The 62,616-nt window shown below is 39.7% G+C and overlaps 1 protein-coding gene across 1 annotated transcript; it reads right to left on the bottom strand.

Annotated features, from left to right (window-relative positions):
* Positions 1-5,688: 5,688 nt before the first annotated feature.
* TBX21 (T-box transcription factor 21) lies at positions 5,689-58,809 on the bottom strand. The gene is made up of 6 exons (XM_014057826.2): positions 57,813-58,809; positions 13,327-13,481; positions 8,640-8,761; positions 8,354-8,512; positions 6,866-6,927; positions 5,689-6,358 (listed from the first exon to the last, which is right to left on the bottom strand). Exons 1-6 carry the CDS (start codon positions 58,427-58,429, stop codon positions 5,689-5,691), a joined length of 1,785 nt encoding a protein of 594 aa, XP_013913301.1. The 5' UTR covers positions 58,430-58,809.
* Between the last annotated feature and the right edge of the window lie 3,807 nt (positions 58,810-62,616).

The following is a 62,616-nucleotide window of genomic DNA, read 5'->3' as shown; positions in this document are numbered from 1 at the left end:
CCATTTTTATGATGATTGTTAAAGAAGCACTATGGTCATTAAGTGAATTCATTTTTCCCAATGGGCAATTTTGGCCAGAAAACAGAAGTAAATACCAGAAATGAGCAAAAGAAATTACATATCATGGTTCCATGACCGCAGGATACGGCAAACAGCCAATAAAGGTGATCTGGTTGCCATGTGCCCAAAATGCAATCACATGATTGTGTGGTTGTGTGTGTGCAACCATCATAATTTAGAAAATGGATTTTGGAAGGTCCAGCGTAACTTCAAAGACTCATTAAGTGATCAGTTGTAAGTAGTGGACTATCTCAATATAAATCATTTGAAGGTGGTGATTCAGAACACACTGGAAACATAATACATTTTTTTAAGGATTGTTAAAGTGGCTGTGACTTTTAGAAGACTTTCATGGCTGCTTTGAAATTTCTTTGTTTTGTGAGTGTGTACTAGGACAATCAGTGAATTGACTGAGCCGTACATGTACAGTACAGTTAGGAGCAGTTTCTACAAGGCAGCCTTATAAAAGACATGACTATCTTTTAAATATTTTTCACAGTCCTAGTATTTATAACAACAGGGGCAGTGAAACTGTTCTCTCCAGAAATCGTTGGATTCCAATTTCTATTACTCATCTCCGGTCACTTAATTACAAAAGATGGATAATAATTCAGCAACTATTAGAAGGGTAGTAGAAATTATCAAAGTGCTTAGTATGTTGTTAGTATTCCTTTAGGCTCAGTACCAATTTTTCTGAACAGAGCTGTGATATCTAGCTGTGATGGTGATGCAGCTCTTGAAATTATTTTAGTCTCTACCTTCTAACTACAAATCTTACTTTGGAGGCAAGTCCTCTGATATCGATTTTGCGGGAATAGTCCTACACAGACATTAGAATTGATATCCTTTAGATGTATTTTGACAGATTGGGAAATAATTGTAGTTTTCCTCAGTACTTTAATCTAGGACAGTGGTTCCCAAACTTGGCAACTTTAAGACTTGTGGACTTCAGCTCCCAGAATTCTCCAGCCAGCAGAGCTGAAGTCCACAAGTCTTAAAGTTGCCAAGTTTGGGAACCACTGATCTAGGAAAATAATCTAATATTTTTATCTTCATGTAGCAGGAAGTAAGAACTGTACTGGGCCTGGGGAAATAGTTTGCATGAGGAAATTGATGAATCCCTAATGTTATTATAGTGAAACCCAGCATTTGCTTATCAGTGGCCCAGTCTCTTAGTTGCTATGAGACTATTTTCATTTACTAACATTCCCCAAGATCAGAAAAATCAAATGGTTGGGTGTTCTGGAAAGTACCTTATCCTCTGCTCAACAAACTACAATATGACTCAACGTGGTGTCGTAGTTCGCATAACATGGTAAGACTGGCTGGATTCTTCAAACATATTAAGTCACTCAACTGATTTTAGTCTAATGTAGTAATGTGCAAACCCAATCACTGTACCCCACTGCAGATCCACCACTAGAACCCATGGACCTAAAAGAAAAAATACTTTTGATGCAGAGTCTGCCCACTTATCTCATCCCGTCCAGTATTATTAAATTTAATCCCAGCATTTTAATTCCAGCACCTTCATTGATTTCATGGACTATTTAATGATCAGTTATGATTTTGACCTATAGGGGATGGTGATAGGGCACCATATTTGAACCACAGCCTATTGATGGAGAGTTCTAATCTAGGATCTCCTCCTAATGGCCTAATTCATTGAGGGCCATTTATAAGTCATGCAGCACAGAGTAAGCATCCATATTTTAGTCTAATGTATGATTTGTTTATGGCTTCATTATGCTCTATGACCTCTTTCTCCATTTACTGTAAACAAGCATATTGAGTGGAGGGGAATTCATGGTAATGTAAGCCATATTTATAGACTCACATGATCACGCCAAAGATTTTATCCTTACCCCCATCCCCAGACTGCTGAGAAAGAGAGCTACACATAATATAAAAGGATTCCTCATGGTACAATTATTCCTGATTCAAATAGAAGAAATATGAGATCACTTCAGTTCTGTTGTGAAGACACTGCCTGAATCTGTGAGGTCTCCAAGAACTGAAGTCATGGCCTCTGAAAGACCTACAGGCTCATTTTTGAAATCATGTCTCTTGAAAATGCCCACAGCATCCCAGCAGAATACCATCTATGTGGTGATTTGAATGCCATCCCTGAACCACAACTGCTTTCAGATATTTTGCTGTCTGAAGGACACTATGGCCCATGCATGTGCAGACGCATGAGCACATGTTCAGAAGCAGATCAGGTAGAATCGGTGAATTTTATTACCAACCAATAGTGGTCCAAGACAACTCAGAGGAGCAACATTCATTGGGCAAGATAGTATGCTGTGTGGCTCAAACTCTTCCATTAGTGGGTCTGAGCCCCACTTCCCTGCAAGGTGGGTTGCTGTGATCACTTCTGTTTCAGTGAGGATATGGCCAACACTGTATGTGTATAGAATTACTATCATGATGGCGTCCCCAAGGAATGAAAAACTTACACACAAGTTCACATGGTACACACTCCAATGTGCGACAGTTTATTTAAAGAAATTCTTAAGCCCAAAAACAAATCTCACAGAGCCTGTACACTACTTTCAATAAATATTTGCAACCATAAAGATTTTTGTTGTCCTGAAAAATAAAATTAGAAAAGAGAACTTCAAAACACCACAAAGATCATTTTCTCTTTTACATCTACATCTTTTTTGTTATCTTTTAAGAGTGTAAACAGCTGAATCTGACCGCCACCACCGTCCCAAGGTGATTCAGTAGAAGTTAGTGGGCCAACAAGAGACTTTAAAAGGGGAGTGTCACTTTTGATTGTCTAGCATAATTAAATTACCAAACGACCATCAAGTGTTTCCAGGATCAGGGCTTATAAATTACTAGCAAGATTTGTTGGGGAGGGGAAATCTTTCTAAAGGAACAGGTTGAAATATAAAAATACAACCTATCTCTGCCTCTGCCCATTGTCCATAAAGCTAATTATTTTATGTGGGCCAACCCACTGGGATATTTTTCAACATTTAAAAGGATTCAGTGGAGGGGGACACCATGTGTAGGACAATGGCCTGAGGGTTGACAACATTTTTTTGCCTTTGGCTTTGGAAAATATTCTAAATTGAAGGATATGTGTGTTGCATATCCCTGAAAATTATGGCAAATGCTACAGAATTCGCCCAAAATTTTGATATGTTTAATCCGGATTTTGCATACAACAAGAGGTAATTTTTTTCTCCCTTTGCTTGCACCACTAATTGTCAGAAGAGAGGAGTGGGAAGGTTCCTTGGGAAACCTATCCCTGAATGCTGATTACATCTGGCCTTCACCCTTCTCTGTGGTTGAAATCTGTGAACTGGGACCTAAGATAGCAAGCAAAAATGGCAGCAAGTATTTACAATGTAGGAGACCTACGAACAACTTGTTCAATTCTTTAGAATTCGGATGGGTCACATCTGCCCATTAGAAAGGAATTCATGGTGCATGACTTTTTACCAGCAATACTTTGCTCCTTGATCAGTGGTCCCCAAACTTTCTGGCTTGGTTGCCCAATACAGGCAGTGGGAGAAGGGAGCACATGTACCTGCCGCTCGCACAAATGGAGCTTCACACGTGAGTGCAAGCACCTGCTACTTGTGTGAGTGGAGCTGCACGCATGGGTCCTTGCCAACCTCTTGAGTAGCCTGGTTCTGAATGGGCTGCAGTCCAGGCATTGTGCTAGGATATTTAGAAGAGTCATAGTACAGAATCATTTTCTTTGACATTATGGTTTAAACAGTCCCAGAGTCCCAAAGAACTTCAGCATTGTCCATACTGCCCAAGTATGCATAGCAGAAAATACATATTTGCATACCTGTATAGGTTTTGTCTTACAACTGAGTTATGAATCCCAGAACTGGCTAAATTTCTGATTTCTTTACATGACTAAAGAGTTGATGCAGTGAATTATTAAGTGGAATAAGCTTGTGCATAAAGACCCATCTCTCAGGTTCAGCTACTCTTGATTTAGGGTTGGTTGGTTGGTTGGTTTTGCCACAAAACAAGTTTTGTTATTTCTAGTTCATAATTAGAGAGATAGTGTTTCTTGACAACAATGAGGAAATTATTACTGTAACCTATGGTTTTTGCATATGTAGGCTGTTACTGCAATCTTATCCTCTTCTGTTTGAAAGGAAGTACAACTAAACTCTAGTTAAAAGATTTTTTTTTAAAAAATTGTCAAAGGGATAACAAGGAAATTAAAATTGCCAAACAATAACAAAATCTTTGTATATAGCAGATTGACCCACAGATGCACTGGTTGAAGTTTTCCCCAGTATAATATGATATATTGCTTCTATTTGTATTGGTTGCCAAATTTGTTCTATATGAATTTGTGAATCTATACCATCCTCTGTTTGTGTGTGTGGGGGGGTGTAACATTTCCTCCTTTCTTATATTGCATAAATGGCTCACTTCTTTAATTCAAGCACCCATCCAAGTGAACGCAAAGCAATGAGAACACAGCATATCTGTATGTGATCAGATGTATTTGCTGAGCTCTGTCAAAAAGACACTTGAAGTTACCAATCCCTGGGTAGGCTGGACCAAAAAGAACCTTGATTTTGAAAGCAAGCATGCAGAATTGAAATAAAATGCAGGAATAGTACATTTTTGTTTTGTACCAAAAACATTTTTCCAAATTCCAAATTGCTTGCCATAATTTTAAATCAGTTTTTCTATCCACAATAATCCCAATGATATGCTAATGGATTGTGGGGGTTTTAAGATGGATAGATAGGTAGAGACTGGCGTGTAAAGTAATTACTTTGTCCTAAATTTGGTTATGATAAAGACATTGATATGTTACTAGCTGTGCAAGAACAGAAGAGGTCTGTTTGTACTCATTCAAAGGCACAAAATGCATATCTCTTTTAAAGCAAACGCTGCAGAGAGATCGCATCATCAGACAGATGCATAGCTTAGTTATGCTCATGGTTTCCAATTCAGCAGGTGATATTTACACTGGGACCTACTTTGCTGCTCCAATCTCTAGTAGATTAGAACAACTGAAACCAGCAAGCTGATGTGTAGCATTATGGCATGCACTTCAGAATTAAGAAGTATTTGTGCACATGTGTGAGTTTATCAGATCTCTCCATGTTGAATTTCACATATTAATATTTGCTAAACATTTCAATGCATTTAAGAAGATAAAATTGTTTCTCATTGCTCAACAATATGCAGGAATGGCAGAGCTTGGAAGCAAAATTGAAAATAGCTACAGTATGTGGAGAGAGCCTGCAGATGTGTTGCGTTGATGCATTTCTACTGGAGTATTTCTGTCCTTGTCATTTGCCACACACAAGCAAAAGCTCTTATACATGAATATAGGGGAATCCAAGAGCCAAGATCTGGGCTCACCATGAAAGCTTGCATCACTTAGATCCACAAATGTCGCAATGAATGCATGTTTAACACCAGAAGACTACCACCTGGAAACTGTAGAATAAAGAAGTGTGATTACAAAGAACCTCATTCTATGATTTAGCGATACTTTTGGCACTGCCCATGGAGGAGTGGACTATTCCCCACAAAGAGATGCATATTATAGGGAACCTCTGACATGAGCTTACCTCTGCAGAAACCCCCCCCCCATCTTTTGCTATTAAATCTCTCTGACTTCTCTTAGTTGCCATAGAACCCATAATAACCACTGTCCCCACCACCTTCTTTGTCATAGAGCTCCCCATTGCGGAGAGGTGGGGAGCTTTCGGCACTTGAGACATATGGAGACACTCTGCGACGCTTACACTCAGCTTCGTATAAGCCAGAGTCTGAAGAATCTGCAGACTTCACTGAGCCTGGTTCAGCCCAGCCCTCATTGTCCTTCCCTTTCTCCTCTCCAGCAGGCAAGGCCTGCAAATCCCGCATGGGCCGGAACCAGCTCAGGGCCCCTGGGTTGGGCTTGGGATGGTGGTACTGAGGTGGCGAACTCCATGCAGGAGGAGGACCAAATGGGTGGTCCTGATAGTAGGGCAAGGAGGAATGGGAAGCAGGCTGGAGAGCAAATGGCTTTACCCCATAGGGCATAAATTTGTTCCCTCGGAAGTCTCCCTCATAGGCACCATATTCCAGGGGAGCAGGGGGAGGCTGTTGTGAAGCAAAATACCAGTGGGGAGGATCCTTGGGTGGCAGAGGGAGTGGGACACATTCCCGATTGAAGAAGCGGCTCTGGGGCAGTGAAAACTGGTCATGCAAGAAAGGCTGGAACCGGCTGCCTGACAGGAGCTGCTGGCAGCTGGTCACACTGGGTGGAGATGGGGTTGTGCGCTCTCCCTCGGTTGTGGTATACATCCTGGCAAAGGGTGGAGAATGAAGAGAAGAAAAAAAAAACAGCAAATGGGCGTGAGACAAGGAATCTGCACCAGATAGTTAGGAAAGACAATCATTCTTGGACACTAGATTGGATTGAAAACATATTTCAAGTCATGGTACCTGTTTGTCCTGCTCTAGGATGGACAGTTGGCTGTCCTCCACATACAGTTCACATACATTCCGGATAGCATAAATTAATAATAAAGGATTATGGTTGCTATATCTTCAGATCTCTGGAGAATACCAGATTATCCACTGCTATTTTTGTTTGCTAACTCCCCACTTCAACCCATCTAATATACTAATTACTGTGCAATTAAGAAACCATATCAAATTACAATTTGGCATAGTTAAACATTTCTATGCAATGATTAAAGTGGTAACACACCTAGAGGAGGCAGAAGGTGTTATGGTCAAATAGAATACAAGAGGTCATGAAATGTTAATGAATACATTAAGAAATTGAAAGAAAATGCAATAGACTTACGTATCAAAATTGTCACGGAAGCCTTTAGCAAAAGGATTATGATCTATTTTCAGCTGAGTGATCTAGAAAAAAAAAACCAAGGAAAAAGTGATAGTAACTATAAATTTTATTATAATTATAATATCATGTAATGTAATATAGTAATGTATTGTAATATTAATCATATTATAATAAGATGATATGAGATATAAGATTTGTATCATAATATCAAAAAGAAATGAGTTTAGCTATCTCATCTGCTCTATTGTTGTTGTTGTTGTTTGTAATATAGTTAACCAGATGTTTAGACTGGATTTGGCATTTGTATCTACTTATCAAATGCTTTCCAAGATCCTGAGTTTACTACTATTACTATTATTACTATTACAATTACAATTAGTATTATTTTGGCTCTGGTGGGGTGACACAGTGGCTCAGTGGTTAAGGCACTGGGCTTGGCAGCTGGAAAGCTGGCAGCTTTGAGACCTGAGAGTCACACGGTGGGATGAGCTCCTGTCTCTGTCCCAGCTCCTGCCCAACCTAGCAGTTCAAAATCATATAAATGTGAGTAGATAAATAGGTATCACTTGAGTGGGAAGATAACAGCATTCTGTGACTTCATGCTGGCCACTTGACTACTTCGGACAGAGCTGGCTCAATGGCCTTGAAATGGAGGTGAACATTGCCCTCTATAGGTGGCAATGTATAATGGAGTAAAATCCGCAGGAACTTATTTTACCATGTTATATGTATTATCCAAAATCCACTATATAATGATGGGAACAATGGTGTCAAAAATAAATAACTATTGCATGCTATGTCATGATGATCCTTGTATTACTTCAGGGAATTTTAATTCTTTGCCTGTAAACACTCTTGTCTTTTTCTTTTCTAAATTAGCTGATGTGTTCTTGCCAAGAGGATATTTATTAACAGGATGATAGTTAAAAAATAACTTTCCCTAACTAAACTACTTCAACTATTAAGTTCCCTGAACCAGTCTGTGATGTGGTGGTTAGAAGATTAGACTGACCAGAGAGATCCAGGTTCAAATCCTAGCTAAGTCATGGCACTCAATATAATAACCTCATTTAATAGCTCTCTCATTTAGCAATTGTTTGCAGTGATGAAGGTAATGAAAAAGTAAATTTTGCAACACATCCTCCCTTTTACGAGCTTTGAAGCAAAGGAAAACTTTAGTAAGATCATAAGCTCTATTGCAATTTCATTTAGCAATTGCTTTGCTCAATGACCAATTTGCTGGTCCCAATTCTGGTTGCTAAATGAAGTAGATACAAATGACCCCATTTCCATGTACACGCCTAAAATCCTTCACAGAAATACCATGAAGATAAAATGGGGGTGGGAAGCCAGGAGTGTATGAGGTTTTGTAGGATTAGCGTGATAGAAATACCACAAACAGGCAAATAAATATTTTGCCACCACCTTCTTACCCTTCTGCCATATGAAGAGTAAAAGGAGGCAATTCCACTTCTCATATAAACTTACATCAGCATTTTGGTACGCAGTAACTGCGATGAACTGGGTCTCTGGAAAAGTAAAGGTTTGAGTGCAGATTGAGGGATGCACCTCGTCCACTTCGCCCTGCTTGGCCTCAGTAACATGCAGATGAGGCTGATACTTGTGTAAAGACTGCAGTACAATCATCTGCCAAATACACAAGACACAATTCATTCATACATGATCTGTGAGTTCCACCCCAATAACAATCCTGAATTTTTTAAATAGCAAAGTTAATGGGATGGATAAAAGCCAGATTCAGAAACCCCATTACCTGGGTGATATTGTTTGATGCTCCTTTATTGTTGGTGAGCTTCAGTTTCCCAAAGGAAATTTCCTGTCGCATCCAATGAGCTCCAGTGTTGGGAGAATCTGGGTGTATGTATGTCCGATTCCCTGCCAGAAGGATGGCATTTACAGTTAAGTATCTTGCAATTTAAGTATGGAGAAAGCACATACTAAACTCTTAAGTAAATAAACTCACTTGAAGCCACTTCAGACCAACTATTCTTGCTACGTTTTGCTTGGTCTGTGCCTGAAATGACAGTTCCCAATTTTTTAGCAGGAAGTATGATATTTATATGATGTGGATGCTGTTTTGATGTGGGTGGAGTGAGGAGAATAGGCATATATAGATTACAGGATTGTCTGAAATGGTGTAGGGTTTCCTGCCTAGGCAGGGGGTTGGACTAGAAAACCTCCAAGGTCCCTTCCAACTCTACTATTGTATTGTATTGTATTGTATTGTATTGTATTGTATTGTATTGTATTTAGAACTATGATCCTGCCTACAAATAGGATAACCCAGAGTGTTAAATCCCATAAATATGCCATTTTCTTTACATTTTTAGTCAGCTTCTTGGGCCAAGGGGATTCTAATAAACAGAGATTACCCTAAACCCAACTCATTTTGCAACATAGCCGGGGATTATAATTTTTAAGGTAAAGCATTATATTTTGAAATCAAGATATGTTAAAGCTCTAATACTTGCTGTGCAAACAATTAGGATAAGAATGGTTCCTAAATGTGCAAAACTATGTCAAAAGTGGTCAATATTGACCCGCACCAAGGTTGATGGGATTATCCAAGGATTGATCAATGGCTGGTGGTGAATGGGAACAGTCCAAACCCGGAAGAAGAAGAAGACTTATAACTAAAATTCACCAATTTCTAACTATATATCCGTGCTCTTGTTGATGCTTGTCAAATGCAACTTTCCATTAATGATATCAACATTAAAATGTTTTTCATATTTTAAAAATTACTTACTTTTAATGAAATTATTGCTGCTGTTGTTGTTATCCTTTACTGTAATGTGTAGTACAGCTAGTTCTTGACTTAGGACCACAACTGGGAGCAGAACTTGCTAAGCAAAGCAGTTGTTAAGTGAGTTGTGCCTGATTTTATGACCTTTTATGACCCATGGCTGTTAAATGAATCACTGCTATACTGAAGTGAATAATATGGTGGTTAAGTGAATCTGGCTTCCCACGTTGACTTTGCTTGTTGGAAGTTGACCGAGAAAGTCACAAAATGATGATCATATAACAATGCCAGGAGGCTGCAATTGTTGTAAATATCTGTTAAGCATCCAAACTTTGATAATGGGGATGCTGCAGCAGTTGTAAATGGAAATACTGGTCACAATTGATATTTTTCCAGTGCCATTGTCAGTTACTAAATGAATGATTGTATGTCAAGGACTATCTGTATTACTAAAGTAATATTTAATAAATTATTTCTATATAGTAAACATTTAGGAGTCAATGGACAATCTGATGAGCAGAAGAATTTTGGGACTCCTAGTTTGTTCTATTTTACATTCTTAATCTCTAAATTTCAAATCCACTGAACAATCAGGTCATGTAATTTACTTTATAGAAGTGGGCTTTATAGCAGTAGTTTATAGTAGTTTACTTCATAGCAGTGGAAACACACTTTGCACATGCTCAGATACAGCTTTAATTTATTATTTCATGTAATAAATTTTGTGTGGTCTGTAGGAATAGGAATAGTCTTCATGAATAGAAAGAGGAATTAATTATGTACTTTTGTCACCTTGAATTGTTTATAAGAATAATAAAAGTGGGATAAATTTTTTTTTAAAGATGTACTAACGTTTTGTTAACAGGTTTTTAATGATTACAGTGCCATTTCTCATCTCTGGCAGCAGATGGAGCAATGGTTCTTGAAACTGGGGTAATATTTGAAAATGCAACTGGGATGGTGGAATAGCAACAATGATAGGATTTTTTTTTTCACTTTCCAATTTGAATCTGAGAATTTTTAAATAACATCCATCCCACGTGATGATTTTATTTATAAATTATCTGCTAAAATAATTTTATGATATTTGGACTAGTATTAATAGTACAGTTTTTTTTAAAAAAAATCAATGATATAAATTTGAGAGACCGCCTTCTGCCAATTACCTCCCTGCGTCCCATCAGATCGCATAGAGTTGGCCTCCTCCGTATTCCATCCGCCAGTCAGTGCCGACTGGCGACTACTCGGAGGAGAGCCTTCTCTGTTGCGGCTCCGACACTATGGAACAATCTCCCCGTGGAGATTCGTACCCTCACCACCGTCCAGGCCTTCCGCACAGCCCTCAAGAACTGGCTAACCCGTCAGGCCTGGGGATAATCTTATTTCGCCCCTCCCGAATGCTGAGTGAATGTTGAGTTTTATTGTCTAATTTACTTTGTGCACATTTCTTTTTTCGTATTGTCCTACACTCCCCTTCCTTTTTGATTGTAAGCCGCCCTGAGTCCCCTCAGGGAAAAGGGCGGCCTATAAATAAATAAAACAAACAAACAAACAAACAAACAAATAAGGATTCCAGTTAAGATTCAAAACCATTTTCTTCCACCTTAGCATTCCAGGTAAGTTCTAAGCCAGCAGGAAAATGGAATGGTTTCATAGAGATCTTCCGAACAATTGCAGCTTCTGTCATTGAGGAGATGGAAAGCGGGGTCTACTGATTGGGCAGGTATTATGGGGTGAAAGAAACATTTTAAACATTTTAGTTGCGAACTGCTCGGAGTCACTGAGGGTGAGTTGGGCGGCCATTTAAATTTTCTTTAAAATATTTTTCTAGATTCAAAGTTTCTAGCTTTGCTTTGCTTTCCTTTCTTTTTTTAAAAAGAGCTCTAATATTTCAGTTTACCCAAAATGATAGTAACTGATACTTAGCACCTGCCTTTGAAGCTGTTTAGCCATATCAGGATGTCTCATTAGTCTCATTGATTGGAAACAGGAAATAACTGCTTCCTTATAGGGCTTCCTCCAAAATCCTAATTTCCATCTAAGATCTTAATTTTTTTTAAATCCCTTTGAGGATCCTCAGAGTCCATCTAAAATACTATTTTCCAACTTAGATAGCACTCCTGACTACTTATTTTGGACAATTAAATATTATTCCTTTAGAGTGTAATAAGAAGAATCATTTTTTTAAGTATCTGAGGAATCGCTTAATATAGGGGTCTCCAATCCCTGAGGCCGCGGGCCACTACTGGGCCACAGCCCTTTCAGAACGGGTTGTGAAAGCGGTGGACAAGCATATGTGTCTGCGTGCAGCTCCTCTTCCCTGAGTGACGAATGTATGATGCTCCATTTGTGCAAGCGTCCCTGCACGCATTTGCCCCTCATAGCGAACCATCCCCTACCCCTTCCTGATGGTCCACCAAGCAGGAAAGGTTGGGGACCACTGGTGTAATACCTCTGTGCATTCCTGACATCATCATCAGGTTCATTTCATTGTTATTTATTAATGCCTAATGATAGGGTATAGTAGGCCTCAACTTATGACCCATTGCTTAGCACCTATTTAAAGTTACAGCAGACCCCCCAAAAGGTACTTATAACCTGGATTCAAAGTTCCAATGCCTCCCCACACGCAAACATGTAGACACACTCACATGATCGCTTTTTAGATGCTCAACAACCAGCCCGCGTTTATGGCTGTTTAGAGTATCCTACGGCCATATGACTGTGATTTACAGTGTTTTTTGCTGGAAACCAGCATTTATTTCCAATGTGTGACAATGACAACTTGCAGACAGTGGGTTTCATTTAACAACAACCACATTAGTGTAATGTTCACTTAACGATTGCCACAAAAATGTCATAAAATCAGGTTGGTCGTACTTAGGTGCCTCAATTTATAATTGTCATGATATATGACAGAAATTCCAGTCTTCGTTATGGTTATGTTGAGGTTTACCTGTAAATGTTTTGGGAAGTCTTTGTAGAAAAGCAACAGATAAATATTTTAAATCTATGAATTCCTATATACAAAATAGAAGATTCATGACTGAATTGAACCAAAAATGAATTCTGAATACTGTATGTGAAGAAATAATAAGTGTAAGAAATAGGGCTGTGTGATGTTGAAAAGAATGAGTGCTTGGGAACATGCTTGATCATCTCTATAATAACTGCATATTCCTGGGAAAAGGAATATTAATAAGAGTAGCCATTGGAGAATTCAGGAGCACCACCATGTGTTACAAAGCATTCCCCCCCCCAATCTGAAATGCTGCATGCCCACAGTAAGAAAGCATTCAGATTCATGCAAATTCATGCATTTATTTTATTATTTTATTATCTTGGATTGGATAGAATATGTTATCTAGAAGCTTAAACTATCATGGACCTTCTCCTCATTCATGCTGCTATAGATGCCGGAGAATGAGTCCAATAGTGGTAGAAGCCTGAGGATGGGAAGCACATATTTTTATTGCTGATTTTTTATTATTCATTTTATAGTATGGGGCTAAACTAGATTTAATTTAAGGTGGTAAATTACTCCTTTAAAAAAAGAAAACAAAATAGTAATTCATGCAAATACACTTAAAAGATTTGTTTAAATGTTTGCTGTACTAGAATCCTGACTGGAATTTTATTGCTCTGAAAGAGAGAGAAGACACAATGAAGAAAGAGATGATTTCTCTAGTTATACCTGGCATGTTTCCCTCGGCCTTGCCGCATTGAACCCATTTCCCTCCTTGGTATCGCCAGTGGTGCTGATCCACTAACCCAACATTCACATGGATGCTATAATGAGCCACAGGATCCAGCCCGCTGATGTTGAAACTCAGAAATGGAAACATCCTCCTAATTGGTGAGGTAGAAAGAAGGATTGGGGAAGAGAGAAAAGAAAGGTAGGCTATCACTTTACATATTTTCCACAAACTCAGTTTGTTCTCTGCTTGTATGCTGAGATATGCCTGTGGTCAAGTAAGGCACAATTTTTAAGAAAATGTTATGGCAAACTTCAATTTTCAATTATTTATTATTAGAAAGTAATTACAAAGTGATACAATCCTTGCTTGACCCTATTGCCATTTGAAATCTTAATTGTGCAAAATAATTAATATAATATGCATTCCCATCAAATTCTTACTTTCCAACTATGTACCCACAGATAGTTTACATATTGTTTACATATTACACACGCGCACGCATGCATGCGCACGTGCGCACACACACACACAATGTTGAATAACTTTGCATTTTAGAGTTTCTTATTAGTATCGATGTTTCTCCTGATTTATGTCTTTGTATCTATATTGGAAAAAGCTGACCAGATCAGAGCACATATGACATACTATCCATCTTTTGCATGAAAAAGGCTACTGTAGAAAGGCAGGATATAATTTGGATCAATCAATCAATCAATCAATCAATCAATCAATCAATCATATATTTCTTAATATTCATTCAGATATACTCCAATAAACATAAGAAAATAAGTATGACATAGTGATTAAGGAGCTTGACTAGAAGTGGGAAGACCTAGCTTTAGTCCTCCCTGGATCATGGAAACTAGATGGGTGATCTTGGACCAATCACTTCCTTTCATCCTAATGAATATTAGATTCTGTCTCAAGCTGGCTGATAAACAAAATATCTTGTCTCATCATTAAACAACAACAACATTATTGAACATAGAAATGTTTATGGTTCAATGCTTAAATATAAAATTAATCTTTCGTTGATTGGTTAGGACAATAAGGGCAAATCATTTGAGCTTGGCATATCAAAAATTAAGCAAATGTCTAACCTGACTCTGCGGCATGTCACCCACCCCCAACTAACCCTCCTTCCCAAACTAAAGAGAAACAATTATTTATCTCCTTCCACGTTTAAGCCACCTTGAACAGTAGTGGCAGCAATGTTGATACTGAGCCTGAGAAGTAGCCTTGGCCTCAAACGTCAGCCCTAGCACTACTACTGACCTTCAAAAATGCTACTTTGTGTTGCTGTCCAAAGTGCAACTGGCTCCCATGGTCTGTCAAAGGCTGCTCTGGGTCATACAAGGTCTTCATTCTTGAAAAAGCTTTAAAGAATGCTCTTCTTTAGCCTCTACTTGCACTTCAAACCACCCAAAAATGCTCTATTCTCATGTGATTTTTGAAGGCCCTGGAGGTCATGCAGAAACACACCAATTCTTATATAGCCTCCATAGCCTCCAAAGTGTATTTACAAGAATAGTTGTTGTCAGGTATTGGTGAATGCTGATGAGTCATCCAAAACATTGTGGCATGTCACTTTTGACACATGTGTCATAAGTTCTCCATCACTGTGTTAGAAGTATTTCTTCCAAAGAAAGAAAGGAAGAGGAAAGAGATAAATTTTCATCCTGAATCAAAATAATCCTTTGCTTCCCATCTGTTCTTACTGGTGGTCGTGAATATACAATACATTTTCCAGCTTCTTCAATGGCTGCATTCAGCCCTAAGAAGGTTTGTTTACTTCCCAATGGATAATTTCTAGCCATTCACAATTGGTTCACCTAATTCCAACAGGGCAGCTCACACAGAATAGAACAAGTTCTGTATTTTCTTTCGTGAAGAAAATGTTGTTGTGTTGAATTGACTGCGACAGATGTAAGGACAGATCTGTTTCTTTTTCACCCCCTCTGACCTTAAGCAGATTCTCTACCTTACCATTTCCCTCTTGCTCCTCCCTCCCTCTTTCGTTCCCCTTCTGCCACATTTCCGGTTCAGAAATAGACGCTGCTACTATTTTCAGAGAAAGTGAGAAGAGGAGAAAGAGAGAGAGAAAACCCCCTCAAGACAGATGGACAAAACGTCAGATGGCATGAGAAGTTTATTCCCAGGGCAAATTGATATTTGAGAATGGAGAATCCAAATCACACATATACAGACATTGAATAATGTGGTGCTTGCTTACAAAACAGTTTTTCTGCATAATTAAAATAACTCCTGTCTCAACAGTTCCCATCAATTTGGATGGGACCTATGCAAAATAATTTCTTATTAGATCATTGTATAGCAAGTATCAAATTTAGCCATCAACCTTTTGAAACACGTTCTGCAATATTGGTGCTAATAAAATGGATTATGGTTGCCAAGCTGGGGTACAATTTGTTAGCAATTTTTTACCATACATCCACACATATACTAATATAACTGAGGGGTGAGGAGAAACTTAAAGAAGACATTGTGATTGTGCAAAAAGGACTGTCAGCAACCTGGCACGAGACACACTTGTTACAGTTCTTGAAGGAACATACATATCCGTAGACTCAGGATGTCACTACATTAGAGTTCAGGATGTCATCACACAGCCCATTACCCAAGTCATTACAACACAAAAGACTAATGGGCACACAGCTAGTATCTTAGCCACACAGGATGCTACAAAATAGCTGACTAATCTGCATACATCAACTCCATCAACTAATCAAGATGTAACAACACAGTCAACCAACCCGCTTACAGCAACAAAGCCAGCACTCCACACACCCCCACCAATATTTATAAAAAGACGGCAGCTGATCACACTTTGCTCGCACAAGCACGAAACCGAAGGCACCAGCCTGAAGATGGCGAGTGGGACCTTGTCGAAATGTCGGCAAGATATTCTCAATCTTACATGGGAAAAGACCCAAATACGCCAAGACCTGCATACCTGTACACGTGAAAATCTACAAAAACAAAAGCATCTTGAATAGGGTAAAGAGGGGGCTGAAAAATAAAGTGTATATAACAAGTGTTATTTTCTGTTCATTATTTTTTAAAGACTTGATGATTGTCACAGATAAGCTTCCCTTTCTCTATATGGCAAATGATGTAAAATGTAGGTATATGCATTATACTAAAAATACAACAGCATCTCCCCATAGATGACTAACTTGTATATTGTTAGAAAACTCTTATATTCCTGAGTTGTCAAATGAAAACTCAGAGGCACACCTGTGGTTCAGCAATTTAAGCTAATATTAAATACCTTTATCTTGAAGAAGTGCATAGATCACTCACTAGCATAAAGCATTAAGTATGGCAAAAGGTATGATTAGGAAATTAATAAGCATCCTTTATGCAGGTGAAACTCAAAAAATTAGAATGTTGTGTAAAAGTTCATTTATTCCAGTAATGCAACTTAAAAGGTGAAACTAATATATGAGATAGACTCATTACATGCAAATCAAGATAGTTCAAGCCGTGATTTGTCATAATTGTGATGATTATGGCTTACAGCTCATGAAAACCCCAAATCCACAATCTCAGAAAATTAGAATATTGTGAAAAGGTGCAATATTCTAGGCTCAAAGTATCCCACTCTAATCAGCTAATTAAGCCATAACACCTTTGCAGGTGTCCTGAGCCTTTAAATGGTCTCTCAGTCTGGTTCAGTAGGAATCATGGGAAAGACTGCTGACCTGACAGTTGTGCAGAAAACCATCATTGACACCCTCCATAAGGAGAGAAAGCCTCAAAAGGTAATTGCAAAAGAAGTTGGATGTTCCCAAAGTGCTGTATCAAAGCACATTAATAGAAAGTTATGTGGAAGGAAAAAGTGTGGAAGAAAAAGGTGCACAAGCAGCAGGGATGGCCACAGCCTGGAGAGGATTGTCAGGAAAAGGCCATTCAAAAGTGTTGGGGATTTTCACAAGGAGTGGACTGAGGGTGGAGTCAGTGCATCAAGAGCCACCACACACAGACGGATCCTGGACATGGGCTTCAAATGTCGTATTGCTTTTGTCAAGCCACTCCTGAACAACCAACGTCAGAAGCGACTTACCTGGGCTAAAGAAAAACAAACCTGGTCTGTTGCTAAGTGGTCCAAAGTCCTCTTTTCTGATGAGAGCAACTTTTGAATCTCATTTGGAAACCAAGGACCCAGAGTATGGAGGAAGAATGGAGAGGCACACACTGCAAGATGCTTGAAGTCCAGTGTGAAGTTTCCACTCTGCTGGTGTTCATCCACTGTGCTTCATTAAGTCCAGGGTCAATGCAGCTGTCTAACAAGAGATTTTGGAGCACTTCATGCTTCCTTCCACAGACAAGCTTTATGGGGATGCTGACTTCATTTTCCAGCAGGACTTGGCACCTCCCCCAAGACCCAAAACCTGGTTCAATGACATGGTATTATTGTACTTGATTGGCCAGAAAACTCGCCTGACCTGAACCCCATAGAGAATCTATGGGGCATTGCCAAGAAAAAAATGAGAGGCATGAGACTGAACAATGCAGAAGAGCTGAAGGCCACTATTGAAGCATCTTTCATAACACCTCAGCAGTGCCACAGGCTGATAGCTTCCATGTCACGCCGCATTGAGGCAGTAATTGTGCAAAAGGGGCCCAAACCAAGTACTGAGTACATATGTATGCTTATACTTTTCAGAGGTCCGATATTGTTCTATGTACAATCCATGTTTTATTGATTGCATGTAATATTCTAATTTTCTGAGATTGTGGATTTGGGGTTTTCATGAGCTGTAATCCATAATCATCACAATTATGACAAATCACGGCTTGAACTATCTTGCTTTGCCTGTAATGAGTCTATCTCATATATTAGTTTCACCTTTTAGAATTAAATATATCAGAGTTAATGCCTCTCTGGGTGTCAATTTATATAAGGGATAGATTCAGTTTAGTTTGATTTATGGCCAATGATTATGTAAGACAAATGATCTAGAAACTTAATATAAAAGATAAATTTAAAATTTGTCTCCTAGTATCAGTGATAACCAATAATAATGGGAGAAAGAAGTCCTTATCTGGCTGTCAATCTCAGATGCAATTTTTCTAGGGATGTCTAGTTTACTATCAATCCACGCTAGAAGTTAATGGCGATCTAACAAACCCTGTGAGATACAAAAAGGAACAACACATGGATACCCAATGTCTTCTCACCTTTTATTTTTATCTTGAAATATTGACTTGAGATATAAAATGAGAGGATTGTGGGAATAAAGATTTAAAAGAAACTTGTAAGTTAAGGGCTTCTGTAAGTAATTTGACATTGATTCTGGAAGATCATTTAAAAGGACACTAAGGGACAAGTTAAAATATTTGAGTGCATTAGCAGGGTTTAAGATTAACAAATAATATAAAGATAGAAGATCAAATAGAATTGAATATGCTGGATTTTTAAATTCAGAAGAAGGTAAATTATCTAGTATCTTCAAGAGTTCACGTTATTTCTATATGTTATGAATTAACATATTATTTCAAAATAACTGTTAATACATGGAATGAAGTTAAAAAGACAATTCAAGGCAGCAAGCCCATCTTCACATGAATGTGTTTCTCCAATCAAAAAGTATCGTTCCTGCTAACCAATTCGTTAATATCATTCAAAAAGTTTTTCCCTTTATCCCATTTGTACAGTTATAAAAAAAAAATGATTCTCATCATTATAAATACTTATTCAAATATGTATTTATCTATTCATAAGATTATACCTCAAGGTAACCAAATAGATTGCTTTTCTTCATATCCATCACATTTTACACTATTTCAGACTGCAATAAAATTCAATAAACTGGGCTAGAAAAAAATCACCTAGTTCCTGGGAGTTCCACTAAACAATAGGTAAGAAAATAGGCCGCACCTCCCTTTTCTAGCTTTCAGGTTTGCTTTAAAGGCTTCTCTAATGTAGGCTGAGCCTATGGGTTGGAAGTCCATCAGATCCCTCAATTCAAAGTGGCACTTTCAGAAATGGCATTGATGTAGCTTGAAAGGTAAATATTTACATTTTCTCTTTTGAGGACAAAGCTGTGCCTTCAATATTAAAGAGGGGAAATCTGCTACATCTTACCATTCCAGAGATGACCACCAAGAAGTGAGATGACATTCACTACTTCTATAATATATGAATTTTTTTAAAATATTGGAATCAGCTCAACCAGTCTAGACACTATGTTCTATGTGTATTGTTTAATTTGTGGTAGAAATTCAGTATATACGTCAAGGGCTAGAGGACCTCTAGATTTTGCTAATTTTTTGTAATTCAGCAGTATTGCCAATATTGAGAATTGCTACTTGGCAATATTGGGATGGCATAGATTCCAAATCTTTGAGGGTAAATTTCATCTTTTCTTTACTACATCAAGACAATGAATTCCTTCTACAGACATTTTTTTTAACATGATCTCCATGATGTTCAGAATACTTATGCTTACCTTGTATCTAAAGGCTGATGGTCCCAGTTTATAATTTTTAAAATTATCTAAGTAATTTAAAGATATCCTGTGACTTAGCAACTCTTATCATCTACAATTATCTACAATTATCTATATATCTATATCTAATACATCTCTATGTATATATAGTGTCACAACCCCTGGTATGCCCCAATTATGGGAGGAAGCTAACTGCTTCCATATCTGTCAATTGGCTCGTCACAAGAGTCCATCAGGGGTTGTGACACTAAATATATACCTTCCTCCCTGGCTTCAGCTGATAAGGAGGAGAGCCTGTGGCTTAATGGCTAAGACGTCTGCCTACGATATAATATAGCACAGGCTCGAATCCCAGTAAGGGTATGGCTAGCTGATGAGAGCTAAATAGATCTATACTAGTCTCCCTTTATTTATTTATCAGCAAAAATACAACACACACAAACACACACACACACACACACACATGTGTTTCATACTTATGACCACTGCAGCATCCCTGTGGTTACATGATCAAAATTCAGATGCTTAATTCAATTGACTCATATTTATAATGGTTGCAATGTCTCAGGATCATTTGATTATCTTTTGCAACCTTATGACAAACAAGTCAACGGGGAAGTTAGTGTGACTTAACAACTTAACAACTGTGGTGATTCATTTAACATCTCTGGTAGGAAAAGTTGCAAAATGGGACAAAACTCATTTAACAACCATTCTACTTAGGAACAGAAATGTTGGGCTCAATTACGAGCAGAAGTTAAGGACTACCTGTAACACTACATATGAAATTACAGGTAGTCCACAACTTACAGCAGTTTAATTAGTGACTGTTGGAAGTTACAACAACATTGAAAAAAGTGACTTATGATTGTTTTTCACACTTATAACTGTTGCAGCATCTCTGTGGTGCAAAATTTGAATGTTTGGCAATTGGTTCGTATTTATGAAAATTGCAGTGTCCCATGGTCATATGATCACCTTTTGCAACCTTCTGACAAGCAAAATCAATGGGGTAAGCCAGATTCATTCAACAACCATATTACTAACTTGACAACTGCAGTGATTCACTAACACCTGTGGTAAGGAAGGTTGTAAAATGGGGCAAAATTCAAATAACAACTATCTTGCTCAGCAACAGAAATTTTGGGATCGGTTACGGTTATAAGTCGAGGATTACCTGTACTTGGAAAAGAAAAAACAGGTTAGAGTTTCATTTGAGGTTAATTATCCTTCAAAATAATAACAAAATAAGGCATCCCCCCAATTAGAAATCACATGGTTGGACAACATTGCATATATATATATATATATATATATATATATATATATATGCCCAGGTTCGAATCCCAGTAAGGGTATGGCTAGCTGATGAGAGCTAAATAGCTTGAAATAGATCTATACTAGTCTCCCTTTATTTATTTATCAGCACAAACACTATATATATATATATATATATATATATATATATATATATATATATATATATATATATATATATATATATATATATATATATATATATATATATATTTTATCAGCACAAACACTATATATATATATATATATATATATATATATATATATATATATATATATATATATATATATATATATATATATATATATATATATTCCTGAGGTTTTTGCGGGTGTTAGTATGTAGGTCTCTAGTTATTCGGGTTTTTCCCCGCGTAAAATTGGAGATGTCTTGGCGACGTTTCAACGAAGTCTCATTCGTCATCTTCAGGCTTGGTGCTTCCAGGAGCAATGTGAGATCCCAGCTGTTTCTTCTTTTTAACTGCCAGTGGGGGTTTGAACTGATTGGGTTGGAGCTTGGCTGTGTCCTGATTGGGTGGAAGTGTGTCTTGATTGGGTGGAGGTGTGTTCTGATTGGTTGGGGGTTTATGTTTCATGTAAGGATTGATTTTAATAAGACTAGAACTATCGCCAAGGCTGAACATTTCAACAACCGAATAATCAGAGAAGCCATTGAAATAGAAAAACGCCCACACAGCATGAACAGGCGGGACGATACCTCCCACCTGCCAGCCATTTGGAAGCCTGCCCTTATTGATAAACGAGTCCCGAACATGATGAATGACACCAGGCCCACACTCACAAGAGCCACACAGAATATCACCACCAAACATCCACAAAGAAAACAGACAAAAACACACACTGATGAGGAGGCACGACCAAGGACCAGAAGTCAGACTGCAAATGCACAATTAGCCTCTTTAACCCCCTCCTATCCTTACATGAAACACAAACCCCCAACCAATCAGAACACACCTCCACCCAATCAGGACACACCTCCACCCAATCAGGACACAGCCAAGCTCCCACCCAATCAGTTCAAAGCCCCACTGGCAGTTAAAAGGAAGAAATAGCCGAGATATATATACTCATTTAGACATGATTCATTAAATGAGAAATGCAATTTATTTGTCCAAGGAGAAGAAATTCTAAACTTAAGTATTTCCTCTTGACTGCCCAGATTGATGGGCAATTTAAAGCCCTTTAAAGTTCATTTTTAAAATGAACAAATCCTCAAAATGACTGAACAATGTTAAGTTAGAACCCTTGAATTCAGCTAGCACCACATGTAGTTTTGGCCACCTAAAGCTATTCTGAGTTTTGAAAAAGAAGCTGGATATAATTTCATAGAAAGCTGTGCTTTCCTTCACGTACTATATTCAATCAACATAGAAACCACATTTCCGCTGCACTGTAACAAAAGGTAGAAAACATTACAAAAACTATTACTTTAGGTTTTAGAACAGATCCTAAACCTGAAAACTGGAAGGCAATTTGCAAACTTCACATTTATCAGCTGGATCTATCTGACAGCATTAAGTTCTGCCAAATTCAATCCTACAAAAATAGTACATATTTACAGTCTCTGCTTTTTTTCATAGAAAGGTTATATATTCTTGTGTTATACTGGCTAATATAGAGATCTTGTAGGTGTGGATTTTGGATTTTTTTTACTTAGATATTGTTTGAGAAGAAAATTTAAAAGTCACATTCATTTAATGAAATAAAATTATTTGTTTTCTTTTCTACCATCTATTTTGGGGGGTGGGAGAATGTCCTCCCCAATTACCAACACACTGACTTGCCCCACCCTTTAATTGTCAAACAGGAAATATCTCCATACCAAAAGAAGCAAGCTGTTCTTAACAGATCAATTCCCCAGAAACCAGAAATCAATATTTTAATCTTAATAGTAAATTTAATCTCAAGCAGAAGTAGCCCATCAAAATTCCTGGCTTTGATGAGATGGGAAAGATGATGATGGAATTAGGGTCCACCCCTCATTAAAAAGTTCTTCATATTTTTAAACTCTTCTCTCTCAGATCCCTCTTCCAGGTCTGCCTCTTAAATCTAACTATAAAAATTACCAAAAGAAACATTACACTGCAGTGCAACTGAAATCAAAAGTTGGCATTAAAACTCATCTGAGAATACAGGGTTTATTTTTCATTGCAAATATGGCAAATCAGGAGAGAGATTATTTGGATGTCAGAACACCCACCCAATCAAAATAGAGGAATGCATTACTTCCTTCTCCCCCCCCCCCCAACTTAAAGTAGCATGAAATGTATGCATGAATGCACGTACAAACACACACCTGACAAATAAAATACTTACCAAGATACATAATGACTAAATTCACTCCACACACTGGACTAAGCGAAAATGAGTTTGGTTGGTTTGTGTTTCAGTATATTGAGGAAACCTTCTCCTTCTCTTTGCATGCTGTGTGTACTGAATCATTACATTAAAAATGTGATTTATTTATTTATTTATTTGCATATAATGTGTTACATGAAGACAGAAATCATAGTTTTTCGGTCTAGGTTTAGCATGATGTAGAACACGGGAAGCATATTGATATGGTAAGCGGGAGTTAAGACTAGGATCATCTCTGTGCCAGCTGCCCCTCTTGATTCTCTATCAATGTTTGTGATTTCTCAAAAAAGACCGTAGAAACAGTTTGGAACAACATTTGGGTGAGAAGAGGGTAAAGCAACATCAATACAACAACAACAACATTTTTGTCTTATGAATTGCTTTCCTTCTGAAATTTAAATGCTCCCATCTATTTTCTGCATGATTTTACTACTATATTTTTATTTTGAGATACAGGATAATGCTCTAAAATTGCATTGTGTCATTAATTCATGCTTTTATCCTTCTGACTTATCTTTCTGAAGGTTTTCAAGAAAGATACAGTATGAACAGGCAAAATAAGTTAATCAATGAAAGGATTTAATTGGCACTCTGGTTTGCATTGTAGCAACTTAAAACATAAAAATCAAGGTTTAAAACTTAAAAACCAACCATCGATAAGAACATAGTTGAAATGAATTATTTCCTTCCAACTGCATCCACTTTAATTGTGATGATTATTGAAGGACTCTCATATTTTTTCAATTAGGTGGACTGAGATTTAACTCAGCCAGGTAGATTCAATACAAAAATGCTGTGATTGCCATGCATCAATAATATTTTGAGAAAATACTCTAAGTTGCACACATCAGTTTAACATTAAATAAAAGTAAGTTTCATTTTTAACTATGAAGTTAAAGGATTCAACTAAAACAAACAAAAAAACTCATAGTGTTGCTTCACCACCCTAAATTCCTTGTTATCTGAAACACTGTAAAGCTTGGACCACTGGAATGCACAGATTTTCCTCCCCCATATACTTTGTTCTTAATTAGTTTTCAGAGTTACATCTTGGTAGCCCTATTCTTTAAACCCATTTACTCACCAAGAAGCATTTATTGTTCCCTAGGTAAAGCTCTCACATAGAAATCAAGTTCTAGGATGGAAATCTAGCTTGAACAACAGTTTCACGAAAATAGAGTAGGTGCAACCCTTGTTTTTCAGAGCCAGTATGGGAGGCTTACATACTATTTCTATCATATTTCCATATTACATTCCTAAGAAAAGCTGGAAGAAGTCTGGATTAATCCTAAAAATGTGATCTACTGTCCACCATCCAACTTCCAGCACTCTTCATACCATAAGTTCAGCTTGATTAATGAGTCAGTGAAAACATTAGTACAGATTCTAGGTTTATTTAGTCATCAAAATTTATGTATGCTCCAAAGTCCTTTGTTACTTCTTTTTCACTGAGGTTCAATATTAAATAAATTCCAAAATTTGACTCAACAAAAAATAACTTCAATTAAAGTTACTATTCAAGATCAAAATATTCCTAACTGAATGAGCTTCTCTTTCTTGTCCTATCTCATATTTTCAACAATAATTAAAGAGGCAAGAAAGATAAATATTTTGAAGAGTAGGAAATTATTCCTTTCAAACTGGATCTCCATGAAGCCTTTGACATCCCCAACTGTTAAAAATGGGAACCTAGAAAATTCAGGCCAATTGCTGAGAAATAACCCTAATATCTGAACTCTGGGGTGTGACTGAAAATATGAACTTTACTCGGAATTATCTTTTTAATAATAATAGTTCACAAATTGCCTACACTGTTCAATACATAAATTGAAATGTATGTTCTCTTATCAGATTTTCCACCCATCAGTATGAGCTACCAATGGTAATCACAAAAATAACCCAAGTAAAAATGTGCAAAAATTTAGTACAAACATTGCATTTGCATAGGCTTACATTTAACGAATAATGGATAAGACTCTCGCAGCAAAGGTATAATCACTTTAAAAAAAGGATTAATGGATTGCATCTGTCAATAATCAAAACATTGCAGATCATTTAAGATAACTATTTGTATCCTTAAAGCACAGTTTTTCTATTCTACAACTGTCAGAGATCAACCAGTTTTAACTGATAAAACAATTGGAGCGCTAATATTTAGGACTGTTGTGCTAATAAAGAATTTCATAGCATATACAGTATCTGCTTTACTTTCTGGCACTGCCCTTTATATTCTGTGTCAGAACCTACCTTGAGTTTGTTTTTTGTTGATTATTTTAAAAAAATGGCAGCTCATCTCACAGCAAAGCATCTGGGTGACAAAGAATTAAAACCAAAACCAAGACAACACCATAGCATAAAGAACTCTAACCAATACATAATACAAGCCCAAGCTGTTAAAAAAAATCTGTTCACAATCAATAAAAGAAAACAACCAAACAAACTAGCTATTAGAGCTTGCTTAGTATTTTGATCTAAATGCCAATTAAGCCCCACACTTCTGGGCAACCACACTTGAAGAGCAAATCAGATAAACTGGAACAGGTATAAAGAAAGAAAGGCAATGAGAATAATCAATAGATTGGAAACTAAGACTATGACTAGTGATTCAAGGAACCCAGTAAGTGGAGACTCAGGGGAAAAACAATTAACCCTGATTAAGTCTCATAAGGATACCAGAAGGTTATGGAACAATAGCCTGAAATTACAGGAAAGCAAATTCTGATTGAATGTTAATGGGAAAAAGACCTAATAGTAAAAGCATTTTGACAGTACAGCTGGCTTCTCCCTCACTAAATGTTTCTAAGAAGCCAGAGAGATTTTTTTAAAGCATATACAGGTACTCGACTTACAATAGTTCACTTAGTGACTGTTCAAAGTTTACAATGGGCATGGAAAAAGTGACTTACGATTGTTTTTCACAGTTACGACCTTTCCAGCATCCCCATGATCATGTGATCAAAATGACACTGGTTCATATTTAGGGCGGTTGCAGTGTCCCAGGGTCATGTGACCCCCTTTTGCAACCTTCTGACAAGCAAAGTCAATGGGGAAGTCAGGTCCATTTATCAACTGGGTTGCTAACTTATCAACTGCGATGATTCCCTTAACAACTGTGGCAAGAAAGGTAATAAAACTCACACAATAAATGTCTCGCTTAACAACAGAAATTCTGATCGTAACTCGAGGACTACCTCTACTTTGTTACATAACATTTTATTAAAAACTTTTGAACTAAAAGATAAAATCTAACACAATTTCAGTAAGAAGGAAAAAGGAAAAATAAATGGAATAAAATTTAAGGAAAAATAGAAAAGGGGGGAAAGTATAAAGAAATGATTTCTGATATTTTCCGTGGCAGTTATAAGTATGAATATATTTTGACCTAAGTAAGATACAGAAAGAACAGTAATGTGATGTAACTTTAACTCTTTAAAGTTACATCACATTAATGTTCTTTCTGTATCTTAACCTGTCTAATAATGAAAACCATAAATCACAAACTTTCAGTCAGCAATAAATACAGATAACATCTTGCCTCTAATCAAAGAAGTTAATTTATTCATTTCAGCAAAATCTGTCAACTTCACAAGCATTCCTCCCTAGTAGGAGTGTTTACTGACTTATCTCTTTTCTCTTAAGACGGGTGTCAAACTCCCCACCCACATGCTGGAGGCATCATGTGCTGGCCACATCCCCAGTTTAGCGAAGGGGGAAAGTGGTACATCACGTGATGGCAAAGTGTTGTTGCGAGTTTGATCGCCCTGTCTTAAGCCATTACATGGGAAACAATACTTACAGGTGTAAGATCTGTCAACCTGCACAAGTATACTTGCAGAATCTTCAAAGAAGTGGAAGGACATCAGAGGAACATGGTAATTACTAGCCCTGATGATGTTACCTAATTAGAGTAATGAAACCTCAAGAAAACAAGCAAGTTCAGAGAGCACAGACTCCACATGGAAACAGAGTATTACATTCCCATTGATTCCAACTAAATGCCTAGCAACTGTTTTTTAAAAAGATGTTGTATTATGAACTTTACAAATGTATATCATCAAGTCATCTGTCACCTATACCCCAAAGAAGTCACAGAATGATTGTGCAGAATTTTTGAAGTTATTACAGCAACTATAATGTATATACATACAAATACCTAAGAAAGATTAGCAAGTTGTACGAAACACATGCCCCACTTATAACATTTCTAATGCGAATCTGAAAATTGCATCCCAATATTTAATTATAGTTGCAAAGTCACAGTTTGCTATTATTGAATTTGAAGTTGATTCAAGTAACTGGAAATTTTCAATTCAAAAGGAAGAAAATAGATTTTTATATTTAGAAATCAATTTTCCCACCCCTTGTTAAATTTGGGAGCCACATCCAACTATCTTAAAATATGTTGCAACAAAAGGACACAACAGATCTTACTAAAATGTCAAAACTGCAAGCTCACACATGGGTCATTGAAAATCAATGATAAATAACCATAAATCTGCAAATCTTCCTATAAAGGGCCACCAACCTACTACATGTTGAAGCTGCTGATAATGTCACTATCAATAAATACAGTAAATTATGTTCAAAGCTGTAATTGCTGGAAGGTAGAACCGTCCCTATAAGGGAAATTCTGGCTGAATACTGGCTAAATGGCTCCACCTCAGCAATCTAGACAAACCTAATAAGATTTCTCTGTTTCTGATTCTTTTACTTTGGCAAAGGGTGAACTATGGTAAAAGAATCAAGCTACTTATTTATAGTTGTATTTTCATCTCATTTTCTCTTTCATTTTCATGTGAAGCATGAGATGTAGGGTGGGGTAAGTGGAAAGCTGCTGTGAAACTTACAGCAGCTCAGGATGGGGTCATGATTTTCATTCTTTTCTGTCAACATTTCTAGTTGGCAAGAAGTGTTGAGACTGTGGATTGTGACATGGTAGATGACTTTTAAATAGTTTGTGAGAGTTTGAGAAGTAAAACACTGATGTGGAAGTGCTTCTCTCTCTCTCTCTGATCAAGGTCCATGTGAATTGTATTTCAAAGATTGCAGCTCCCTTGTCACAAAGTATAACAAGGTAAAAGTATTTTATCGCTTGAGATACCCTAGATGTGTTGGATCTACAATTCTCACAGCCAAAAAGAGTTACAATTACAACATATTGGAGCAATATGAGTCTAAGAAATGATTTGGGCAGGCATACTCGATCTGAAGTGTGAATGGGCTATTTCAGATCAATTGAAATAAAATATTTCACTCCAAGCACCTTGTTTTCCATTTGCATTTTGAACTGCCAGCCTGTAAATGCCATGTTTGACAGAATTTCTGCACTATTAGAGATCTCAACAAAGTTATATTATTTTGGATTGACAGTAGGAAGACACAGATTCAAGTCATGAATCTTTGGGTTAGACACAAGATGGAGTCACATAATATGCTTCATAACATAAGTTAAAAACTTCGGGGCTGTTTTCACTTAACACACCCAGTTTTGTTAATGTTGTTTCTGTGTTAAAACAGCTGTTGATTAATTTATTTATGGATCCCATTTGGGATATATCTATTTATTTATGGCTCCCATTTGGGATATATCTATTATGCTATATAGAATTGAATTGAAGTCAAGAAAATATGAAAAATATCTATAACCAATTGATTTGTATTGATTGAACCTCAACCTTTAGTACCTTCAAGTCAGTGTTGATGCCTGGATTAGTCTTCGTAATTTTCTTGGCAAGATTTCAAAAGTTACTTGCCATTGTTTTTTTTTTTTAGTTTTTAGTTTTAGTTTTATTAGTATTTGTAGGCCGCCCTTTTCCCTGAGGGGACTCAGGGCGGCTCACACAAAACCGGGAAGGGGGAATACAGACATTAAGATAAAAACATATAATAAAATAGTAGGCAACATACATTCATCATTCGGGAGGGGTAGCTATCCTTATCCCCAGGCCTGACGGGCGAGCCAGTTCTTCAAGGCTATGCGGAAGGCTTGGACGGTGGAGAGGGTACGAATCTCCACGGGGAGCTCGTTCCAAAGGGTCGGGGCTACTGCTGAGAAGGCCCTCCTCCTTGTAGTTGCCAGCCGACACTGGCTGGCCGATGGGATGCGGAGGAGGCCTAATCTATGGGATCTTATTGGTCGCAGGGATGTAATTGGCAGAAGGCGGTCTCTCAAGTATCCAGATCCACTGCCATGTAGGGCTTTATGGGTGACTAATAGCACCTTGAAGCGCATCCGGAGATCGACAGGTAGCCAGCGCAGCTCGCGGAGGATAGGTGTTATGCGGGTGAATCGAGGTGCACCCGTAATCACTCGCGCGGCTGCGTTCTGCACTAGCTGAAGTCGCCGGATGCTCCTCAAGGGCAGCCCCATGTAGAGCACATTGCAGTATTCCAGCCTAGAGGTCACAAGGGCCCGAGTGACTGTTGTGAGAGCCTCCCGATTCAGGTAGGGTCGCAACTGGCGCACCAGGCGAACCTGGGCGAATGCCCCCCTGGTCACAGCCGTTAAGTGGTGGTCAAATGACAGCTGTGGATCCAGGAGGACTCCCAAGTTGCGAACCCTCTCTGAGGGGTATAAAATTTGACCCCCCAGCCTGAGTGGTGGAATATTAGTCAAATCTTTGGGAGGAAAACACAACAGCCACTCGGTCTTTTCCGGGTTGAGCACAAGCTTGTTAACCCTCATCCAGTCCATAACGGCCTCAAGGCCCCGGCTCATCACGTCTACCGCTTCATTGAGTTGGCACGGGGCGGACAGATACAATTGAGTATCGTCCGCATATTGATGGTATCTAATCCCGTGCCTGCGGATGATCTCTCCCAGCGGTTTCATGTAGATGTTGAATAGTAGGGGGGATAAGACCGAGCCCTGAGGCACCCCAAAATTTAGGGGCCTAGGGGACGATCTCTGCCCCCCCACTAACACCGACTGCGACCTGTCCGAGAGGTAGGAGGAGAACCACCGTAGCACGGTGCCTCCCACTCCCACCTCCCGCAGTCGTCGCAGAAGGATACCATGGTCGATGGTATCGAAAGCCGCTGAGAGGTCAAGGAGGACCAGGATGGAGGAATGTCCTTCATCTCTGGCTCTCCAGAGATCATCAATCAATGCGACCAAAGCGGTTTCTGTGCTGTAACCGGGTCTGAAGCCTGACTGGAAGGGGTCTAGATAGTTTGCTTCCTCCAAGGACCGTTGGAGCTGGAAGGCCACCACCTTCTCAACAACCTTCCCCAAGAAGGGAAGGTTGGAGACTGGACGATAGCTATTAAGAACAGCTGGATCCAAGGATGGTTTCTTCAGGAGGGGTCTCACCACCGCCGCTTTCAGTGCGGCGGGGAAGTTCCCCTCCCGAAGGGAGGCGGTTACAACCGCCTGGATCCAGCCTCGTGTCACCTCACTGCAGTTAGTAACCAGCCATGAGGGACACGGATCCAGAACACAGGTGGAGGTACTTACAGCTCTCATGGCCTTGTCCACATCCCCGGGGGTAACATCCTGAAACTCAACCCAGAGCTGTTCTACTTGGTCCCCCTGTGCCTCGGCTGGAACTGCGGGTGTGGAGTCCAAGTCCGACCGAAACCGAGCAATTTTGTCCGCTAAGAATTGGGCATACTCTTCAGCTCTGCCCTGCAAGGGTTCCCCCGCCTCCCTTTTGTTCAATAGGGAGCGGGTTATCCTAAACAGGGCGGCTGGACGGGACTCAGCGGATGCAACCAGGGTGGCTATGTAAGATCTTTTTGCTGCCCTAAGTGCCCTGGTGTATTCCCTGGTGCAGGTGGTTACCATTGCTCGGTTCGATTCGGACTTATCGGACCTCCAACGGTGCTCTAGGCATCTCCTCCGGCGCTTCATCTCCCGGAGCTCCTCGGTGAACCAAGGGGGTCTCCGGGATCCGCCGCCTCGGAGGAGCCGCAGTGGCGCAATCCGGTCGAGGGCCTCCGACGCTGCCGAGTGCCACGCAGCAGCCAGAGTCTCCACCGGACTGTGGGCGAAAGTGTCAGGAATAACCCCAAGCTCTGTCTGGAACCTTGACGGTTCCATAAGACGCCTGGGGCGGAACCACCTGGTCGGTTCCTCCTCCCTACAGTGGGGGTTTGGCCTCCAGAAGTCGAGCCTCAGTAGGCAGTGGTCTGACCACGACAGGGGTATGATGTCGCTCCCCCTCAGACCAAGATCACAAATCCACTGCTCCGAGAGAAATACAAGGTCAAGCATGTGTCCCGCTGAATGGGTTGGGCCTCGAATTACTTGGGTCAAGCCCATGGCTGTCATGGAAGCCATGAACTCCTGCGCCCCATCAGAGTTTTCACCGAGCGACGGCAAATTAAAGTCCCCCAGGACCATCAACCTAGGGAACTCAATTGCCAGCTCGGCTACCGACTCGAGGAGCGAGGGGAGGGCTGCTGCAACGCTGTTGGGAGGCAGGTACGTTAGCAGCAAACCCACTTGACCCTTGAGGTCCAACTTTAACAGCAAAGACTCACACCCGACAATCTCCGGAGCAGGGACCCTACGAGGAACTAACGACTCCCGGATAACAGCGGCCACACCCCCACCCCTTCTCTGGGCTCTCGGCTGATGCAGCACCTGAAATCCTTCTGGGCACAGCTCTACAAGGGGGACTCCTCCCTCTGGGCCCAGCCAGGTTTCAGTAATACATGCCAGGTCTGCCCTCTCGTCTAAAATTAAGTCCCGGACGAGAGGAGCTTTATGAACAACAGACCTGGCATTTAGCGACAACAGCCTGAGACCAGGGTCCTGACTACTTGCGCCATCTGGTCTTGGAGTGGGACTCCTAGGGCCGGAAGGAGGGATCTCTGTAATGTAGCGAACCCTCCTTCCCCGGTAATGGCCTGCCCTAAAGTCCCCGCCGTATCTGCCCCTCCCTGTTACGACCATTGTCTCCTTCCTAGGGCTGAGAGAATACAACTGAAAATCATCCAGCTGGCTTTGCCTAATTTTTATCATGGGATAATTGTAAAGATAAAATAGGAAGATTAAAAAGCATATAAATCACCCTGAGCTCTTCGAATAATTTCAAGATGTACATGGAGCTAAATAAGCACAGATATTGGATTTTAAAAAATCTTTCACGGGGATACCACTTTGTTTAAAATAAGTCAGGTTATTTTCCTCTAGCAAACAACTATGAAAAAACAATTATGTTAATGAGGAGAATTTTGAAAAGGTTTTTCCTAAGTAAATAAATCATAATTTTTGTCCTCTGCCTTTTTTGATTCCTGTCACAATCTACAATCCTTTGATGGGTCCATGCCTATGAGGGGGTTCAGTGTGTCTTGACTAACTTTCAGAAGGAGAGTTGAAACTCATTCTCTCCACTTTGACAAAACAACCAAAAGAACTGAGCAGATAGTGTGGTGGGCTGCTTACTTCCTGAGCTAACGTTGCTGGGAGAAGGTTACAGGGCCCACATTAACCACTCAAGAGACAGTGAGCACAACTCTTCTTACCTTCAATCCCATCTTCCTCCTAGTTACAAACGCAAAACTCTGCAGGTGTTGTAACCACTACTCAAAATGCTAACACATTCTTTGGATTTAAACTTTACACAATTGTATACAACTGATTTTTCTTATGTCTAATTTAACAAGTGAGAGAACTGAGATTGAGAGTCATTCAATGTCTGCTTCAAAATTTTGCTAAACTGAAACTTGTTTTCACAGAAACCAAATCAGGATGGCATTATTTCTGTTAGGTCAGCCCTCTGTAATGGGCTTCCTTTTGCTTTTCCGTTTCAGAACCACGGATCTGATAAAATTTATACTGTCAAAGCAAACAATAAAAATGATTCTCTATTTTGCTGGTTAATGACCAAAATGAATTGTTTTAGTTTCAGTTTCTACCTTTAGGAAGGCTGGGTAACTTATGTTCTAAGGTTAATGACCTTATGCCTCCCATCCTGTAGTTGACCATGATATATTATCAGCAATTGTGAAGCCTCCTTCTCTTCTACATTTCACCACCATTCCATGTTTTACAACTGTTTTAAATAAACAGGCAATTATATTGAATAGAATATTTATAGTGATCAATTGGAATAACAGTAAAACACAGGCAAGTCTTTTTTAGGTTCTCCGTAAATCATCCTTGGGTACAAATACTATAGATAGGAGGTTTAGAAAGGAATTGTTATTTGATTGTTAACTCTTATAAGTCTGTAGCTTGCAGTTCAAAGTTAGTTTAGGAATGTATAAACTAAGGAGATTCCAGATATGGACTTAGATTAATGTAGAAATGAATGTCTTCTGATCTCCACTGGAAACCAAGAATAAAGGATGGTGAAGTGTCTACCTTAATACACTACAATGATCCTGATTGTCCAGATGCTTACACTAAACTCATTGCCTTCTTCCCAGGACTCTTCCATCCAGTCCTAGTTCCTCCAGTGGGTGTACTGTAATTTGTTGTTAAATGTATCCATATTGATAAGATGATGGAGGCTGCTGATTAATTGTCCTACTTCTTAATTTTTTTAGCAGGTAAAAGACCCCAGGACAACATTTGTCATTGAAAATAGCTTTCAGTTCATGTATGGCTGCAGTGCAGGAATGACTAGATCTTTTATCTGATATGTTTTATAGCTAGGCCTCCTTTAGCATCCACCACTGAGACTGGCAATTTGGTCATTAAGAAAAGCAGATGCTAAATGAAACTGTCTGTGTTTAGTTAGGATCTTTCTTCAGCTTTTCTTTGACCTGTGAAGGTTGTAAAGAAAAAGATTGATCATAAAATTACTTTTTCATCACTACCATAACTGTGAATTATTGCTAAATTGAGACAACTGCTGAACAAGGGCTACCAGTATTTTATTCTTTATGTACTGCCTTGTAACTTTAATTTGCAGATTTTATTTAACACATTTTATTTAAATTTGGTTGCTAATCTGTAATAAAGATTTTTTTAAAATAGTTGTTTAGAGCAGGGATCTCCAACCTTGGCAACTTTAAACCTGTTGGACTTCAACTCCCAGAATTCTCCAGCCAGCATACACCATGCTGGCTGATGAATTCTGGGAGTTGAAGTCCACCAGCCTTAAAATTGCCAAGGTTGGAGACCCCTGGTTTAGAGTATGGGTAGCAAAGTTAAGCTTCTGTTTGGTATTATGATATATATGATAAAATGAAAGCTACCTTATACCCCCCCACCCTCACCTATCTGCATCTCACTGAGACAGTCACATCTATCCATGATCTTATGGTCCTAACTTTGGTTTGTTTCAACCTTGCCTATCACGTGGCTTCCAATCAAAATAACCACAAAATGAATTCAGCCTTTGAGAGGAAAAAGATGCTCACCCATTCCTATTACAAAGATATGAGAATTCCATCTAACCTTTCCTGACAACCAGGTTCTGGAACAATGCCAAAGATTGCATCCCCATTTACAATCTGAAAAAGATCTTCAGTTTGAGATATGGTACTGTAAAGTTTTAACTCACAGTATTGTCTTTTGTTGCTGTGTTTGTGCCACAAACCTCAAACAGTTGGCAGAACTGAAGTCAGAAACCTCATGGTAAAAATCAAACACTGTCTTACAACAAAGAAGTAAAATCATTTTTTTAAAAAGAATTCTATTCTTCAGCTTAGAAAACATACAAATAGGCATATATACAAAGAGAGAGAGATTACAAGCATTTCCATGGGTTTGTGTCTTTGTTTGTAGGAAATTAGCAGGCTAATCATTTTTAATTTCTCCATCCAACCCTTTCCCCTTGTTGGTGGCTTGTCCTATAAAGAGCAGGGATATTTTATTTTATTAATCTGTAAGAATACTTCAGCCTCCCATCCAGAGGTGAAATCCGGCAGGTTCTGACAGGTTCTAGAGAACTGGTAGCAGACATTTTGAGTAGTTTGGAGAACTGGCAAACGCCACCTATGGCTGGCCCCAGAGTGGGGTGGGAATGGAGATTTTGCAGTATCCTTCCCCTGCTACGCCCAAGCCACGCCGACAGAACTGGTAGTAAAAAAATGAATTTCATCACTGCTCCCATTCCACCAAAGGTGCCTCAATGTTTTTAAGGGATATGTCTTCGTGATGTATTCTAGCTCACCTCCAGCCCTAAAGTTCTAAAGTCATCTTTAGTTGTCCCACTGTTAAACACAAAAGAGTGTTTTCCTCTTTTCTCAACACAAACGTTGCCATATGGAAAGTCTATAACACCTTGGTGACAGAGTTGCCAATGAAGTGATGGTAGTAAGCATTGCACAGCACCTACTGACCAGTGGTGAGTTGCCAATTTTTTTACTACCAATTCCTGCACGCTCGTGCGCAGAAGTGTCCGGGTGAGTGGGCGGAGCCTCCTACCTGGGCCGAACCAGCAGCAACCCACCTCTGCTACTGACTTATTAAAGATCCTGCTGCCATTCTGCATTCCCTCTGTTCTCAGGGCACTGCCCTCTACAGCCATTTTGGTTTGGGTTGTGAGCATGATTAGACAACAAATCTATATTTTACAAAATGCTCGCTATGTTTTATCCAGGTTTCTTATTGTCACATTCTCTAGAAGAGCGGTGGATTTTTTTTGTTAAACAGGTGCTAAGCAGTTCTGTGAAAAAAAGACCTTTTTTTAAAAAAAAAATATTGCTGGCACTCCTGTTGATATTTTCTAGGAAAGAGAGAGAGATTCTGACAATAGTTTCTTCTGCTTTTATTCTCAAAAAGAACAGGTGTTTCAGCTGCTTTTGTTGAGAAGGGATTTCATATGACTGTACTTTTTACTGTTTTCAAGAATTTGGGAAGAGGCATCATTTTTCTTACTCCAGCATCATTTTATTTCTGGTTGATGCTAATCACAAATCACCTGCTGCTAGCATTGTGATTTTTGTGCAGTTTTTGCATGTTTGGGAAATACTAAGGAAGATGTGAATGTTCATTATTAGATTGCCTACAATTTCAGTTTCATCCTGCATCTCCTTTGTCTCACCAACTTGTCAGCAATATTGTCAGCAAGGATATGGGAATTTTGGTGTTCCTCCAAGTACATATGCACCTCTTGCTCTCCCCCCTCCCTTTTTCTTTCTTTTTCTATCTCCCTCCCTCGCCCCTCTCTCCATCATTACTGATTCACGTTTCTCTTACATCAACATCATAACATCAACAAAACCGTTCACTTGCCCTCCACCATACATTGGAGAAAACAATATTTGGTTTATTTTCCCATTCCTTCATTAAATATGTAAGTGTCAGGCCCGGGAAGCCAAGAATGATGTGTGTAAAAGCTCAAAGCAGTTTCTTTATTGAATATTAGATTGTAGACAAAATCTTGACAAACTAAAGCATATTCTGCATAACTATCTAGATAAATGCTGATAAGCAATTAGGGAGGATCCCTCCTGTACTGGTTCTTGCATAGCAATGTTTCAAAGCCTATGTTTCTCTTTACTCCTTCCCCCTCGTAATTCAGAGCCAGATTCCACCACAATAAGCACAGTACCACCCACTAACCTCTTGAACCTTTGAGTTTAAAGGAGTAAAATTATGTATGCTGGACAGGAGGGTCTGCATCATTGGTCATTCACTTCAAAATGGGCAGAGGGGGTAAACTAGATAATCAAACTGTTGCTACAGCTGCCCCATCATCTTACCAGTAGTATTTCAAACAATAACAAAAATAACAAATGAGGATGCCTTAAACGTTTTCAACATTTCACTAGTTACAAATATTCTCATTTCTCTTCTTTCAGATTGAGCTCTTAAATTTATACAATTTTAGTTTCTAATTTCTTATGGTCTTACTATATGTAGAATAAGATATATCTAATAGCTAATGACTCACTGCAGTAACCTGTATGGTTAGTGATAACTAACACATCTACTCAGGAGACACAACAAGTCAAAGCAGCTGCTAAAAAAAGCAATGGATGGGACTTCCATCTTGATTTTTTGATTCTGGCTAAGGAATTGTTGGGGTTGATGTCCACAAAACTTCAAGTTGCAAGGCTTAGATCTATGCATCACTGCTTTGTAATGTTTGAAGCAGAAGGTAGGGAGAAGAATTTTGACCACTCCTCTTTTTCTGTAAGCATTTCTTTTCTGCAGTATTACAAGTGGGCAGAACACATTTATATCAACTACAGACAATGAGATGATTTTGCAAAATCTGGGAATTTTGGAGCCTTGCATGAATACCACACGGGTCTTAAGTGGATTTCTGGGGTTCTTCTTTGTTGGTAGAGTCTTCCCTATCAGACTGCCTGAAGCAGTTCACATATCAGCTCATTGGGAAGAGCCACAAATCCTACAAACTCCCCAAATTGTGCACCATTCTTAAATGAGGAAGTGTACCCCATCTAAAGTTCAAGTAACTCTAACATTCACATCACTCAAGAGGTGATAAGATTGAATCATATATAGTTCCTCCCCATCCAGATTTTTAAAAGTGGTAAAATATCCCACTACATCCTGGTGTAGCAAATTAATGCTGGGATGCACAGTTCAAAAGTCAAAATGATAGGCTATAATAACAAAAACTTGCAAGTGCTTGACCTTCTCTCCTCCTTATATCCCAGTGAATCATTTTGTCTGAATGTTGATATTGCTTTCAAATGTTATCTTGCTTCCTTGGACTTGGAATGTTTCATTACTCTGCCTAGGTAAGACTTCTTATATGATCCTGTTAAGGTCATTTCCCTTATCTCTGGATCCAAGATCAACACTCAGAGAGAGGCTCCCTTAAGGGGACTTTCAAGATCCCAGTTACAAGAAGCAGATAAGACCTTGGCTGAACCTACTAAATCCAAAAAAACAGGCATTGCTTAACTAAAATGTACATACATAATAGAAACTGGAAGGATACTACTCAAAGTATCTTAAACTAATGAGCAAAAGGATTAATTTTTAAAAGAGATCTACATTCCACACTTAAAGACACATGGACACAAGGCATAAAGCTATGACACTGGGAGATGAAATCTGAGAGCTGCAATTCATGGAGCTAAGACGGATAGCTAGTGCAGCTACATCACATACATCAGCAGAGCCAGGACATTCTGCTTTAAATTCTGTAGTATAAGGAGTTTACTCTGTCATGGTAATAAAAAGGGGGAACGGGGAGGGAAAGGTCAATATATTGTCCCAAAGGTACTTTTTCAAAAGGCAACTGGACTTTCTTTGTTTTTTCCTTTAAGACATTTTACTTTTTATTCAAAAAGCTTCTTCTGAAGAACTCAACTGAAAAAGTTTCTTGGATGAAAAATGAAACATCTTCAATGGAAAAAAAACAAAGAAAAAACCCCATTTGGGACAGCCATGACCTGGATGACTGAGAAACTGGTTAGTTTTTTCATATACTGTAGTTTTTGTGAATTTCCCATCCTAAAATGGTAAGAAACCCTTGTAACTTTTTAAAAAGTGAGAGGGGCGCTCACTGGAAGAAGCAAAAAAGGTGTTGGAGATATAGAGTTTTCACTGTCCAGTTCTTGCTGAGAAAAATAATAGCATAGAACAGTTCTGTTCCACCTATTTAGAACTGAAGATGGCCTTGGAATACAGGTAGTCCTTGACTTACAACCACAATTGAGCCTAAAATCTCTGTTGTTAAGTGAGACAATTATTAAGTGAGCTTTGCCCTTTTTATGACTTTTCTTGCCATAGTTGTTAAGTGAATCACTGCAGTTCTTAAATTAGTAACACGGTTGTTAAGTGAATCTGGCTTCCACATTGACTTTGCTTGTCAGAAGGTCCCAAAAGGTAATCACATGATCCTAGGACACCCCAGGTCATAAACATGAGTCAGTTGCCAAGTATCTGAGTTTTGATCACATGACCACAGGGATGCTGCAACAGTCGTAAGTGTGAAAAATGGTCATGTCACTTTTTTCAGTAATGTAGTAATTTTGACACTAAACAAACTGTTGTAAGTTGAAGACTACGTGTAGTCTATGCATTCATTGGGATACAGAAGCAACAGAATCCCTAGCTAGAGAAGATTGCAAAGTTCTGTTTTAGCTCTAAATATGGATCTTTTGTTAAGTTTTGGGATCCAGTTCTCTTTCTTCTTCTGATGTTGGTGAAGCAACCAGAACTTAGAAGCAAATGGGGGGGAGGGGGAAAAAGAATTTTCTACAATTGCAAAAATCTTGAAGAATGCACAGGAAACACATTGACTTTAATGCATTTAGACTTTCAACACATTTTGAGCAGGCTGGGTACAGTATCGAAGTGAAAATTCTTTGTGAGGTTTAAGAAAAGAAGACAATGGGAGGATGAGAGAAAGATAAAACTAATCAAGACAATACCTTAAGGAAAGTAGGAGGGGGGGAAAACTAAGAATGAAAAACAGGGTTATCAAGTCTCATATATTTTGCAAACAGAAGTTTTGAATTGACATCAGGTTTTCATTCACAATATTAGAAGTGTTATATGCATACTTTGTATTTCTGTGTTGATTTATATGCCATTGAAGTTCCTTACAATATTGTGACTCTAAGTAAGTTCAGTGAAGAAGGAAAGATAAGAGGGTGGGTTGCAACTGAAGAAAAAAAAGATCAAGAACACAATTGATGTTAAAATCATCTTTCTGGGTGATACTAAAAATCCTAGACCATCATTATGTTTCCTAGAAGAGTTACTATTAAGTATGCCATGAAGGAACATCAGCCAAGATTCAACAAGATATTTTTGTCTGATTATGGAGGCTGTAGTATCTAGTTGGATAATATACACTGGAATTAGTGCTTTTGACATTAAAGCCAGTTACCACTTGCAAGACACATTTATCTGTGTCTTGCGAGAGTAAAAAAACAAAACAAAAACATCAAAGTGAACAAGCAGAAAAACAGTGAGTGATTTGGGGCAAGAAAAGGAAGGATAGTGAAAAAAGAGAGAGAGCACAACTTAAACCAAGTGATCATTATATGTTGCTTCAAAACTTAAGTCACAAATAAAAAGGAGTTACTCCCAAATAAACATATAGAATAGCACTCAAAAACAGAGACTGCTTCTTTGTTGATAGTCAAATACGTTTACATGGGGGGGGGGGGAAATCCCTCAGACTCTCCGCAAGATGTTCCTTACAGATTCTGGGATGAGAAAGTGAGTGGAGTGAAAGTGAAAAAGTTATATTCATGAAAAGTTTACACAGATTTTAATTAAAGAATGAATTAATTCACTACAGTCCTGCAGAAGGAAAGTAGTCCTGTGCTGTCTTTTCTGTGAAAATCCTATCTTTGAAATGTGGCTCTATCGATACTTGGTTTCAAGACAATAAGATATAAGAAAAGAGTTCTGCCACTTTCATGTTGCAATCAAAGCAACAAGTTAAAACTGTGGCTTTCCTTCCCTCCTTCTTGCCTGTCTTCCTAGCTACTGAACAGTCCGGAAGAAATAATCATTATTAAAGGCATTGAATATCATAGAACATCAGGCCCCTGTGTGATCAAAATAGAGGATGGGATTGAAATCCAAAAAGGACTTTTTAAACTTGGCTTTATTTCTAGACAGTTTACAGACGGAAGTTCCACAGCTTAAGGCTGAATATATAATTTAAAGCTCTTTTCTGTATAAATGGATGATGTGGCTGCCCACACCAAGGTACTACCTGTTTGCAGGATTCCTTAGTGAACTCCATACTTTTCAAAGTCCAAGACAACTCTAAAATTCTAAGATCAAGCTGCTATGTCAGTTTTCTTTCATTCTGAAAAATAAACCCCAGTTGCTCTATTGCCGTGATAGTGAACCTATGGCATGTGTGCCCAAAGTGCCACACGGAGCCATGTCACCTGGCACACAGGGCAGCATCTGTTCCTCTGCAGGTTTCTGGCGCGCATGCATACGCGACGATCAGCTGGCCTTTGTACACGCAGCAGCACCAGAAACCGGAAGGGCTAGTCTTCCATTTTCCAGCGTGAACATGCACGCTGGCCAGTGATTGATGCGTGCATTTGCGCAGCAGTAACCAGGACACTTGCTGGCCAGTGCGCATGTGTGCACCATAAACCAGAAGTTCATTTTCCGGCATGCGCATGCCCCCTGGCCAGCTCCTCTTTCTGGTCACGGCACAGACAAGCGCAGACGAAGTGCTCCCTTTTCGTCAGTCAGTGTTGAAAGGTTCATCATCACTGCTCTATTGAGTTCATCAGAAAACAATTTTGGCATTATATAACAAACATAAAATATGAGCCGTGGTGACAGGGGTGGGTTTCTCGCCCCGTTCCAACTGGTTCGGTTGGAACGAGGCCGGCGGCGTCCTCGCGCACGTGCGCGGCGTCCTCGCACACGCGTGCGTACTAGCATCTGTGCGATGCTCCAGCTGCTCCTGGAGGATCGCGCAGGCGCTGTATGCGTCCTGCGCATGCGTGGAAGCGCAGAATTCATCAAAACCGGGTAAGGAGCGGGCGCGCGGGCGCGCGCGGGCGCAGGGGGGGCCTTCGCCGTTCCCGGAAGTTACTTACTTCCGGGTTCGGCGACCAACCGGTTCGCAGGGACCGCCGCGAACCGGTTGAAACCCACCCCTGCGTGGTGATGCAGTGGTTAGAATGCAGTACTGCAGGCTTCTTCTGCTGACTGCTGCTGGTTGCAGTTTGGCAGTTCAATTCTCATCGGTTCAAGATTGACTCAGCTTTCCATCCTTCCGAGGTGGGTAAACTGAGGACCCAGATTGTTGAGAGCAATATGCTGACTCTGTAAATGGCTTAGAGAGGGCTGTAAAGCATTGTGAAGTGGTATATAAGTCTAAGTGCTATTGCTATTGCTATATCAAAAATTCCAGTTTAACATAAAGGAGTATGGAAAACAGGCATTATAGGCTCAGAACCCCAAAAGCATTTGGGAGGTCAGCTATACTGGCAAATAAGTAGCCTACAACAATAGACTTCCTTGCAAAACTATAATATGGCAGAAAAGAGAAACCTTGTTGGTATTATATTAGACTGCACATTAAAGGAAATATATAAGCTACTACATTGCAAATAACACACTGTTTAAACAAGTGATTGTCAGGCCAAGGCACTTTTCTGACAAGGCTGAAAAGTATTATCTGGACCAATGGCCTTATATTGCTGTCCCTTTTCTCAATATTCCTCCCTTTTTTCCTGTTTGTATCTTTCTCTCCACTGCTTCTCCTTTTCTCTTGCATTTCTTATTATTCGCATAGGCAATGGACGCATGGAAACAATGCTTTGAAATATTCCTTTCAACATCACAGCAACAAAATGCAGCTGACCACCTTTCCTTATTATCAAACAATAAGAAAAGGAAGACAATAGAGCAGTCCTGTTTGCAAATCACTTTCCTTCCATCTAAGGCCAAGCATGGAAACTAGGATGATATGGGTGAAGGTGCTGAATGGTATCTCCTGTGAAAAAGAAGGAGTAGGTAGGGTCCACAAAGCCCAAATATTCATCCAGAGAGATGTAGGGGGTGGGGGGTGGGCAGAACAGGTCCACCATCAGCACTTGTGCTAGCTACTAATGCTTGCTGCTGCTGCTGCTGCTGATAATGATGATGATGATAGGGAGCCTAGTTAGCTGAGTCTATGTTGGATTATAAAGTTATATCCTAAAGGTGCTTTTCAAAACACAGCTCAACTTTCTTTGGGTTTTTTTTTCCTTGAAGATGTTTCACTTCTCATCCAAGAAGCTTCTTAATTTCTTCAGAAGATGCTAAATGTTTTCAAGGGGGGGGGGAAGTCCAGTTGCCTTTTGAAAAGTGCCTTTCAGAGAACCATAGCTGGATGATTGAGAATCTCCATAGATAATTACAATTTTTTATTAAGTTTTCTATGAACTTCTGTAATTTTTATTTGCAATCCATAAAATCCATTCTGTCAATTGTATTTCTCTGATCATAACATTGCTATGATTTACATACTCATGGTGTTGCCTTGATTTAGTTATACATTTTAAAAAATTATTTTATTAGGAATGTAGAACAAGAGCATTTCAGGAAAGAAATGGGATTAATTTAACTGAATTAAATTTTGCACTCCACTTTTTCTTTATTATTATTTTACTTCTGGTTTTAAAACTTAGTTTAAAGATTTCCAAACTAAGTTTTCCAGGGCATATAATAAAAAATGACTCGTGTTGCCTTTCCAATTTCTGGGCCTTCTTATGTTCTTCTCCCTTTTTATCCATGACAATGTTCTTAAAGAAAACAATCAAACTATTGTTTTGCAGTCTGAAAACTTAAATGCTGTCCCCCAGCAAAACAACGTCCCCAGTGGTGAGTTGCTCCCGGTTTGGCACAGTTTGGCCGAACTAGTAGTGGTGGTGGTAGGAGGCTCTGTCCACCCACCTAGAAGCTTCTGCACATGCGTAGAAGAGTTGTGCACGCATGCAAGCATGAACGAAATGCAGTGGTAGGTTGCAGGCGGTAAGCCTCGGTATGGGCATAGCAGACCCTACCCGAAGCACTGGGTACTGTTCCAGTATGGTGCTCCAGAGAGCCGACCCCCCGCACCTGAGCTCCTTACCTGTCCTTTAAGCCTTTGGCGCTTCCGCGCACGGATATGGCGCGTACAGCATCTGCGTGATGCTTTGCCAAGCAGCTGGAGTGTTGCGGAGGCTTGTGGAAGCAGGTCGGACTCATGCGCACACTGCATACATGTGTGAGCACACCGTGAGTGCCCATGTGGGCAATGCCAGGCCCGTTCTAACCGTACCGGTTGGAACGGGATCCGGAACCCACCACTGACAAACTGGTAGTAAACTGGTTAGCAACCCATTACTGTACGTCTCACAAAATCTATTCAGAAATTGCCATGGGTTTGCAATTTTTAGTGTGATACAAGAAGAAAAGTTTTACCAAAATGGAGAAAAAGATCATCTCAACTGTATTTACTTCAACACATTGTCCTCACGGTGGCTATATCTTGTTTTGGTAAAACATTTTGTTATTTAGTTATTTCTTGTTTACATTTATATCCCACCTTCAATTCAGGAACTGAAGATGGCATACAGACTTCTATTGATCCAAGCCACTCAGACAAAAGTGAAATAGCTAGACTGAGAAAGAATGACTGGCCTCAAATCACCCAGGGAACTTATTTGCTTATTTGAATGTGTGGTAGTCTAGCATTTTAATCACTACACCACCCTGGTTCTCAAGATAGTTTTTGATACATGAGTTACAAGCCAAGTGACATTCTGGGTGGACATTTTATGCTACACCCTAATTATATTTTCTGTACATCAAGCTATTGCACAGTTATTTTAAATGATATTAAATGGATATTAGTATTTAGTAGAATTATTCAGGGGTGTGATTCAATCAGTTCACTGAACTGGTAGTTGCAAGGACTGGCTGGCCCCGCCCACCCCTCCCCTCCCCGGAGTCTCCACGTGGCCCATTTTGGATGCCAGGTAAGTGCAGGGTCCATGAGGAGGCTCTGTGAGGGTGAAAAATGGGACTCCTGGAAGTTCCATAAGTCTGGAAATGGGCCCCTTTCCGGCAGTGGTGGGTTTCAAATTTTTTTCGAACCTACTCTGTGGGTGTGGCCTCCTTTGTGGGAGTGGCTTGCCGGCCATGTGACCTGGTGGGAGTGGCTTGCCGGCCATGTGTTTTCTCTCTCTCTCTCTCTTTTTCTTTCTTTGCTTCCTTTTGTCTCTCTGTCCCTTTTTTCTTTTTTTCTTTCATCTCTCTCACTTTTTCTTTCTTTTTTTATTTATTTCTTTCTTCCTTTCTTTCTCTTTCTCTCTGTGTGAGTCTGTGTGTGTCTGTGTCTCTGTGTGTGTGTGTCTTTGCCTCTCTCTCTCCCTCCCTCCCTCCCTCCCTCTGTGTCTCTCTATGTGATTCTCTCTCTGTGTCTGTCTGTCTGTCTCACTCTTTTCTCTCTCTGTGTATCTCTCTCCTCCCTCCCTCTGTGTCTGTGTCTCTCTCTCATTCCCTCTATCTCTCTGTGCCTCTGTCTGTCTGTCTGTCTCTATCACACACACACACATAGACACAGAAACAGACACACACACACATACTGTGGTCACCTTGTTGAGTGTTCCAATCACATTTGAAACACTCAACAACTGGCCTTTATTCATGGTTTTTGCAGCATTCTGCAGACATGAGGGCAAAATATATGGTTAAAAGTACCTGGCAGCAGCGTTCTTCCCTGGGGGGCTCCGCAGAACATCCCAAGACCAATGGCGGGATGAGGGATGGAATCTTCGCTGCAGTCCAGTAAAGCTTCCTCCACCAGAGGCAGCAGGACCAAAGCCCCTCTCCCAACTGCCCTTCCTCCCTCTGAGGGTGAGGGACCCAGCTGCCCTGCTGCCTCTGGCTTCCTTCCGAGAGTCTCCATTCTCCAGGGCTGTAATTGTGCAGGCTGTGTGTGCGTGCTTATGTTTTCCATGGGGGTGACGGATGGGCTCCGGAATCGCTCCATGCCTTGGAAAACATAGGCGCACACAGGCAGCGGGGCAGCCAGGACAAGGGAGTGCAACCCGCACGGCTTGTTCAAACAGCAAAAGAAGGGACAGGAGTTCGGCTGTTTGAAAAGCCCTGCTTGGACTCCTCTCCTGTTCCTTCTTTTGCTGTTTCTACATGCCGAGTGGGTCGCGCTGCCTTGTCGACAAGGGCGCTTTGTAGCGACAGGGACCAGGACCGGTAACGGCATTCCTGGAAGTTAATTACTTCCAGGTTCACCGACCAACCGGTCCGCAAGGATTGGCAAGGACCGGTAGGAACCCACCCTTGCTTTCCAGCCTCTGGAAGGCCTCTGGAGCCCAAGGGAGGCTGTTTTTACCCTCCCAGAGGCTGAAAGAAAGGCTCCGGAGCCTGGGAAGGATGAATGTTGAATGTTGAATGTTTATTTTATTTATATGCTGCCCTTTTCCCCCGAAGGGGACTCAGGGCAGCTCACAACTCAACCAAGGGAGAGGGATGCAGACAAAAATTAAAATGACACGCAACAATACATAATTTAAAACACACAAGAGTCATACCATTCGAGAAGGGGGTAGAAGCTTTTTAGCCCCAGGCCTGTCGGAATAGCCAGGTTTTAAGGGCTTTGCGGAAGGTCTGGAGGGTGGTGAGGGTTCGAATCTCCACAGGGAGTTCGTTCCAGAGGGTCGGAGCGGCCACAGAGAAGGCTCTCCTCCGGGTAGTCGCCAGTTGACACTGGCCGGCAGATGGAATTCGGAGGAGGCCTAATCTGTGGGATCTAATCGGTCTAGAGGAGGTAATTGGCAGCAGGCAGTCTCTCAAGTACCCAGGTCCAATACCATGAAGGGCTTTATAAGTGACGACTAGCGCCTTGAAGCGTATCCGGACACCAATAGGCAGCCAGTGCAGCTCGCGGAGGATAGGTGTTACGTGGGTGAACCGAGGTGCACCCACGATCGCTCGCGCGGCTGCATTCTGGACAAGCTGAAAATGCCCTTGCCTGCCTGCTGTGGTGTAGGAGGCTGAGTAGGCCACACCCACCATGGCAACGCACACATAGCTACCGGGCAGAAAACCGGTTGCTAAAATGTTTGAATTCAACCCCTGGAATTATTACAATTAAGCATTGTTATATTTTGATACATTCTAACAGGCTTCATTAACTGTATAGGATCATTGATTTTTCAGGCTTTCATCATTTCTTATCCCTTTCCTCCAAGGTCCTCTCTCCACCCTTGACCCACCACTTTGCCAGCGGTGGATCTTACATCATCTTTACAGATTTCTATGCTCTTCTTATTTGTAACCTTTAATGAATTCCAAGACTGGATCAGGAGCCAATTGAAATAACAGCAGTATATGAGTATAGTAAATAAATAAATAAATAAATAAATTTTATTTCAGAAGTTGTAGAGGGGTCTGTTCAATTGATAGGAAAAACCACATAGGAAAAATATATGGATGGCTGTATTTACACATTTTTACTTCCTCTCATAAAGGAGTAACACTTTAAATCAATAATTGGGAAGTGATATTTGTTCTTCTACAAAAGGACAATTTTCCCGAATCAGATACTTACCCATTCACAGTAATGTGTAAATGCAGCTATTCTTGCAGTCAAGGAGAAGAGACGGAAAATATGAATTTTCAATGGGTTTAATTTTTCACGCTAAAAAAGTACAGGTAGTCCTCAACTGTTGTGTTTTCCTCCCAATAATTCGATCAGTGTTCCATCGCTCAGGCTGGGGGGTCAAATTTTATACCCCTCAGAGAGGGTCCGCAACTTGGGAGTCCTCCTGGATCTACAGCTGACTTTTGACCACCATCTGACGGCTGTGACCAGGGGGGCATTTGCCCAGGTTCGCCTGGTGCGCCAGTTGCGACCCTACCTGAACCGGGAGGCCCTCACAACAGTCACTCGGGCCCTTGTGACCTCTAGGCTGGAATACTGCAATGTGCTCTACATGGGGCTGCCCTTGAAGAGCATCCGGCGACTTCAGCTGGTCCAGAACGCAGCCGCGCGAGTGATTGTGGGTGCACCTCGGTTCACCCACATAACACCTATCCTCCGCGAGCTGCGCTGGCTACCTGTTGATCTCCGGGTGCGCTTCAAGGTGCTACTTGTCACTCATAAAGCCCTTCATGGTAGTGGGTCTGCGTACTTGAGAGACCGCCTCCTGCCAATTACCTCCCTGCGACCAATTAGATCACATAGATTAGGCCTCCTCCGAGTTCCATCTGCCAGTCAGTGCCGACTGGCAACTACACGGAGGAGAGCCTTTTCAGTAGTAGCTCCGACCCTTTGGAACGATCTCCCCGTGGAGATTCGTACCCTCACCAACGTCCAGACCTTCCGCACAGCCCTTAAGACCTGGCTAGCCCGTCAGGCCTGGGGACAAAGATAACTGTCCCCACCCGAATGATGAATGAATGTTGCTTACTATTTTACTTCTATGTATTGTTTGTGTCTATTGTCTGTATACCCCCCCCTCATTTTATGTAAGCCGCCCTGAGTCCCCTCAGGGAAAAGGGCGGCCTATAAGTATTAATAAATACTCAAATACTCAAATACTCAAACTTACAGCCACAATTGAGCTCAAATTTCTGTTGCTAAGCAAGGCAGTTGTTAAGTGAGTTTTACCTTATTTTATGTCTTTTTTGCCACAGTTATTAAATGAATCATTGCAGTTGTTAAGTGAATTGTGGGGTCATAAGCAAATCTGGCTTCCCCCATTTACTCTGCTTTTTGGAAAATAGCAGGGAAAGTTACAAATGGATGATCACCTGACTCTGTCTTAAATATATGCCAGTTGCCAAGTCAAGTTGTGTCACATGACCGTGGGAATGCTGCGACAGAGCTAAGCGTGAAAACCAATCATAAGCCACTTTTTTCGCAGCTTCGAAGAATCATTAAATGAATGGTTTTAAATGGTACATTAGAGAGACACAAATGAACCCTCTCCCTGAAATGCTATATTTTAATAAGCATACGTGCTTTTTTTTAAACAGTTAAAGTATTCAGAGTTACAATCTGCTAATACTCAATACTACTGTACAGCCATTTAACTCCAGTTTGGCATCACTTATCTTTATTATTTCTGCCATCCCTTATATGTTTGCAAATTTTAGTTTATTTTTCAATCTGAGAAGGAATATAGCATGATGTCATGGAAAATCTTAATGAATGGGGGCAGGAAACTCAGTAAATTTTACATGCTTAATAATAAAATCCACAACATTACATCTTGAGTTTCATTTCCTCACCTTTCCTTACCCATCATAAAATATTAGCTTCAGGAAGAAATGACAAAGTTTCAGAACTGTTTTTACTCTTCAAATCTTACAAATGTATACATTTTAAAAGACATGGCAATAAGTAAAATAACATGTAGGTACAGTGTGCTAACAGCTGCAACACTATCCCGTGTTCAAAAAGTCATCCTCTATCAATTAATCATTATTAAATTTCAATTCTTTACTATGTGTTTATTAATTAATAATCAATTAACCTAAAAATTTAATCTATGAATTTAATTAAAAAGTATTAGTTTGCATATATAGAAAGCAGACTTTTGAGTGAGAGTGAAATCCCATATGGTGTTTCAAACTAAAAGGCAGGTCCCAGTTAAAACTATTTCAACACTTTTCCAGAGGTGATTTAAATTCTATGCTTCTAGGTTTTTTTTTAAATACTGCTATTAAAAATAGTTTAATTTTGCTACATAAAACAATGCATCCAGGATTCTATTTCCTTTATTTACAAAAAGAATGCAGTTAATTGAGTTAATGTTGCAATATAAATAAATGCTTTTATCAACTTCATTGAATGATAAGTTTGCTCTGATCAGTAGCAATTTTTAAAAAATTATGTTGGGGCGAATTATTTCCGGAAAGCTCTTGTATGTGATAGTGTACTTATATGCATGAGAAAAACTGAACAATAATTATTTATGAGTGGGAAAAAGTGAATCCTGAATATTTTTCAAAAAATTTTATTTAGCAGTTACACTTTTGGATTTTGGATTTGGATTTTATTCAATTTGTAGGCCGCCCTATTCGCCGAAGGGACTCAGGGCGGCTGAACAAAGCCAAGGGAGGGGAAATTACAAAAAATAAGACAAAGACAATCAGACAATACAAACAGTTTAAAAGCACAACAGACACAGCAGATTCGAGTAGGGGGGGGGGACTCAACCCCAGGCTTGCTGGGACAGCCAGGTCTTCACAGCCATCCGGAAGGCCTGAAGGGTGGAGAGGGTCCAAATCTCCATGGGGAGCTCGTTCCAAAGGGCCGGGGCAGCCACAGTCTCCTGCCCTGTTGCAACCACAAGGAAGCAGAAGTGGGTTAGTGCCCACATGGGATCCTGCTGGACATGGCTGCTGGAGCCACTACCATAAGGTGAGGCAGGTGTCGGGGCATGGGGGCTTGGCTAAGGGGCCCTGAGGTAAGCGGGCGCAGGGCATGTGGGACAGCTCCATCCCCACACCTCATGGCGGTGGCACTAGTGCACCTTGTGCCCCCCTGCTTCAAAAAATTTAGCCAGGTAGGTTCTCTATCTGGTTGCTGGATGGGTGTGGACATTGTGGGCATGGCCTAGTCAGCCACCTGCACCATGGTGGGGGGGGGGGCAAAATTTTTGCCATCCCCAGGCTCCTGAGGCTTTTCTCAAGTCTCTGCGAGGGTGAAAACAGCCTCCCCAGGCTCTGGAGGCCCTTTGGAGGCCAGAAATTTCCCAAATTTCTGGTAGGCCTGTTTTTCATCCTCCCTGAGCCGCGCCTCCCGCACATGGAAAAAAACTTCCAAAAATAAGCCCTAGTGCTTATTTTGGGGCCCAAAAGAAAATAAGACCTGGTCTTCTTTTTGGAAAAACACAACTAATAATAGAATAATAATAAACAAGCAGGAAATAAAATTTAAAAAATAATAGCTAGTTGCCTAAATAGAGCTATTTATCCTGCCTCCCAAAAGTGACACACCAGGTATTGAGGAGGGAAAGCAGAGTGCTATCACTAACAATTCTCTTCCTCTTGCTACTATTTCTAAATGAACTATTCATAATAAAGTCTCAGAAAATTATTTTACTGAATAAGCAAACACGTGTGGAAGAAACAATCTTGTGGAAGAAGGTAGTATATACAAACTATGCAGTAGTTTTAAAGTGGGTAGCAGCTCATTAAATTATTATGCTCAGAAATGGCCCTTCATCTAGTGAAGCCATAAACACGGCAAAACATTATCCTAATCAATAATCATTCTCAAAACTTTCCAGTCAGATGCTATTCCAGACCAATGTACTTCTAGGAATTCTGAGAGTAGTAACCCATCCAGATGGTGCCAGATTGAGGCAACCTAAACAACCTGCATTCTGTTGAGCTGATCATTTCCATATTCCAATAGCTCATTCTGAATAAGTTTACTAGGCATAACCGGATCACGTTCTTGGTTGACGCGCAAAGAGAATTGCTCAAAACAAAAGTAGAACTAAAAGTTAGGGGGAAAAAAATAAACGTTTCTTCTTTACTTATTGATGCCATTCATGAAATGAAATAATAATGCATTAATATATAATAATATTATAATTACACATAATAAAAATAAGGACAATGAATGATGCATTAGTCCCACAGCGACAGATCTACTTACCAACAAGCCAAAGTGGGGAAGTACACTTCAGACAGTTGAAGAAGAAACAGGGCATTGGAAGAATATCTAACAGTGAAGAAGATGCACTGAATTCATATTACAAAGAAGGCTTACTAAACAACAAAGAGACCAATTAGCCTACAAGAAAAACCAAATGAAGAACAGGATGACAAAGCAAATTATTACACGGCCAATACATAAAAAACCTTGCAGACAAAGCAGACAAGAACATTTTCTGTGAGATGGGCGCCATATAAATTTAATTAATGGACAAATAGACAAATAAATAACAACACTAGTGATGGCTAATAGCAGGAAAGTTGAAGAAAGAGAGAGAGTGATATTTTTTGTTGCACAAGACCAAGCTTTAATAGATACTTATAAAGCTAGAGTTGAGAAGATGGGCAAAGAAGCTGAAGAAACAGTGGACTATCTAGTTAGCGTCTGCAAGAATATTATGCAAGCTTACCACAAACAACGGCATGACAAAAAAGTAATAACAATGCATTGGATTATCTGTGAAAAGTACATTGACTTGCATGAAAGAACTGATGGGACCACAAAAGTATTAGAAAATAAAAAAGCCAAAATTCTAAAGTCCAGTGAATTTTGGACCTTAGAATTCAAACAGACAAGCAACTGCCATACCACACCCCAAAGTTAACAACTGTTGATTAGAAAGTCAAAAAAATGGATAGTAGACACCGTAATATTTGGAGATAGCAGAATGGAAGCAAAAGAATTGAAGAAAATTACAAAATACAAAGAGTTATAAGTAGAAATAGAATAATTATGACAAGTGCAGCATGGATCATACCAATAGCAATGGGACCATTGAGTGCAATTGCAAAACATCTAGAAATGAACACCATCGGCATTGATAAAATCACCATCAGTCAGTTGCAAAAGGCAGTTTTACTTGGAATAGCTTACATCATGCTACAATACCTTGAAGACTATCAAACAGTACCTACCTTTCCCAGGTCCTTGAGAACAACTGGAAAGGTGAATAAAAATGCCCAAACATCTGACTGAAAATGCAACAATAATGATACAATTCTGATATGTTCAGCACCATATTTCTCCCCCCCCCCCCAACCACTTGTCAAGTCTGTATTTCAAAGGAGACATTTTTTTCTGGTTTATTCAGAGTTTTTTTTTCCTGTGTGATCTTTGCCTTATACACAGGCGCAAACAGCATTTTTGCATAGGAAATTATTTCCTCCATTTTACTTCCAATTTCTAAAAACTAAACACAATGGCATGATGGTGATGGCGGATATCAGGAATTACTAGATAGCCTTTTATTTATTGACTAGCCCAACAATGCAAGAAAAGCCATTCAGACATACCCATTGCTAATTTTTAACTAAATAAATGCAAGACACCAATTGGGAGAATTTCATCTAAATTATCTTCTGGTTGGAATTCTGTTTTAAGGACAAATAATATTCCATTATTTGAGTAGGCCTCATATCAGTAGGCCTCAAGTATCATCCAGTGGCCAGAGTCTTTGCTGCCCTCTAATGATTTGTCAGAGTTTTGCTGCTCTGATCTGGTAGCCTTATAAAATTAAGAAGAAAAAATATATCTTGAAGATACCCTCCTTGCAGTACATCCATATTTTTGTTCCCAGCCAGAGTTTTGCTAGTTAGACAGACAACTATCTAAATTGGACAAACTATCAATTTCACAATCAAAAGATTCTGAGCAGCATACAACAAAGTTAAAAAGACAATATATACAAATCAATATTTTAAAATTTAAAATTATATAAATAAATAGGTAGAATGAGTTTGCTGTTGTAGCGGCCAAGTAACTGCCCAAGGCGACAACTTTTGTATAGACTTTTTCCATGTTCCTAAATTAGAATTTAGCCGCATTTGAAACCGCAAGGAGCATAGAATTTGCTGTCTTCATTTCCAATCTATTGTGTCTCTGTTTCAAGTCATGCAATCCCCTAACTTCTTCACAACGAAGTCGCTGACAAACCTTCAACGGGCTGGGAGAGATTACTTAGGATGACTTAAGTCTGCCTCAGTCATGGTTGTGAATGAGATGAAGTCAAAGTCATGACAGAGATAGTGAGGACAATTAATCAGTGGGATGTTTTACCTCCAATAGCTGTAGTTCTCCAACATTGGAAGTTTTAAGAAAAGATTGGGCAGCCATTTGTCGGGATGGTATAGGGGCCCCTGCTCAAGCAGGGGTTTGGACCATAAGACCTCCAAGGTCTCTTCCAACTCTATCATTCTTTAAATAATAATGCCAAGACATTTTATATATTCTATATTTTTCAGAGTATAAGATGCACCAGAGTATAAGATGCACCAAGATTTTGAAGAGGCAAATTAAAACAAAGTTTTTTGCACTCTGCAGACCTCCTAAAAATGGGCCTGTTTTTGCAAAAATTGGCCTGGGTTTTTTTTCCCCAAAAAAGGGCATGAATAGCCTTTAGGAGGTTTTTAGGGTGCTCCTGCGGGGTGGGGGTGCCCCTCCCAAAAATGAGCACAAATGGCCCGTTTTATGTAAAAAAAAACCATACATAGCCTTTAGGAGGTTTATAGAGTGTTCCTGGGGGGTGGGGGGGGCAGAAATTGAGCAAAAAATGGCCCATTTTTCACTCATTTCTGTCCTCTCCAGACCCAAGGAGTACTCTGGAAGCCTTCCTAAAGGCTAAACATGGCCATTTTGGTGAAGGGGCGGGGTTTCGGGAGGCCAAAATGCTTGTATTCAGTGTATAAGATGCATCCAGATTTTCAGCCTCTTTTATGAGGGAAAAAGGTGCATCTTATACTCTGAAAAATAAGGTAATTTGGGAGCAGAATGAGTAAAAAGTTCAGGATCTAAAGGCAGATTCATCTTTGAATGTGAACTCTTCAACTTCAATAGCCACATTTCCTATATAAGTGTGAATTTGAGGCGAGAATTTTTCTTCAGTAAGATAATTGAAACTTTTAGATCTTCACTTTAAAGATCTTTCAATTGCAGAAAATCAATACTTTTTAAAGCCCTGGTCCTCTTTCCGAAGGCCGGAGGAGACAACATCATCTTCTATTGTATCCTGTGTGGCTTTGTGGCATAAATTGCCTTGCAATGAAGACCTTGTTGGTCTATGAATCTTGACATCTTTCCATGTCATTTCTTTCTCCTAATTTTCAATCTCTCCTTAGGATTGATCACTATACAATTTAAGACAAACTCTGGAATAAGTTGGTATGTAGGAGAAGAAAAGTGTAGTGATAAGCATGGAAATCCATAACTGTACTCTTTATTTTCATACCTTCTCAGAAGAGAAGAGAAAGAAACTGAAGAGACCTGGTTGGCATGTTTAAGCTGTGTAGTGAGATGTTTCTCCTTCCCTTTCCTCCGTCTCTGCTACAGGTAGGTCCTTGGGTACTGCAGCTCAGTTGAGAGGAATTTGAGCAGAAATGAGCAGAGAGAAGAGGGCAAAAAATGGCAATGATAAAATCGTAAAGATTTCCTAATATGACAGTGAATTGCCTGGAGAAAATATGAGGAATGGTGTGAGATAGGTAGGTTCATGTGTTAATATGTTCACAGCTTCGTTTCTAGAAAAAGAGATTTGTGGCAGTACATCCTTCATTAGTTCTGTAGTTCCTCAGGATTAAAGAAATAAATTCTACAAAGGGTCCATGTGGCAATTAGAAAACAAATCAGAAGGCTAAACTAACTTTCTCTCTTCATAATCAAGTTCAAATAAAGTAATCGTAAATACTTGGCTTTTTATTGTTTATATTGTCCTGTGTCCTTGTTCTCTGTAAAATCAAACTGCTGGTATATCTTAAGAATCAAATTTGATCTTTTTTCTGACTCAGCTGAAAAGCCAGCTGACATATTCACATGAGAAAAAAACATATATTTTCCTAACACTGTGCTGGGAGATCACTGGTTAATTGCCTGTTTAACCACGATTTATAAAGGTGTTTTGACAAATATGTGCCCACAAGCACCACAAGAAAGCAACTTGAACACTTATTATGTCAAGTGGGAAAATGAACAAACTAGAACTTTGTAAATTAGGATTTGGTGATTTAAGAATTTTTGGTCAATTCATAGACTTTCTCCATCATTTTGAAGATTACATTTTTTTTAAGTAGCCATTGTTTAAGTTGCATCACTTACTCCGAGTTTTGAGGATAAAGCTACTAACATCAAAATAGTTCAAAATAGCTTATAAATAATTGCATCCAACTATGGACAACTAAATAATATTTCAAAAAAGGTGGTCAATAGAGAAGTGATTGCCCAAATTTAATTAAGATCCCACATGTGAAATAACATGCTTCTCAACTATAAGAAATGTATTGTGACATTTGTTCTTTGCATTTTTATACTTTTGATTTTTCTCTGTATTTGCAATGCTATGTCTGATATGAGTGGTCCCATAACTATGTATTATTTCTGCTACGTGTTTGAAACTTCTAAGACATCCTGATATTCCTTCTTTTTCTTTATATTTAATGTGGAGAATCCAACACTTAACGTGCCCACATTCTTTGGTTTAATAGAGTTTCAGTGCTGTTATCAGTAACATTTTTCTAGACTATGTGATCAATCCAGTTAACCTGTTTTTTATTATCTGATCATTATTAATTCATTTACAAAATGGTCCTACATATTTCTGTTCAAAAGTCACCTTATTTAATTAAGTTGTGTTCCTTCCCAGATAATTAGATATAATAATACAATTTCTAATTATAATCAATAGATTACTAAAGTAATGTGATTTCTTTTTTAACATAAACATTTTGGTTATTGAAGGAAGTATAAGGTAATTCTCAAATTAAGAAATAAGAGCACCATTTAAGATAAGTGAATATATAAGATAAGGGCATCTTTAATAATATCTCTATAAATCCACATTTCATTTTTAATCTCATTTTAATTCCCTCTTACAGTAGCATACCAGAACTAAAATAGCCTCATGAAAACAAACATAAACAGATGTGCCTCTAACTCTTAGTGACACTCATTAAAATTGGTCTCACTGATTAATCAGCTAAAGCTTTCTTTTTTTAACTAGCATAAAATGCCCTGAAATAGAGAGAAAGAAATCTGTAACTAGGAATTAAACTATCAAGAGCATTAATTAAACCTTCAATTGAGTATCAAGTATTAGTTGAAATTGATTTTAAAAATTACATCCCATAAAAAGCAAAAGAGAACTGTTTAAACGCATACACAGGTATTTTGTTCCCGCAGCCTACATGCTTTTTTTAAATAGCATAGCTTTTATACTATTTTTCAATTTGAGAAGTTCTGATGAGGGAAAAATTTTGAAATTCAACACATATTACTTATTAAAAAAAAAATCTAAGCCATCTAAATCATATTCTTCTTAGAACCAAAATGTCTTTTTGTACCCCTTTTTAGTTTCCATTACGCTATTGCTTGTTAAAATAAAAATAATAAATAAATAAAAGTTACACACTTTCTTGCTTTCTTAGTTATTCTGTAAATAAACAGAAATAATAGAAAATCAGTGTCAGTTACTACTTGTGGATACAAAATTATTTGGGGTCCCAGCAGACCAGTAACATTAGTTAACCTTTTATCCATTCTGCTAGGCAGCTGTTCATGCGGATGAGTCACATCAAATTTGCCTTTCGAAAACTTGGTAGCAACGTTTCCAATGTAATATTGTAAATTAAGCCTGAATACATATGTTTCATGGGGAGGGGGATAGTGGAAGAATATAAATAAAGTTTCTGACCATCTATCTAGAGGTCATCAGGTTCCTGGAAAACAACTTTCCCATATAACTAAGGTTTAGGAAAAGTTTCTACAGGAAGCACAGATTCTTCCAGAATGATAAGCATCTAAACTGATGGGATCCTGCAAATGGGAAAGGAGTTCACCCTTGAAATATTTAAATGTTTATCTTAATGTTCTCTCCCCCCCCTCCCCGCCCCGAAATAAGCCAGCTGGATAGTCTGATTGGTTCTCCCTCGGTTACAAAAATATGGGTAGATTAGCAGGACCGTCCTCGGGGTCCCTGCCCAGCGAGCCCTAGAGAGAAATTGCCAAGCCAACCACCTGTTTTTGCAGCCAAACGCACGCACAGACAGCTGGTGCCTGTAAGAGACTAGACTTTCCCCATCCCGGCTCCTCTTCCGTTTGGGATAAAAGTTCTCAGCAAACGTGGAAAGAGAAACGCGGGTCTTTCCCCTTCCCCCCTCCTCCTCCTTCGCGGCTGGACCCCCACTTGTCCCCTTCTCGAAGCCCCAGATCCGTTTGCCCTTCGCCCCCCGCGGCCCAGCCCCAGCCAATTGCCGGGCTGCCGTGGCGTCTCCTCGCATGGCTCACCTGCCCTGCTTGGTAATGATCATTTCCGTCTGATGCTTGTGGAACTTGGCCCAGAGCGGGTAATTGTTGAGGACCACCTGGGTCTTTCCGGAGATCTGATAGCCCGGCACGGGATAGAGAGGAGCCCGTGAGAACACGTGCTGGACCGCTGTCGAGTAGCAGCCTTCTCCGGCGGGCGCGCTGGCATACAGATCCCCGGCGCTGGGGTAGAGATCGCTAGCTGAGACCGAGAAGCCAGGATTCCCGGCGGGGACAGTTGATGCTGGGATAGGCGGGGGAGGCTGAGCTCGGTAGGAAGAGCAGTTGTTCGCTGCCGGCCCCAAAAACCTGCTCGAAGAAGCCGAGTCGGTCCCCGCAAATGCGCTTTGCACCATTGGACTTCCATAGGCCAGCCCTAAGTTGCAGCCGCCTTCCTGCAAGGGGGGATCGGGATAGTAGAAGCGGTCCTGGGGGGCTCCCAATTTCAGCTCGCCCCCACCGCCCGTGTCTTTGGTCGTGGTTCCCTGGAGGTCCGGAGGCTCCTTGGCAAAGTTTTGGCTCTCTGCCCCGTTCAGCATGGTGAGGGCAGCGGCGGTCGGATTGGCAGGTCCTCCGGTGAGTGAATCCAAGGCGCCCATTGAAGAAAAAGACTCGCGGGACAGATTCGCGGCTCGGAGCGGCAGCAGGTGGGAAGCGGGGAGGGAGAGGAGAGCAAAACAAAAGTTTTGAGATGGAGAGGAGAGAAAGTCGAAAGCCCGGAGGAACCGCTGCAGCGCTCAGAGTTTCATCGAGACTGGAAAAGGCGCATCAGCGCTCGCCTTCTTCACACTTTTCCGGTCAATTGCAACAGCACCGAGGCCAGTTAGTCAATTGCACGGCTGCGTCTTCTTAAAATCCTGACTTGCTCCGCTATCGTTTAACGGGGTGTTTGGAGAGAGAGAGAGAGGAAACTTTCGCGACTTTGCTGCGTCAAGATCCGGTTGATAGTGGCAACGGCAGAGTCAAGATCACAGTTAGTCGCGCTGGATTTCTTCCTTAGGACTTTTCCGAAGACTCGGCGGAGCTTTTCCTGCACTAATCACTTCTTCGCTACTCCGCCAATCCATCCTCTTTGCCTCAAAAAACTGCGCTCTCGATCTGCCCCCTATTAAAAGAAAGACAAACGGCTCCTCTTCCATTGGCTGGGGAGAGTTTTTAAGTCCCGCCCCTCGGTTCTGCCTTCCCCTCCAAGGGCGAGCGGCGCTTATTACTTGAATGGATGTGATCGGGTCCCCTCACACCGCCGGTCCCCGTTTCCATCGTGAGCGGCAGAAAATTGATCAGCATCTTCCGACTAACCGGGGGGGGGGGGGGATGGTGCGTTTTGTTTGTTTCCACAATCCTGCTGTGGACTGCCTCTGCAGTCAAAAATACTACAATGCAAACTGAATGTGTTTATTTATTGCATTTATAGTTCACCTATAAATCAATAGAGATTTCTTAGTTTTGGCAAACTTAAGATTGTGGACTTCCAGAATTACCCAGCCAGCATGAGACTTCCATCATCTTAGATGATTTCTCTCCAATCTCCATTTCAACATCAATATCAAGGTTGACAGCTGATGACAGATTGGAAAGTCCTTGTTGTCCTTGATTGGTTTGCTGCTGAATGAGGATTTGGATCTGAATTTTCCTTGTCCCTGCCCTGCCTAATAATCACCTACACAATCCGTTCTTCCACAACAAAGAACCCAGAAAGAGCTTCACACTACACTCCTATCCAAAAGTCAGAATCCACAAACTTTCCACGCTGCTTTGTCATTCAGTCTCAATTGTTCTAAAATGAAAACTCTCAGGTGGATAGAAAGAGACAAGATTGTATAGATAAAGGAGTGATTTTAATATCAATGCAATTTTCATAAATGAGATTCTATGGGAGGCTCTCAGCTGTATGTCCCTCTCTTTCACAGAACCTATCCAAACACTGTTTCTGAACAGTACCCTTAGTGGGATGGGAGGAAAAATGGGAGGAAAAAGGATTAAAACGTGTGTTTAATAAGTACATTTTAATTTTACTTAGGCTGACATTTTATCCTCCCCAATTGTTAAAATACAGCCTTCAGAATAAGATTATTAAAGGCCAAATGGATCCTTATCCTATAACTGTTGCATACTTGTGGCATACATGCTTACTAGTGGTAGAATGCCCTGGGCACAAGGTTGGGGATGTGGCAATCAATCAACCTATTCTGACATGTAGTGGCTATTGCCTGTCTGCATAAAATCCAATATAAGGTATAACAAGCTGCAGACCAGCTTTCAGCCCATAGGCCTGTTCAGTCATTTTTCCTTGCCTAAAATCAAGTAATAATCAAGTAGATTGCTACCAATTATCTTTCAATTTAAAAGGAGGGGGAAAGGGTTAAAACTGATCAGGAAATCCACTTGATATTTTCCATCACTTATGAAGAAAATCAGATCAAAGGCAACTAAAAAGACTAATTTGATAATGCTTTGATCAGCCCCATTTAAAAAAAAATCAGTCTTTTAATGTGAAGATCTTTTTTTTTTAAAAAAATCATCTCCTTTTGAGGATCTTACTTTTGCACATTTTAAAATAGTCAATCTAGAAGTAGTTGAAGCAATAACTGGTGATAAGTACTTTTTAAATTAACATTGTCAGTGTCCATTACATTTTAATTTTTTTTCAACATTCACAATTACAGAAGGTGGATTCAGGTGTTTGGAGGAAGGAGAGATGCAAAACAACTTATTATGGGTACATTATACCGGTATATTGCCAAAGATTTGGTTAGACATGCCTTGGTACCAAATTGCAAAACTTATTTCAGATCAAGTCAACTTACATAACTGTAAAGAATTTCAAAATACTCTTTCTTTAAGTTTGGAATATAGGTGAGAAGCCTTGCACTCAAATTCTCACAAAACAAGTCTAAATCAGATGACTTGAATTACTCAGTAATACCATAAAACTACTCTGTAAATTCTAGATTGGTCTATGACATTGCAAAACTGATTGCCAAGCTAAATTCAATTCAGTAAAATGATATTTTTTTCTTCCGTTCAATAATTCTCAGTAATAATTTCAGTATTATTAAAAAAAAGAAGTATGGGATTGAAGTCTGTATTAATAGCATTCAATTTCATCAGAAATAAATGAGATTACCTAAACAACTCTTTACTAACTTTTCTTACTGATCTCCAGAAAACCAAAGTATCTCTGTGTGTGTGTTTGTGTGCTCGTGTGTGCATCGGTGTGCACACTCAGAGGAGAGGAATGCTTACAATCTGACTTTTTGCAACCTGAAAGAAATATATAACTTTTCTCCTTTCACTCCTGCATTAATTCTGAAAAAATCCTCATTTCCAAAGAATACAGAGCTGAGTTTTATGTTTGTTTGTTTGTTCTAGAATGACCTTGCCCTTTAAAGAGCATGCTGGATCTATACTCTGATATATTATAGATATAGCCAGAATAAAAATTACATTTCATTTCCTTTTCAATTTTGAGGGGGAGGACATCCAATCAAAGGGATTGAGTGGGCTTGACCGAAAGGGAAAGGAAGAAAATGTCATTGCTGTTGTGTGTGTGAGACTCTGATAAACTGATAATAATTTTAGGGGGGAAATGTAATATCTTGTTCATTAAAAAGACATATTTTTATAGATCACATTGGTAAACCAGGAAAGAGATTATCCTTGTTTTTAAACATTTTGAATAATAATTTCTCAGTTAGGTTTAACAATATGCCTTTCTACTCACCTGTTATAAAGAATGCCTCCCCCCATCTTTTTTCCTGTTTAAAAAGTTAATAATGTTTCTTGGAATTTCATGTGCCCAGTTTCTCTCTGAGATCAAAGCACACTGGGGGAGCATCTACATATGCACATAAATGCGCGCACATGTGCACACATACACACAGAGACCTACATATCAAACAAATTATTCAAGTGAAATATTCCCTTTTATTGCAGAAATGGATTATCTCAAGGGTTATTAAGTACCACAATTAACAAAGCTGCACCTACTGCCGGTCACATAAGGAGAACCTGGGAGTCTGCCCCAGCAGTCAAGATATTCCTGCAGTTTTGACTGCAGCAGATTTCGCAATCACCTTTTTGTTTTCATCACCAATTTGTTCTGAAGGTTAGGTCAGGAAATCCTTGCAGACATCCCACAATCACCAGCAGGAAGGTCTGTCTGGACCTATGTAAACAGAGTGATGCCCCCCCTGTGAAACTGCAAATAGAGCGGACTTGATGGGCCAGGTTGTCCCCCCAGGGAAGCTGTGTATTGTCTCATCAGACAGAGTTTAGCAGCCATCTCAGACCATTCACAGCTTCAATTGTTTGGAGTCGTTTCTTCTCCCTTTAGCTCCTGAATGCAAAATCTTCCTTTCCGGTATCCTGCAACTTCTGCTGTGCTCCATAAGAATCTTGCATCTGGAAAAGTAAGCCAAACTAATATAGGAAACAATAAAACAACTGCTTTATTCCCCAACCTTAAGGAGAAGTCAAGTACAAAGCACAAAACAAAACAAACCCCTCCCTCCAACCCAACTTCAAAGCAGAAATGAAATTTGAACCATTAAATGTGGAAATAGGTGATATTTCAGGGTGCCAGAAGTATATCTCGAAGCTACAGATACTGGTTCTTCTAACCTGACGCCTTCCATATGCATTGGATTACAACTCTCACCACTCCATAGAAATTTTTTTGTGGCTAGAGATAAAAGGTACTATAGTCCAATGCCTCTCAAAGACACCATATTTTATTTTATCTGGCTGGCATTTTCTATCAAAACAAAGGTTGCAGTATTGTAAA

Source organism: Thamnophis sirtalis, unplaced genomic scaffold, assembly GCF_051295495.1.
Source record: "Thamnophis sirtalis isolate CommonGarterSnake01/CBP01778 unplaced genomic scaffold, rThaSir2_p1.2 scaffold_4, whole genome shotgun sequence".
NCBI classification, from domain to species: domain Eukaryota; kingdom Metazoa; phylum Chordata; class Lepidosauria; order Squamata; family Natricidae; genus Thamnophis; species Thamnophis sirtalis.
Note: the sequence above shows the minus strand (reverse complement) of the source record. Positions and strands in the feature narration are given on the sequence as shown.

Bases quoted from the DNA above. Each gene is read 5' to 3' on its own strand.
- TBX21 (XM_014057826.2), bottom strand. From the start codon at position 58,429: ATGGGCGCCTTGGATTCACTCACCGGAGGACCTGCCAATCCGACCGCC. The intron at 13,482-57,812 runs GTGAGCCATGCG...CTCACCAATTAG, and splicing joins ATCATTACCAAGCAGGGCAG to GAGGATGTTTCCATTTCTGA. The intron at 8,762-13,326 runs GTATAACTAGAG...TCCTTCTGGCAG, and splicing joins GGCCGAGGGAAACATGCCAG to GGAATCGGACATACATACAC.